The sequence below is a fragment of the Symphalangus syndactylus genome, chromosome 21 (assembly GCF_028878055.3).
Source record: "Symphalangus syndactylus isolate Jambi chromosome 21, NHGRI_mSymSyn1-v2.1_pri, whole genome shotgun sequence".
NCBI lineage: Eukaryota > Metazoa > Chordata > Mammalia > Primates > Hylobatidae > Symphalangus > Symphalangus syndactylus.
Genome location: NC_072443.2, coordinates 7034718 through 7106806, shown reverse-complemented (window position 1 = coordinate 7106806; position 72089 = coordinate 7034718). Strand labels below are relative to the sequence as shown.

At 36.1% G+C, this 72089-nt stretch overlaps 1 long non-coding RNA gene across 2 annotated transcripts; it reads left to right on the top strand.

Moving 5' to 3' along the window:
• Positions 1–11862: 11862 nt before the first annotated feature.
• Positions 11863–68597, top strand: LOC129471381 (uncharacterized). 2 transcript variants are annotated; one of them, XR_010118554.1, is made up of 4 exons: positions 11863–11899; positions 60823–60968; positions 66584–66685; positions 68401–68597. It is a non-coding gene; the product is annotated as an uncharacterized lncRNA (long non-coding RNA). The 2 variants fall into 2 exon arrangements; XR_010118555.1 differs by lacking the exon at positions 11863–11899 and adding an exon at positions 52138–52242.
• The last annotated feature ends 3492 nt before the right edge of the window (positions 68598–72089 follow it).

The following is a 72089-nucleotide window of genomic DNA, read 5'->3' as shown; positions in this document are numbered from 1 at the left end:
TCTATCTTTGTTGCTTTAGAAAATCGTTCTTTTTTTTAAAGCTCTACAGCAGAGAATTAAGGCACTACTAAGAGAATATGTTTCCAATCTTAGGAGGTGCACTAGGCTTCTTCACAGCTTTGAGGTCTCACACCACGAACAAGCACACCAAGATCTGCAGTTGAGCCAAGTTGCACATTCTTTGACTCAACACACGGCTACTAAAGCACACATTTATTAATTCCAATGGGCTGAATACTTGACATATAAGAATTCATACTTACAGTTTTAACACGTCAACAGTTTACAAATTGTGTGGGTGCGTATCATTGCAGGCAATGTCCTAAGAGCACCTCTGGTGTTCTTGTGCCATTTTGAGGATGAGGATGCCAAGATGTTAGATGATTGTCCTAGGAACCCACAACAGGCATAACTGAACTGAGACATGAAATCCAGTGGTTTTCTCTCTATAACTACCCCTCTGAAGTATTCTGTGAGATAATAGCTTTGACAAAAATTGCATCTACAATTAATCAATGTCTAATGAAATTATGAAAAAGTGTTTTCGTGGGAAGAAAATGAGTGATTTTCTTTATGGTTTCTGTATCTCCACCTTCCACGAACTTTATAATTGCCTCAATTTGCTGTACTAATTTTCTGTTTCATTGGTCCTCAGGTTTTATTTTGTTTTCACTTCAGAGTTATGGTTTATAACATTTTTGCCACTATCAAAATTTGATCAGCATTATCATAAAGTCAACAGACATAATGCATACCAGTATTTTAATTATGTTTACGCCTAAAGTATATTTTAAAAGTTGAATACATAAGTTATTAATAAAACAAACAAGTATGATACATGCATACATTATTGATTCATTTTAGTGATAAAATTATAATTTGAAGAATGTGTACCATAAGGATATTTTATGAAGCTGTGTTTATTTGAAGAAATAGAATTTTGTTACCAAGCCACAGTATTTCACTGTGAAAAGTTAAATACCCTCCAGCCTAAGTGACCAGAAAATTAGCCCCAGAAAGAAGATTCCCCTCCCCTATTATAAAGTGTCTGATTTAAGCTTAGAGATGGTTGGCTTTTACTTTTAATGAAAAAGTCCTTAGAAGGCTTGTTTGTAGTGGCAGTAAAAAACAGATTGCACTAAACATATTTTATTCCTGCACAGCTGAGATCAGCACATTCATTACTCTATCTATCCAGAAAATGATATGTCATACTCTATGCTGCAACTTGATAACATTCTTCACTTCCCCCACCCTCCCCTTTCTGTGAAACCCTCAGCACCTGGGAAGGTTTCGTGCTTCTTTTTATCAGACTCTGAAGTACCTGTACTTTGGTCAGACCCCTCGAAGCCTAATGAGCCTGTGGAGGAGCTGAGATACTGGGTTGAGATAAATGGAAATATTTTCAGACTACGAGTTCCAGTCAGAGTAAATGCTGAAAACGAACAAAAGAGTCTTCAAATTGACAATCTTCAGGGTGGGAAAGAATATACTTGAAGGGTGAGATTTCATTTCTACTACTCCTTAGATTTGCTTCATTTTCTCTGACATTTCCCACAGTCTACAGTGACATCTGGTTGCTGCAGTGGTAACAATGGTTCCTGAACTGATCAGTGAAATCGCGCAAGCCAGGCATTGCTTTCATTCACTTTCAAGTAACCCAGCTGGAATCCGGCAGACCTCATGAGATTGCTGCTATTACAATTATTACTATCGTTATTTTATGTTAAAAGTCGTATCTTTCAAATGCTATGCATAGAAAACACAAACTGAGTGTCATCTGGACCAGAATAATGTAGAAGGCTTTATTTATTTATTTATTTATTTATTTATTACATCTAGACAGTGCCTAAGCATTTACATTTCTGGCATAAAGGTTTTTGAGTTATTTGTTCTTACTTTTTTTTTTTTTTTTTTTTTAGTATTCATTTTAGCATTCATTTTGGAGAAATCTGACAAACAGAAAAGCACAGAGGAAGAAAATCATTCCAAGTCCCACCACCCTAGAGAGAGCCACTCTTAACGGTTTTTATTTTGTTTTCAGCCTTCTAACCAAACATTATTTTTCAATGTGGGCTTTTCCTTTATTTAAATAAATATAATTTGAGGCATCTGTCTTATACAGATTATTTAATAAATTTTATAAAAGTAGAAATTTTTAAACCTATTAAATGAGATACTAATTATTATAATATCAAGAGGATTTCTTAATAAGGTATTTTACCTATAAGGCAGTCTCCTAGCAAAGCTAACAATTCTCTATTGCTTAGCAGTTTTGTGAGCTATTTTATGGTAAGATAAAATGTTCATCTCTCTTTTCTTTCTTATGATAATACCACATAAAACTATATTAAATAATCCTTATATCACTACATTAATACCAAGCTGAAACAGCCTTTGAGAAAACTCACTCCCTTGGCACTTACCAGCTATTCTATTTCTTTTTCCTGTTTCCCTCCCTTCAAAACGCAATATTCTCTATGTGTAAAGGAAGATCCTGTGAACAACTTGAGAAGGTAGGGAACAAGATGTTTCATCTATTTTTGGTAACAAGACATGTATGTGCCTATAGGGAAATTAAAAACAAAGAAACAGAAATCTCTGGGCTGGCGATGGAAAGAGTCCGTATGCGAGTCGCTACGTGCTCTTGGCAGGCATTCTCTAATTGCAGACTGAAGCTTTCCCTTCCTGGCACCAGCTATGCATTAACGTAGGCAGATAACAAAGATTGGTGGCTTAGGGACTCCTACAAAGGCTGCAGACTTAAGTATAACCTTCTGGAATGGTCATCATTCTAAACACAGCAGACACTTGCTTTACTGAAGGTTTGGCACTTGTAGCTCTCTCTTCCTGGAACACGCTTTTCTGAGATTCACATAGCTACTCGCTCACCTCCTTCAGGTCTCTACTGAAATGTCATCTTCTCAGCGAGGCCTTCCCAGAACCTCCATCTAAAATTGCAGCACCTCACTGCTATGTCATATCCTGCCAACTATCTGTTACGCTTAATCACTTAAATCCATCTAACCTACATCATGTTTAAGTATTTCTTAAATATTGTTTTCTTCCAGAAAAAAATTGTATAAGGGCATAGATTTTTGCCTATGATTTTAGTGCTACATGCTCAAAGTTTAGAAAAGTACTGGACAAACACAATAGTCACCTAATAAATAGCTTTATAATGACTGAATTAATAAATTGAATTTTATACCTCATTAAGAGGAGCTCTGAATTCAGATCTTCAGATGACTTGACAATATTGCCACAAAAGTGCTTAATGTAAACTTTCTCTTTTATTTCTTTAGTAGAACTTAGATTAGCCAAATAATTAGCAATGCAATTTGTCACATGCTCTTCTTACAAGTCTTGTAAAAAATTCTAGGCTAGGCATCACGGCTCATACCTGTAAATCTCAGCACTTTGGGAATGCAAGGTGAGAGGATCACTTGGAAGCAAGCTGTGAGACCCTGTCTCTTTGAAAAATACAAAAATTAGCTGGATGTGGTGGCATACATCTGTCGTCCCAGCTACTTAGGAGGCTGAGGCATCTTTGGGCCCAGTAGTTCAAGGATGCATTGAGCTATGATTGCACCACTTCACTCCACACTGAGCCACCAAGTGAGACCCTGTATCTAAAAAAAATTTAAAATAATACATTTCTAAAAGATTCTTCATATTTAGTTATTGCCTCTTGAAGACCAAGACACATATTTGGATTCAGTAACCCAGAATAATGAGTACTTTAAAATAATTTTAATGTAAATTTGTCAGTATTCATGCTAGATATTCATTGTGTATTCCTTCTCCAAATATTAAAACTACATTTTTTTCCCTAAAATTGAAATGTTAGCAATCAGTAGGGTCATTTAATTTTATTATCGTCAAATGAATCATAGAAATGAAAATAACTGATTATAAAATAAAAGTTAACCTAAATTGAACGTTGTGGTATGCTATTTACGATGCTAATTCACTCCCTAACCCAAACAACAACACACTCTATTGGGTGATACTATTATCTCCATTTCCCAACTGAGGAAAATGGAGTTGAGAAAAATTAAACAGCTTCCTCTAAATTACCAAAATGCACAAGAGGTAGACTGATAATTTGAACCCAAGTGTACAGTTCTGTAAATTCATACTAACTCATTAGGAGCTATACGAAGTCATTAACATGCATTAGTTTATTTAATATACCCATCATCCCTAGGATGTAGTTATTTAACATATAAAACCAAGAATTTGGAAACATTCATTCATTTGCACAAAATTACATAGATGAGTCTGCTTCACATTTGTGTTCTTTGCACTGCACCACACTAACTCTAAAGGTAAGGGAAGGTTTCTGACACAGTCACAACTTCATGAATTGGTTGGGAACGAAAAGAAAAGAGTCCCTTAATTATCTTTTGCAAAATTATCTAATCCTACACTATTGAGTTTCCCCACCATGTCGTGATGGGACACTGGTGCCATCAAAGTGTCAGCATGAAACATCATTATCCCAGCCTTTTGCAATTGCTATGAAGAGTCCGTAGGGGTGAGGACACTCTCAGGAGCAAGTACCTTGTTTCTATGTCACAAGATGTGTGTCTAGAAGTCACCATTTCATTCTTAACCTGCAGAGAGAAAAGAAATACATTTTTCTGACCCAGACGCACTCTTACTGTTCGTCGTAGATTTGTATTGACTTTTTCAACTTAAAATTGCACACCTTGGGGAATATTATCTGTAGAATTATGTATTATGAATGTTTGACCCCAGGTAGATGTTCAAAGCCTTTGCGAATTAGTAATATTCCATGAAGTTAATGCATCTCTGGGCAACAGTAAATAATTCATGCTTTGATTTAATAGTTCTCATTTTAGCATGAATATTCATATTGTTGATGATAGGGAAAACAATTGCTTAGAATTGCCTAAACCCATAGGAAAAGTAGATATGATGATTGTTAGAAAGCAAAGCATTAATTTCTTGAGTACTTAAAATAATTATGTAAGTTTATATTTTGATGCAGCCATCATTATTGTAAATCATATCTGTCACTATGAGTGGTTGGTTATTCATACCTAAATTGTTATCAACCTTAATGTTTTCACGTAATAGGGAATAATATGTTATTTTAAATGCATTTTATTTCCATAAAATAATTTTCTAAAATAAAGTGTCATAAGAATATCATTTTAGATTGAGCTTTGTAAAATGTAACAAATGAATAAATTTAATTGCATATTTATACATTATTGTATATATACACACACACACACACACACACACACACAGACAGAGTAATAGTGTGAAGCCCTTACATTTATAGAGTTAAGAGTCAATACCACAACTGTAAATTTGTTGGGGAAAAAAAAATCTATTTGTGATTTTATCAGAATTTAACAGTAGGTAAAAGGTTTTTATTCATAATTTGATCAAACAGAAATTCATTGACTATTTACTATCTGCAAGGTTCTTTGTCAAACAATGAGGAGAACACACACATGAATAACAAACACCATCTATCCAAAAACAGCTCGTGTCTATGACTGCTCATTAACTCAGTCAAGAAGGTCACCCAGTAAAACTTGAAAAAGCCATGGCTGTATGTGAATTGTAGATTTATTACAGTCTACAAATTCTGCAGTCCTTTTCTTAAGGATTTAAGAAGCTGGCTTTTTAAAATGTTCTTCTTTGGCTTAAAAAATACTTCAAGTTTTTGCCTATTTACTCCAGCCTCTTTAAAATCACATGGGAAGCAATCTCAGATGCGATTTAAATGACATGGTGTCATATTAGTCTGTTAATTACTTTTATGAAACAAACTCAAATGCTATCATTTATTATTCAAAAACTCTTGCTAACATTATTCTTCTTTGATTGATCCTTATAAAATTTATTTCAAAGCTCATGTTGTCACTAGTCTCTCCTTTGTTAGTTTTAAAAGCAAAATGTTTTTAAAAATAAAAACGCTGATGCTAATTCCTGTTTCTTACTAGTTATTATTATTGTCATTGTATGAATTATAAAAAATATCCACAAGATTTTAAATAAATGTTAACTAAAATTATAATGAATGGTTACTTTTAAACTATGCAGGCCTTAAATAAAATGGAACAAAACATGGCTGTGGTGAGCCTCTTGAAGATGTAATGAGAAGGGTATAATTATCTTTTGTCTAATAGTAGAATTGCCAGGCAGAATTAAGTCGTTTGAGATGGTAAGAGAATTCTGAATTCTCTAAAAGTAACACAAATTACTCTATTAGGGAGTGCTTATGGAATGACCTTTTGTACCGAGCACCTAAATATAGTATTCACGTTAAAAAGCATTCATCCAAAACTAATCCGAAAATCTATTCAATGGAATAGCACAAAACGTCTGTGCTCATTCTTCTTGTTTCACTTTGAAACTCACTTGGGGAAACTTATTTGAACATTAAAATCAGGAGAGACTGAGGAAGAAGCTGGATGGACATAAATAAGATTCTTTTTATTTTAAAAGTGTGACCTCATTCTCCATTATGTATCTGCGCTTTGTAAAAACTTCCTTGTGTACCAATTACACAATGTTTTATTTAACTAAGTGAATATGTATAAAATATTTGCACACTACCATTCCAATATTGTTTTAACTTAAGTACTATTGTGACATCTGCTATTGTGACTTTTTTTTTGAGACGGAGTCTCGCTCTGTCGCCCAGGCTGGAGTGCAGTGGCGCAATCTCGGCTCACTGCAAGCTCCGCCTCCCGGGTTCCCGCCATTCTCCTGCCTCAGCCTCTCCGAGTAGCTGGGACCACAGGCGCCCGACACCACGCCCGGCTAATTTTTTGTATTTTTAGTAGAGACGGGGTTTCACCGTGGTCTCGATCTCCTGACCTCGTGATCCACCCACCTCGGCCTCCCAAAGTGCTGGGATTACAAGCATGAGCCACCGCGCCCGGCTGCTGTTGTGACTTTTGCCTGCACCATCTGGTCCCCTGGGAGGTCAGTGCAGGGTTACTCCATTTTGACATGAGTAAATTCTAGATTAGGTATTTGGCAGTTAACTCATCTGGATATATGGGAACAGAAGTGCCAGACACGTAGATAGTATTTGGAGAACAGGAGCAGACTTGGAACATGCCGAATAGAGGACAAGGAAATGAGTAAAGAACTACGAACAAATCCATTAAGTATTCAAGATTTAAACATTTAGGTAGTAAATACAGCAAACAGGGTGAGAGATATCGGCCACCTGGTGTGTCTAGAGCAGTACTAATTGACAGTTTGTTGTAAAAAACTCTCACTTAACTACAAGGGCATATAAAAGTCTCCACTAACTGGTTTAAAAAGATATATTTCACTAGTGAAAACAACTGAGAAATAAGGGGCACTTTTGGGAATTCTATATACCCTTTTTAAAATGTCCTTTCAATTTCTTAGCATCTAGATATCGTGTGTGTAATGATTCAACTGAAGATATATCTGGGTGTCTGGCTCCCCAAATTCTAGTTCTCCAATTGTATTTTCACCAGCGAGTAATTTAGTTGTTTTTTTCCTCCGAAAATAAATTACTTTTTATACATGGCTCAAAGCTTGGTCAAGAATGATGAGAAAGCTCTTATTCTTCCATCAAGAAAGCTTTGTTTCATTTTTCTTTTCACCTGGGTCACTGGCCTGAGGTCTGTAAAAATGATGTTTTTTTTTTTGGCTTTTGTATTTGATGTACTCGGAAACAAGAAAACTGACAGAAAGCTTCTAGAATCAGGAAACAGAAATGATTTATATCTATATGTGTGTACATAAATATATCTAATAACATTGTATGTACATATTTATATAGTTTTACACATATTTTATTTATGTAGTATGGGGAGATTAGAATTAATGTAATTTAATTATTGAATTTAATTGTTCCTAATTAGAATATTTATGATAGAACCAGTAATTTCAGATTCTTTTTCTAGATGACCTTTAACCCAAATTATGAAAAAAATAAATATAGTTCAATTTCCATTATAATTATCTTTTCTAAGTCAACTTTTCAAAGATGATTTTGAGTTATACAATAATACTATGGCATTATTATTTCTGTTTTTATTGTGTCTAATTTTTAAGAGTTTTACTTCTGTAGGTATTTTCTGTAAAACAATCAATTTCAGGGTGCTTTTTACTGATAATTACTAAGAAATCATCGCTTTCTTAGGAAAAAGTCCCATAGAAGCAGATCCTATTTATTATTACAGAGCTAAGTCTTCTAAATTAAATTTCCTCCATTGATTTATCTTTTAGGCTTAAAGTGAAGCAATGTCAATGACATTCTACTAGGATACAAATTCCATATTGGCAGGGAATTTGTCTCTAAGTTTCTAAATCTCAGCACCTAGAATGGACATTTGCACACAGATAACTTATAATCAATATTTGTTATATGCTTAAACCAACTTTCAGAATAAAAGCCTTATAATAAAGGGGATAAAATGAAGCTAGTACCAGTGTGTTGCCCAAATTTCCAAAGTTTTTCATTTTCTCTTTGGCACATTGATTTTATGTGTATGTGCTTCTGTGTGTGCCTGTGTGTGTTCGCGTAGAGTATTTTCGATTTGTCCTTAGTAGTGAAAGCAAGCTTACATTTGCTATAGTCTAATACCTCCTTTCATGGTCTTCAATACGTTTACCTCTTGCACTAGACTCTTTACCTCCATGGACTTCACCGCCCTTCTGGGCTATCAAAATAGCTTCCTATCTACTTTTTCTGCCTTTAGACTCTTATTTATCCTGTGGTCAAAATATATTTATTTTAGAAAATGACTAATTACATAAATTTCCCCATTAAAAACCCTTTCTCATTCTCCAGTGACTCAGTATTAAGTCCAAAATGCATTGAAACTTTTCTTTCCAGATTGTCCCCCTGTCAATCTCAACCCTTAGTGACAGCTAACTAATTACAGTTTCTAAATGTGGCTTGAATATGCTACTCTTCCTTTATTTGACAGCTTGGAGGCCTACTAGGCACCCTTTAAAACCTCAGCTCTAATACCACCTGATCTGTGAGATCTCTGACCATCACTTCTGACTGTCCCAAATATTTTTAGAAAACCTCTGCTAGTACATGTAGTATCTATCACTCTTTTACACATATCCTCATGCCCCAGACTGTGTGATGAGTCTTTTGAGCAACACTATGGTCTATACCTGGTCTTATAGCTGATAGATGTTACATACTTGTGGTATGGATAAAAATATATTTCAAAACATTTATGGCTAAATTTTGTGTTTGCATATTGTGTGTGGTATATCAAATTCATTCAATATAAAATATATATGTTTTACAAAACCATGATGAATGGCTTATAGTGTTGATACTTTGTTAATTTACTTACATTTAGGCACAAGGAGGAGATCGAGAAAAGTCAACCACTCCTTGCTTGATGATGCAAATTGCATCAAGACGCTTTGTCTTCAAAAATTCACATGCTGAAGACTGTATTAGCTTCCAAACTAATATTTCTGACACTTCCTCTGAGATAGTTTTTAAGACCAAAGGTATTACTGACTTGGTAATAATATAGGAGAAAATGTATGATTTTAATTTTCCACTCCAAGTAATAGTCGGGGAAAATGTTCATGAGTCTATTGTGTGTAAGTTGGGGAACCAAGGTAAACAAGTAGAGGAGCAGAGGTAATTGTCAGGAGATATTTGTTTTGAAAATTTTTAGTTTTCTAAAATGCCTACAAACACACACACATAGTGCACACATGCACACAATGATTAAATAGCTTATCTGAAAGCAAGTTTCAGTCAAATGGACTTGAGGGTAGATTAAATATTCAACTCTATTTTCCTTTCATTAGACACAGTAAATGCACCCTTAGTTACTATTAGCATCTGCCCCTCCCTCAACACAGTCTCAGCAAAATTATCTTATGTTACAGTGGTTCTTGAGTTTCCATCCTCCACAGATTAAAAGGGAGCATCTGCAGGGCAGGGCCTGAAGCAATGTGAAGTAGAATCATTACTTTATCACAATTAGGATTCAGTCTCCCTGCAGGTATGCTGGGAGAGGGGCTAACCATGGACATTCATTCATTATAGTGGCCATTCCTTGAAAAGCTCAAGTTGCTGTAGCCATTTTAATATTTTTCCCTACAGGCAGAAGCGGTCTGTGTGGCTGAGGAAAAGAAGGAAGCCTTAGAGAGAACCAAAAACTGATAAATTAATCTTCGAAAAAATTGACAACTTTTCAAAAATTACCAGTTCGTAGACTATGTTCACTTTAAATGAACGGCTTGACATTTTATCAAATCACAGTTTTCCTAAAGACTTATTATTCAGTATGGATAGAAATTTACTTTTCTGTCTGTCACCACAGTGATATTTATTTATGGAAAGTGGATGAAGTTTCTCAATTTCAATGAGTAAATTCTCAGTGGTAAACCGTGTCCTGTGTGTTTAATGTCCTTGAAAGTTTTCTTTGGAGTTAGTTGTTAACATATTTGGTAAATTATATCAGTTTCTTGTGATTATACTTCAGAAATTATTATAAAAATTCAACTTAATTCTCTGAGATAATTAAGAGAGCTCAGCTCACATAATCATGCATGGATGGCATATTAAATATGCATTCGTGTTGAAATCTACATTTGATGGTATACTTCTCAACTGCTATATATTTATTGCTGTACAAATAATCAGCAAGTCAGGACCTTGAGCACAAAAGCAGGCGGTCTGAGAGAATAGATAGGCAGGGGAGCCAGTTGTTAAAAATCTCTAGCCCACTACCGAATGTGTCCTAAGGATATTTCAAAAATTGAGAATCACCTTATGTTATGATTTGTTAGGTTATATCCCATCATAATTTGTTACACATTATTTTAAATGTACAATTTCAAACCACACACTCCCTCAAAATTCTAAAATGATCAATGATTATTAAAAAGTCCAGAAACGACAGATACTGGCGAGCTGCAGAGAAAAAGGAATGCTTTTATGCTGTTGATGGAAGTGTAAACCAGTTCAACCATTGTGGAATACAATGTGGTGATTCCTCAAATATCTAGAGGCAGAAAGACCATTAGATCCATCAATCTCATTACTGGGTATATACCCAAAGGAATATAAAACATTCTATTATGAAGATACAGGCACATGTATGTTCACTGCAGCATTATTCACAATACCAAAGACATGAAATCAACCCAAATGCCCATCGATGATGGACTGGATAAAGAAAATGTGGTACATATACACCATGGAAGACTATGCAGCCATAAAAAGGCATGAGATCATGTCCTTTGCAGGAACATAGGAGGAGTTGAAAGCCATCATCCTCAGCAAACTAATGCAGGAACAGGAAACCAAACACCACATGTTCTCACTTATAAGTGGGAGCTGAACAATGAGAACACACGGACATATTGCAGGGAACACACACTGTGGCCTGTCAGTGGGGTTGGGGAAAGGGAGACCATCAGGAAGAATAGCTAATGGATGCTGGGCTTAATACCTAGGTGATGGGATGATCTTTGCAGCAAACTGCCATGGCACACGTTTACCTGTGTAACAAACCTGCATATCCTGCACATTTACCCCAGAACTTAAAATAAAAGTTGAAGGAAAGAAAGAGTCCAAGCCAACAGCAATCAACAGGAATTTTCTGTGCAACAAACCCATTCTAGGCTCCAGGGAAATAAAATTTTGTATTCATGCATAAGAATTTGACATATTAGGGAGCAACTCAAATTTATCTCAAGATTCCGGTAATTTCATGAGGTATATATTTAGGGAAAGATGACATTTCTAAACTTAGATAGTTCTGAATAAAAATCAGTGGGCCCAAATCTTAACAATGATGTACAAATCTGGTATCTTCTTTTACAGAAGTATTATAGGCTGACAACTGAGATTTCGGCTGAAACATTGATGGCTGTAAGTCAGTGTTTTTCTATTTTAAAATTAATAATAGTCTTCTTACTTTATAATTATATACATAATATAAAAATAATGTTATACAACACAAAATAATGTACTTCAAAACTGCCTTTCATAGAAAGATTTTCAGGTAAATTTGGAACATCTCAACCGCACATTTAACAAAATTTCATCACTTGATCTTCAGCAGAAAATAACTGGATTTTTATTAGCAGCTACATTCTTCTAACAATTTAAATCATTCAAGACAAAATAAAAATGTTTAATTCTGTTCTATATAATTTCAGAATTTTCTGAAAGTTTGTTTTAAGCATTGTGTTTAATATTTGAAAGTTATGCTATTATTTTAGAGCAAATTAGGAGTAAAAATCAAAATGCAAACAGCAATAATCATAGTATCTATATACTTCTAGTAATTTTAAGTCTAATAATTTATTATATTTTGTGAACAAATTTTAATTGCATCTTTAGTACAGAGGCAAACGTTCTGTCCCTTGACATGGTAACACGCCATCCTTTCACAAACACTAAGGAATTATCAGTTTAAATCTATCTTGCTTTGCAATTGTCAAATACCTTAAAGCATTGATGTTGGACATACCAATTTGTTTATCTATTTATATGCATACCTATCTATTTTTTTAAAATGTATAGATTATTACCTCAGTAAAATTGAGGCAAATTGAATTAGTTACTGGGTAACCCCAAATTTGTTTAGCGGTGTCATCCTTTTGCTTCTTTGAACCCGAAACAAAGAGAAGCACATCTGTAAAGTTTAATAGGTACAATAATGATCTAAAGCATGAGAAAAATGCTAATATTTTCATCATAGACAGAATAGATTCATAAGTTTTTCTTGTTTTTATTTATGGGAGAAAAGACTTATAAAAGGCCATATTTATGAGTTAATGGGTGCAGCACACCAACATGGCACATGTATACATATATAACAAACCTGCACATTGTGCACATGCACCCTAAAACTTAAAGTATAATAATAAAATTAAAAAAAAATTTCCTAAATTTATCCCACCCATTTTTAAAGTCATGTCAAAGTAATATGAAAAATAACTGAATAGGTATTATTTCAATTAACTTCTGCATTTCAGTAAAAGATTTTTCAAATCAAAAAAAAAGATTTTCTTTCTACTTACATGTCTGAAATGGAAAACAGGGGAAGAGCGTTTAATTCATTCGAGCTACCCTTGTGAGGTTAAAAAGAAAATTGATTGTGGTTTATTAGTCCTTTCCAATAAGCACTCAAAGGTTCGGGTAACTGAAAGCAATTGATACTAGTGGAATCAATGGTGCAGTAGAATACCCTAAAGGGTATTGTTGGAACTTTTAATTTTCATTATGCCCTTTATTCTTTCAAGGGTTATTTGATGGAGTTTTTGTTGAGTATCTTTAAAGTTTTCTGCTTAAATAATTGGTTTATTGAACAGCTCTGCCCTATTTCAAGTCAATTTACAGATACATGCATTGTGATTCATGCAAACATAGAAGCATATTAAAAAGGAAAAATTTACATAGCCTACATAGTATTTATATTTCTTCCATTCCTTTCTAATTGATGGAATGCATCCAAGCTCCAATGATGTTCTTTCATTAAAAGTAATTGTAATTAAAAATTTCAGTAGGCTAACTTGTGATTGAATCAGTCAATGAGTTGCTCATGTGTCATGTAAGATTAAATCTGAGCTGTATTTTATCATACCTTTCCTATTTGCATTTTCACTGCCAGTTTTTAAATGTAAATTAAAAAATGTTATCTTACATGATTCACAAATGCACACCTAAACCTGGTCTTTTTGTTTTAAAGAGACTATAATTTTAGCAAAGAGATCTACAGGAGGGGGAAAACCCCTAAACCTTCTGTATCAGAGCAGGCAAGGACTAAATTACAGGAGTAGCCATCTGCTTGCAATACTTATAGGAGGGAAGGGGAAAGGCCAGTCGGAACTCACTGCTTTAAACTAAATCTTCCCCCTCTCCTCCTTTCCTCTTTCCTCTTTTTTTAATATTTTTTCTTCGCTTGTTCGTTTTTCTTTTCTGCCTCCTCTAAACTAGCAAAAGAAATATCTTCTTGCCTTAGTCTACTTCCAAGAACTTCGTGTCCCCTAAGGAACTGCTGGTGCACACGTGTCAGCTTTCTCCTTGGACTAATAATGCTGAATTTCTTTAAATACCCCCTTGCAATTAGCTTAAATTATTTATTTCTCATCCATATGTTTCTAGCAAATATGTGGCTATGTACACACATGCACACACTTACACACACTGACACATATATGCACTCATTGCCTTGTTTAAGATAATCCATTAACCTAAGTAAATATTTCTGAACATATTTTTGTAAAGAAAATATGTATTGAAAATTTTAAGTCCCAACTTTCTTTACTTATAACTATAGTAAAATCAATAAAAGTTGAAAAATCCTTTATGAATACCCAAAGATACACATAATTTATTCTTTCTCTCAATATATTTTATGTAAAAGTAAAGATACATATATACTTATCTATATACAATATATTTTTATGTAAAAGTAAAGATATATATGTACTTATGTATATATTTTTTTCAAATAAATATTAGAAACATTTTGATTTTAGCAGATTGACTCCAGCAATTTAATCTAATGTATTCTTCGTATCCTTCCATCAATTCAAAGACAATCGGAGAATATCAGTATAAAACTGCAGGTATCATTCGAGAAGACTAATAAAGTCTGCAGTTTTGTGAAGATGTATCTCGCTCAGATTTCTTACCACCCAGAATATGAAGTCTGTTGTGCCTGTCCTTACATGATGCCAAATATTGTCTTTCACATGGGAAGTAGAAATAATGTGGCAGGGTACAAAGAAACTCAGACAAGGAATCGGAAGATAGGGGCTTCCATGATGGAGCCACTGGTTATTACCTGCTCAAATTTGGGCTACTCACCTAACCACTGAGAAACTGAAAGTACCTGAATACTGAGAATGATAGATGACATGGCTTGGATCTCTGTCCCTGCCCAAATCTCATGTCAAATTGTAATCCCAATATTGGAGGTGGGGCCTGGTGGGAGGTGATTGGATCGTGGAGGCAGATTTCTCATTAAGGGTTTAACAGCATCCTTTTGGCACCCTCCTTGTGCTTGTGAGTGAGTTCTCGTGACATCTGGTCTTTTAAAAGCATGTAACACCTCCCCACTCCTTGCTCCTGGTCCTGCCATGTGAGATGACTCGCTCACAATGGTTGGAAGCTTCATGAGGCCTCCCTAGAAGCAGAAGCCGCTATGCTTCCTTTGCAGCCTGCAGAACCATGAGCCAACTAAACCTTTTTCTTTATAAATTACCCAGTTTCAGGTATTTCTTTATAGCAGTGTGAGAATGCACTAATACAACAGAGTTCCTGTAAAAATCAAATAAAATCATATATGTGAAAGTGCCCTGAAAACTCTTAATTCATATTAAATAGTATCATCTTGTTGTTATTAATATGACCAATAATTTATAAGGAAAAGTAAAAACCTTGACATTGCTGAAGTGTGAAATTTGGCCCAGCATGAAAGCAAAACACAACTTCAAATGAGGTTGAGATACAGTCCCTCTTTGGCTAAAGTTTTCTTTGCTGAAAATTTAAGTTGTAGTTCTGGTGCCAATATGTTGTAAGTGCAATTTATATTGTGTAAATGGAGAAGAACATAAAATGAGTGTCATATTTCTGAAAAATATTTGAATATGTTCAATAATTAAAATAAAGGTGTCTAATGTGTTAAAGCAAACTCAATGTTTAGCAAGCAAGATATTTGTTAATTATCACAGCTAGCAATTATTGAGCGCTCATCAAATGAAGGCACTCATAAAATTAAACATGTTGAAATAGGTCTTAAAAAATTCCTTACTAAAATTAATTATATAAAACCATCATTGTGGTGATTATTTATATATAGTTCTTTCATTTAATCTTTACCATATACTATTGAGGTATACAGTATCATTATATATTTTGTATTAATCCAATGAACTTGATAGTTATTACCCATTTTAATTATTATAAGACTACTATGTAAAGAGGTTAAATTACTTTCCCAAGGTTGTAAGGTGAAAGTGTAATTAGACTGTAGGAATCTGATCCAAAAGCTTCTAATCATTTCTAGAACTAACGCCATGAGAACTCATCACACTCAAACAAATAAACAACTAGATTTAAATTAGGATAAAACTAAGAAAAAACCTAGGTGGTTTCCAGAAATTTCACCTTATGTTCTGTGACCTCCATGTGAGAGGTGTCAGTTAATTTTACCATCTACGAAAGCATTTTGAGAGGGTGCAGTGAAATAAAAATATGGTATTTTTTAATTTTTCTATTACTCTAGTCTTCAAAAATAGCAAAGAGAGGAATAACATTAGACATGTTGAAATAGATATTTAAAAATTCTTTACTAAAAATAATGATATAAAGTATTTGACATGAAAAAGAAAATCTAGTATTTAGCTGGCCAACTCTTTCTCAAAATACTTGAAAGAGCATATAATTGTTTTACAGTCAGCTTCTCAACAGTATTTATATTCATGGAAGAAAAAATTTGAAATAATATAAAAGTAAAGTTCCAACATTTTTGCCAAATCTCAAATAACATTTTAATTTTCTGCATTTTATCCAGTTTTAAGTCCTCTGAGGTTTCATTCCAGATTCAACTGTAAAACAAGACAGACTTTGCTGCCAAGTCCTTTTTTTTTTTTTTTTTTTTTAAATATAGTCAGCAGCCAGCTTATCTAAGGAGGCTATCTACTCTTGATCCACTGTCTGTATCTTTGGTGATATCTGGCATTCTGAAATGGAATTCTGAAAACTGGTCCAGAGATTCTACTCTGGAATAGCATTTGGTAGGAGCAAAATGATGTGGCTTAGATAGCACATAACTCTAGGGGATTTTTTAGGCCAACTCTGAGAGTCTGGTGAATATGAGAAACTTCCTGAAACCACGCCTACTCTCCAAAGCACTTTATACCTTTTGAGGTGCCCCTGTCTACCTTATCAATGAGGAATAGGAAATTCAAGAAGGGGAATATGTGAAAGGCAGTAATGGGTTGAATCTCTCATCTCTCCCTCTGGCTCCCTCTGCACTGGTTAACAACAACTTCCCGCACTTCTTATTTATCTGGAAATTTCTTTATTTTCTCTTTAATTTTGAAATGTAGATTTGATGAACATGAGATTGATGGACTTTTTTGTTGTTTGTGTCAGCATTTTGATTGTATTAGCCCCCTGCATTCTGATCCGCTTTGTTTTTCATGAGAAATTAGTTATTAGTCTTATTGTGGTTCTGTTGTACACAATGAGTCATTTTACTCTTGTTCTTTCGAAATTTTCTTTCTTTGGCATAAAACAATTGTACTGTGATATTCTGAGAATTAATCTTTGAGTTTACTCTACCTTAATTTCGTTGAGCTTTTTGAGTATATTTACAGTATAACATTTACATAATGCTTCTCAGCAAATTTGGAAAGTTTTCAAGCATTATTTCTCTGGCCTTCTTTCTTCATGTTTCTTTTCTTTTTTTTCTAGTGATCCTTTCATATGAACATTAATGTACGTAATGGTATTCCATATTTGTTTGAGGCACTGTTTATTTATTTTTTATTCATTTGACACTGTTTTTTAGATTGCATGATTTTTGTTGATCTATAATCAAGTTCGCTGATTTTTCAACTTTTCACTTCAAATCTATCATTAATTCCTCTAGTGCAGTTATTGTTTCAGTCATTATATATTGGAACTTCAGAATTTCCATTTGGTTTCTTTTTCTATTACTACATTAGCCTCCTTTCTGCCCCTTGAACACTCCAGGCCTACTCCTGCCCGAGGGCCTTTGTGCGTGCTTTTCTTTCTAATAGACGTTTATCCCAGAAATACATGTTGCTTGCTCTCATACTTATTTTAGGTGTTTTCCAAGTATCATCTTGGCCATTTTATTTCAAGTATATCTTATATTATTCCTGTGCTTCCTATTATTACTCTTCTGTCTTAATTTTTCCATCTATTACTGTGTTATACACTATGCATTCTCCCAATGCCTTTGTCTGTTATCATACTTCCTCCACTAGACTCTAAGCTTCCTTAGGGCAGGAATTTGTCTCTGTTTTATTGGCTTCTATATCTTCACCACCACAAATAGTACTTGGAACTTCTTAGGATTTTATAAATATTTTTTGAAGGAATAATATAACCTTTCTAAATATAAAGAATATTTGAGTAGATCACTATTTTCCTTTTTGAAAGTCTGTTACCATATTTAATAAACTGACTCTCATTACTACAAACAGAAGTGAAACATTATATTCTGAGCTATTTCTTCCTTTTTGGTCTTCTTAACTTTTACCTCTAATATAGATTCAAAAAAAATTGAAAATTGGAAATATAACTAAAACCTTAGAAATACTTATAAAAATTATCAAATTATCCAACATTTAAAAATGACTTCCCAATTTTCCTCTGGTATCCACAGTGTCTTAAATGTTACCTAGATGTTTATATAAATTACGCATATATTTATATACATATATCTATTCAAGTTAATAAATATTCCCTTTACCAGCACTAAACATAAGTAAATACACTTGTTTTCTACTTAAGATTCTGTCACAAATTAACTATCCTCAGAAAAGTCACTTAATGTCTTTGGGTTTCAAATAACTCATGAAGAAAATATAGAAGCAGCAAAGAAAAAACGTATAATATTTTCCATTCCAAGATGCTTTGAGTCTATCCAGATGATTTGTGAGTGACTGTATCTTATAATTCCTTATTATTGAGCCAGAAAGAAAATCTAATTGAAAGCACCATAGTTTGATATATTTTAAATAAGTATATACTAACATGGAGAATAAAGGCTTCTGTTTCTGTTCTCGTTTGGTTTGGTTTGATTTACATTTTTCAGTAGCGACAGAAACCTAAAATAGTTTATTGATTATATTTTGAAAAGGCTTTCCAGTGTAAAATTATCTAATTGATCATTGTGAAACAGGAATTAGTAACAGGATGTTGACCACTGTATTCAATGTGACACTGTTCTTTCAATTTGCTCTTAATGCATTTACCTTTCTAAACAAGAGGACAAGAAGCCAGAACAAATTTGTGAATAAGAAAACAAACAAATGCAGCAATTGAAACCCATGAATACTGACAACCAGTATTTATGGAAAAATAAAATTTTTGTTAAATTAAAAATTTATTTGTTAAAAATAAAATTATTGTTATAATTTATGTTACGCCTGACCCACTGATCCAGATGTCAAAGAACTGCCTGAATCAATAAAGCAGACTGTTTTCTTCTACTTTCTGAGTTCATAATTGTCATTTCTCTCCTTATCTGAATGTTGTTGCTAATTAGTAGCAGCTCTAAAACTGTTCTATAACAAATTTCTCGACCATTTGCATAGATAAGTCGATAAATTACTGAGTTAAGCTTCTGGCTTCTGAATTTTTATCAGTTGTTGAACTCAGCCTGGTCTCTTATAAAGAATAATGGAAGTGGGCAAACAAATTAAGTCAACTTGCAAATTTACATTAAGTCAACTTGCAAATTTAAAATATACATATAAAAAATACTTCCTTATTGAATCCACAGAAAACATCCCAGTTAGCACCAGCAGAAGTGTAAACCATACCTATACCTTGAAGAATAATGAAAAACAGGTTGTTATCTTATCAGTAATATGCTGCAGTTTTATATCTGTGGCCCAATTATGTTGTAAAACCAACTCATTCCCTACAGAGAAATCTATTGTATAAAGAGTGGTCTGGAACCTCAGTAGGCATCAGAATCACTTGGAGGGCTTATTAAAACACAGGTCACTGGGCACTCCCCCAGTGTTCTGAACCAGTAGGTCTAGTATAAGGCCCAAGTACTTGCTTTTCTTAGCAAGTTCCGAGGTAATGCTGATGCTGCTGATCCAGGGATCAAAGTTTGGTTATCGACAATTTGAGTTGTGTAGTTATGGTTTGGAAAAAATGTTAAAGGTATTAAATCCATTTCTCTAAGTCAAATGTTAATCATCTTTAAATTTATTATTAAGTTTGAGCAACTGCCATGTGTCAGACATGGAGGTAGATGCCAGTAATATGCTGGTTAGATAATCTCCCTCAAGAGGTTCATGGTAAGGAAAGACATGTGACAAGATAATTACTGTTTGGTATTTTCATAGGAGGATGCACAGGGGCTTTAGACTGATGGTCTGTTGAATATTGTCAAATAGCACAGCATGTCCAGGAGTGTGTATTTACATGGATTACTCTGTCCTGAGTATGTTAGTAAGTGATTACAGTAACTGAAGCCAGAAACGGTGATGATTCTTAATACCTTTCCGTTTTCCCAGATTGCTTTGAGTTTAAAATCCAAATGTTTTAAAATGGTGAAAAATAACTCTGAATGATGGGCCAACTACTGAGTTGCACAAGATCAGAGCACCAGATCCCTCCTTTCCCCTCATCCCCCAGCTCTTGCTTCCTTACACATTGTTACATTTCTTCCATGCTATATAAACCCCTAGTTTTAGTCAGTCAGGGAGATGAATTTGAGGCTGAACTCCCATCTCCTCAGCTGCAGCACCTGTCTCAGTCATTGGCTTTCTGTGCAGGGAGCAGCAGTACCTAGACCAAACCCTGGTATTTTGGTAAAACAAGCTTCAAGTTAATGATCTTTCATAGCTACATACATTAAATGAGTGAATAAATGAAAGAAGGGAAAAACAAATACTCACATCGAGCCTGCTATGCAGCCTGCCTTGTGGTATCTACTGGTTCCCATTATTGGTTTTCTTCTCTTTGAGAGCATTGATTTAAACTTGTACCATTAAATACTACTTACATTTTAAAAACTTATCTTCATTTTACTGAATTTAATTTCATTGTAACATTGTAACATTGTAACATTTTTCAGAGATGAAAAACTGACTTATGTTTGGTGTCTATATTCACATTTTGCTTTTTTGAGAAAAAGAGAGGCCATTGCATTGTGGATCAGTTCAACATGTTTATTGAGAAGGCTGCAGTTTAAACTTTTAATATATTTGATCTCAAATTTGGAGTTAAGTGTCGTATACATCAGACATTTGCAATGATAGCAGGGCTGTAGGGTCACTTCACAGAAAACGTTATTAAATAGCCCTCCGCTTTTGAGAAACAAAATGGCTATTGTCGGTGTTAGCAAATACGGATGATCTTTCCATTTCTTCCCTTCTTTTATTTGCCAAATAAAATAAGCAAACAAAAATATCTAAATTTAGAAAGCTTTTCGGCATCCGTCTGTTGCAGTGATTTTAGATAAACGTCAGTCCTATTCACACAAGGAGGGTGTTCAAGAAGAAGCTGGGAGAAAATGTGAAGACAAGCATGAAGGCCTTTTTGTACTCTGATCTTTCAGCTAGAGGTCCAGAGATAATATTTAGAAAAATGAGATGGAGTTTTAAAATAATCTTGATAAGTAATCTTTTTAAAAAAATTGATAGGTGGAGACAGTTGAGAAGAAAGTTTTAAAATCCCTTGAAAAACTACTGATTCTAGGTGGATATTTGGACAAATATAACCAGTGACCAGAACACAACAGATGCCAATAACATTAAGACCCTGAAAGCAGAGGACGCAGCCCATGGAGTTCTGGAAGATGAAAGGTTTGCTCTAATCCCCCTTCATGAAAGCAGACTCTCTACAGAGAGGAGATTTTAGTCCTGGGAGTGTGAAACTTATAAAGAAAGGTTGTTATTTTCTTTTATTTTCTTCCACACCATCTTTCCCCACTGTAGCCTGAAGACAGATAAGATCTGTGAGAGTCTAGTGAGAAAATAAGTAATATCCAGCATGATATAGGGAAGGAAAGTGATAAAAAGAATTAATAATTCTGCTTTACATTAAAAAAAGACACTTTTGCAAAAGTGGGTTCCATTGTGCCCACCATTCAATAAGTAATTGATACTTTGACTAAAATAATACATGAGGCTGGCAAGACAGAGAATTGCTAAAACTAGAATATTCCAGTATCTATTTTTAATAATCTTTTGCAAACTTAATTTCCCACTGTTCCTAATATGAACTATGTTCACTAGTATGATTGTACCACTTACTGCCCCACGAACAAAATGTAGCAGAACATCGTCTGCATGATCTTAGAATTCTTCTTATGTATTTAATAGTACTCCTTTCAAATAATTTCTTAATCTTCCAAGAAGTCTTCTGGGATGACAAATATTCTGTATTTTTTTCTCTAAAATCCATGCTACTCACTGCCAGGACTGGGCAAGCAGAAGGCAGGACTCATGTCATTCGATATCTTCCAATGTACACAGCCCACATTCCAGTGAGAAACTCTCAACCCAAACTTCATTAGTTGGTTAGCAACTTAGAGTTTAAGTAAAGAGTAATAAATTATAGTTGTTTTACTTTTAATTTGATTTTAAGAAATGGTTCCTTTGCTGACTTGCTTTCCTTTTCTGCCCTAGAGGAAGGATTCAAAAGTATACTTTCTCAACTTTTATTTATATACCTTTTTACATGCCACCTATAAAAAGGGTGTTTAAGTTCTTATTTTGGTGCCAATCTCCAACAGCCTAAGGAACATATTTGGGGGGGGGGGATACTAGAACATCATCTTAAGAACAACTTATTTAAATCCATCACTTCCATATATTCCTGAATTGATTTTTTTCCCAAAAAACATTTGTCTTAATGCACTACCTCTGCAACAATGTCATATAACATTTGACTCACTTTCTCTTCAATGGAAGTAAATGCTTGCTTCTAGGCACACAATACTTATATTTCTTCATTTAATTTTTAAAGTATTTTAAGTAAAGTATAATATAACATAGCATTGTTCACATTTATGTAACCACTACCCCAGGCCAGTAATGAAATTTACCATATTTCTGGAAGTCCCTTTGTGATTTCTTTCCATCATTATTTTCTACTTCTTCATAGTGGTTATAAAAAATCTGACGTTAAAAGCCATAGGTTGGCTTTCTCTGTGTTTATATCATACATAAACTACACAGGATGTATTATTTAGTTTTATGTCCTCTTTTTCTCAACAATACATTTATGAGATTAATCCACATCATCATGGATAGCAACAGAAAATAAAATAGTATTTTTAAACATGTTTTTAAAAAATATTTCTGGATTTAGCTCCTCAGTATTGTCTTTTGGATTTCTCACTTCATGTTATGAGAAACATTGGTCTATGTTTTTTCTTTCTTGTAATTTCCTCATCAGGTTCTGTTATTGGTTATGTTTGTCACATGAATTACGTTGGAAATTATGCAACATTTTTTATATCCTGGAAAAATCATGTATATTTTTTAAATTTATTTTTATGCGTACATAGCAAGTGTATATATGTATTGGTACATGAGATATTTTGTTACAGGCATGCAATGTGTAATAACATCAGGATAAATGGGATACCCGTCACCTCAAGCATTTATTATTTGTGTTACAATCAATCATTCCAATTATACTCTTCTAGTTATTTTTATATGTACAATAAGTTATTGTTGACTGTAGTCACTCTACTCTATTATTAAATACTAGATATTTCTTTTTTATTTTAACTATATATTTATAGCCATTGGTGTTGTTTCAATCTGTGTCTCCACCCAAATCTCATGTTTAAATGTAATCCCCAATGCTGGAGGTGGAGCCTGGTGGGAGGTAATTGGATTATGGGGGCAGTTTCTAAGGGTTTGCCACCATCCCTCTAGTTCTATTCTCGTGATAGAGTTCTCACAAGATCTGATAGGTTCAAAGTGTGTAGCACCTCCCTGCTCTCCACTCCCCTCCTTCTCCAGCCACGTAAGACATGCATGCTACTCCTTTGCCTAAGACATGCATGCTACTCCTTTGCCTTCCACCGTGATTGAAAATTTCCTGAGGCCTCCCCAGAAGCCATCATGATTTCTGCACAGCCCGAGGAAACATGCAGCATGAAACAATTAAACCTTGCATTTCTTTATAGCAATGCAAGAACGGGCTAATACAGAAAATTGGTACTGAGGGCAGGGTATCGTTATAAAGATACTTGAAAATATGGACTTTGGAACTGGGTAACAGGCAGAGATTGGAAGAGTGTGGAGGGCTAGAAGAAGACAGGAAGATGAGGAGAAGTTTGGAACTTCCTAGACACTTGTTAAATAGTTGTGACCAAAATGCTGATAGTGATATGGACAGAGATGGCCAGGCTGATGAAGTTCTCAGATGGAAATGAGGAACTTACTGGGAACTGACAGCAATGTGAGAACAGATGAATACATCCATTAACCATTCCTACTTCTTTCCACTTCAGCCCACTAGCCTTTCCTGCTTCTGGTAATCATCATTCTACTCTCTACCTCCATAACTTCAATTGTTTTAATTTTTAGCTTCCACGTATGAGTGATAACATGCAAAGATTACCTTTGTGTGCCTGGCTTATTTCACTTAACATAGTGTACTCCACTTCCATCCACGCTGTTGCAGATGACATGATCTCATTGTTTTCTGTGGCCGGATCATATTCTATTATGCATATGTGCCACCCTTTCTCTTTTATTTTCAACTTTTATTTTAGATACAGGGGGTACAAGTTCAGGTTTGTTACATGGGTATATTGTATGATGTTCAGGTTTGGGGTGCAGATCCCAATACCCATGTAGTGAGCATAGTACCCAATAGGTAATGTTTCAACCCACAGACCTCTACCTCCCTCTCTCCCCAGGAGTCGTCAGTGTCTTATTCCCATGTTTATGTCCATGCGTGCTCAATGTTTAGCTCCCACTTATAAGTGAGAACATGTGGTATTTGGTTTTCTGTTCCTGCATTAGTTTGTTTAAAATGATGGCCTCTAGCTGCATCAATGTTTCTGACGAAAGGACATGATTTAATTATTTTTCATGAGTGTGTGGTATTTCACGGTGTATATGTATCACATTTTCTTTATCCAATCTAACATTATTGGGCACCTAGATTGATTCCACATCTTCTATTGTGAACAGCACTGCCATGAAAACACAAGTGCGTGAATTTTTGGGGTATAATGATTTATTTTCCTCTGAGTACGTACCCAGTAATGGGATTGCTGAGTCAAATAGTAGTTCTAAATTATTTGAGACATCTTTGCACTGCTTTTTACAGTGGCTGGACTAATTCACACTCCCAACAACACTGTGTAAGCATTGTCTTTTCTCTGCAGCATCTCCAGCAACTGTTGTTTTTTTGACTTTATTTAAGATTAACCATGCTCACTGGCATGAGATGGTATTTCACTGTGGTTTTGATTTGCATTTCTCTGGTGATTAGTCATGTTGGGTATTTTTTCATGTTTCTTGGCTTCTTGTAGGTCTTCTTTTGAAAAGTGTCTGTTCATGTCCTTTGTCCATTTTTTGTTTTTGTTTTGTTTTGTTTGTTTGTTTTTTGTGATGGAGTTTCGCTCTGTCACCCAGCTGGGGTGCAGTGGCATGATCTCAGCTCACCGCAACCTCTGCCTCCTGAATTCAAGTGATTCTTCTGTCTCAGCCTCCCAAGTAGCTGGGACTACAGGCGCCCACCACCACGCCTGGCTAATTTTTGTATTTTTAGTAGATACAGTGTTTTACCATATTGGACAGGCTGGTCTTGAACTCCCGACCTTGTGATCCACCTGCCTTGGCCTCTGGAAATGCTGGGATTACAGGCGTGAGCCACCACAACTTGCCCCATTTTTTAATAAGATTTTTTTTTTCTGCTTTTGATTTAAGATCCTTACAGATTCTGGATATTAAACCTTGGCCAGATATAAAGTTTGTAAATATCTTCTTCCATTCTGTAGGTTGTTTATTTTGTTAATAATTTTGCTGTGCAGAGGCTCTTTAGTTTAATTAAGTCCCACTTGTAAATTTTTGGTGTTGTTGCAATTGCATTTGGGGATTTAGCCAAAAATTATTTCCCAAGGCCAATGTCAGGAAGGATACTTCCTAGGTTTTCTTCTAGGATTTTTATAGTTTGTTGTCTTACATCTAAATTTGTCATTCATCTTTAGTTAATTTCTGTATATGGTGAAAGGTAGGAGTCCAGTTTCAATCTTCTGCATATGGCTAGCCAGTTATCTCAGTGCCATTTATAGAATAGGGTGATCTTTTCCTATTGTTTGTTTTTGTTTAGGCCTTGTGAAGATCACATGGGTGTGGGTGTATAGCTTTATTTGTGAGGTTTTTTTTTTTTTTCTGTTTCATTGGCCTATGTGTCTATTTTTGTACAACTATCATGCTGTTTTGGTTACTGTAGCTTTACAGTATAGTTTGAAGTTTGGTACTGTGACACCTCCAGCTTGGTTCCTTTTGCTTAGGATTGCTTTTTTGTATTTGGGCTCTGTTTGGAGTCATATAAATTTTAGAATAGTTTCTTTCTAATTCTGTGAAGAATGACATTGGTAGTTTGAAAGAAATAGCATTGAATCTATATATTGCTCTGAGTAGTATGGCCATTTTAATGGTATTGATTCATTTAATTCATGAACATGAAATGTTTTTTTATTTGTTCGCTTCATCTCTGATTTCTTTCAACAGTGGCTTATAGTTCTCTTATAGTTCTCCTTGCAGAGATCTTTCACCTACTTTGTTAGTTCTATTCCCATGTATTTCATTTTCTTTGTGGCTATCGTAAATAGGATTGTGTCCTTGATTTGACTCTTAGCCTGGATGTTATGTACATTGATTTTGTATCCTGAAATTTTACTAAAGTTATTTATAAGTTCTAGGAGCCTTTTGGTGAAGTCTCTTGGGTCTTCTAGGTATAAAATTATATCATTCATGAAGAGAGATGAGAGATAGTTTGACTTCTTCTTTCCTAATTGGATGCTTTTATATCTTTCTTTTGACTTATTTCTCTGGGTAGTACTACCAGTACTATGTTGAATCAGAATGGTGAGAGTGGGCATTCTTGTCTTGTTGCAGTTCTCAAGGGGAATGTTTCCAGATTTTGCTCATTAAGTGTAATGGTGACTATGGGTATGCTATAGATGACTCATTATTTCAAGATATGTTTCTTCAATGCCTAGTTTGTTTAGGGTTTTTTAATAATCATAAACAGATGGTGGACTTTATCAAAGGTTTTTCAATGTCTATTGAGATGATCATATGATTTTTGCTTTTAATTCTGTTCATATGGTGAGTCACATTTATTGATTTGTGTATGTTGAACTTGCCTTGCATCCCAGGAATAAAGCCTATTTGATTGTACTTTATTAAGTTTTTGATGTGCTGCTGGATTTGGTTTGGCAGTATTTTGTGGAGGATTTTTGTGTCTATGTTCATTGGGGATATTGGCCTGAAGTTTTCTTTTCTTATTGTGTCTCTGCCAGATTTTGCTATCAGGATGATGCTGGCTTCAAAGAATGAGTTGAGTAGGAGCCTCTCTTTCTCAATTTCTTGAAGTAGTTTCAGTAGAATTGGTACCAGGCCTTCTTTGTATGTCAGGTAGAATTCATCTGTGAATCCAAATGTTCCAGGTCTTTTTTTGGTTAGTAGGTTTTTAAATCACTGATTCAATTTCAGAACTCAATATTGGTGCATTCAGTGTTTCAATGTCTTCCTGATCCAATCTTGGGATATTGTGTGTTTCCAGGAATTCATCCATTCCCTCTAGATTTTTGAATTTCTGTGCATATTGTTGTTCAGAGTAGTCTATGAGGAACTTTTGCATTCCTGTAGTATCAGTTGTAATGTCATCTTTGCCATTTCTGATTGTACTTAATGGATCTTCTCTCTTTTTTTTCTTTGTTAATCCAGCTATCAGTCTATTAATCCAGTTTATTCTTTTGAAGAAAGTATGTTTCTTGGTTTCATTGATCTTGTGTATGGATTTTTGCATCTCAAATTCATTCAGATCATCTCTAATTTTAGTTATATCTTTTCTTCCGTTAGCTTTGGGTTTTTTTTTTCTAGTTCCTTTAGGTGCAAAATTAGATTGCTAATTTGAGATCTTTCTAACTTTTTGATGAAGGTGTTTAGTGCTATAAACTTTCCTCTTAACACTGCTTCAGCTTCATCCCCAAAATTTGGTTAAGTTGCATTCCTATTTTTATTCATTTCAAAGAATTTTCTGATTTCTGCTCAATTTCAATGTTCACCCAAAAGTTATTCAGGAGCAAGTTATTTAATTTCCATGTTTTTGAGTAGTTTGATAAATGTTCTTGATATTGATTTCTGTTTTCATTGAACTGTCGTCCAAGAGTGTGCTTGGTATAATTTCAATGTATTTGAATTTATTGAGACTTGCTTTATGACTGAGAATGTGGTTGATATTAAAATATGTTCTGTGTGCAGATGAAAAGAATGTATATTCTGTGATTGTTGGATGAAGTGATCTGTAGATGTCTATCAGGTCCAGTTGGGTAAGTGTCAAGTTTAAGAGTTTTGTTGTTAGTTATCTGCCTCCCTGATCTGTCTAACACTGTAGGTGGAGTGCTGAAGTCTCCCACTATATTGTGTGACTGTCTAAGTCTTTTCTGGTCAAGAAGAATTTGTTTTATAAATCTGGGTGCTCCATTATTGGGTGCACATATATTTAGGATAGTTAAGTCTTGATGTTAGATTGTATCCTTTATCATTATGTAATGCCCTTCTTTGTTCATCTTAATTGTTACTAGTTTAAAGTTTGTTTTATCTGATATAAGAAAAGTGACTGCTGCCACTTTTTCCTTTCTGTTGGCATGGTAAATCTTTCTCCATCACTTTACTTTGAGCCTGTGGATGTTGTTACATGTGAGATGGGTCTCTTGAAAACACCAAATGGTTGTTGGGTCTTCTCTTTTTATTTGGCTTGTCAATCTGTCTTGTTAGTGGAGCATTTAGGCCATTTACATTCAGAGTTAGTATTGATATGTGAGATTTTGATCCTGCCATTGTGTTTTTAGCTCATTGTTATGGAGACTTGTGTAGTTGCTTTATAGTGTCTGTGGGGTTTGTGTGTCAGTGTGTTTTTGTGGTTTCAGATGTTATTCTTTTGATTCCATATTTAGCATTCCCTTATGGACTTCTTAAAGGAGAGATCCTAGGTAGAGGTCTTAGGTAAAACTGGTCTAGTTAAAATGAATTTCTTCTGTGTTTGCTTGTCTAAGAAGGATTTTATTTATCCTTCAGATATGAAGCTTGGTTTTGCAGAAAATGAAATTCTTGGTTCGAATTTCTTTTCCTTAAGAACACTGAAAATAAGCCTCTAATGTCTTACTAGACATTAGAGGTAAAGTTTCTGCTGAGAGGTCTGCTTCTATCCTGATAGACATCACTCTATATATGACCTGACTCTTCTCTTCTCTTTAGCTGCCTTTAAGATTATTTATTTTGCAATGACCCTGGCTAATCTGATGTCTTGGGGATGGTTGTCTTGTGTAATATCTAGTTCGGGTCCTCTGTATTTCTTGAATTTGCATGTCACCCTCTCTAGTGAAATTAAGGACATTTTCCTGGACAATATTCTCAAATATGTTTTTCAAGCTGCTTATTCTCTCTCCTCTCTGAGGGATGTCAATAAGTCCTACACCTGGTTCCTGTACATGATTCCATATTTTTCAGAAGTTCTGTTTCATTTTAAAATTATTTTTTCTTTATTATTGTCTAATATTATCTGAAGATTTCATCTTTAAGCTCTGAAATTCTTTCTTCAGTTTGGTGTATTCTGCTGTTAATACTTCCAATTGTATAATGAAATGCTTATAGTAGATATTTTAGCTCTAGAAGTTCAGTTTTGTTCTTGTTTATTTGTTTAAGACAGGGTCTCTGTCTGTTGCCCAGGCTGGTGTGCTGTGGCATGACAATAGCTCACTACAGCCTCAACTTCCTGGGCTCAAGTGATTCACCCACCTTAGTCTCCTGAGTAGCTGGGACCACAGACACATGTCACTACACCCATCTAACTTTTACAAAATTTTCTGTAGAGAGGTAGTCTCACAATATTTCCCAGGATGGTCTCATACTCTTGGGCTCAGGTGATCCTTTTGCCTCAGCCTCTTAAAGTGCAGGGATTACAAGCATGAGCCATTGCACTCTTAGTTTGGTTCTTCTTAAAGTGGCAGTTTCATCATTCAGCTCTTGGATTATTTTATTGGATTTCTTGGATTGTGTTTTAACCTTCTCCTGAATATTGATATACTTCTTTTCCATTCAGATTCCAGACAGAATTCGATGCCTGTCGTTTTCATTATTTCAGACTGGTTAAGAATCATTGCTGGGGAACTAGTGAACTTGTTTGAAAGTAAGAGGACACTCTGGGTTTTTTAATTTCCAGAGTTCTTGAGGTGATTCTGTCTCACCTGGGAAGGGTGTTAGTTCTTTAACTGGGCTGTAAGTTGGGTAAAGTTAGTTAAAATCCTTCTGGATGTTTTCAACTGGCCAAGGCTCTGTACAAGGTTTTTATTTGTGATTGAATTATTGCCCCTGTTTTTGCAGGGGGCTATATAAGCAAAATATTTTTAGTGTTGGACCTTAGGCTGCATTCCAGTAGATGGCGCTTAGGAGTAATGGGTGGTTGATATGCTCTTACCTGCCTACATGGCTTCTTTGTATTTCCTCATGTTTGCAGTTGTGCTCTGAGGTTCAGAGGAGAGAGAGGTAACCCCCTCACAGGTCTACTCCTGGGCCTTGGGTGAGTTCCCTCCAATCACTAGCAATGTTCCTGCAATTCTTTTGGTAGGTGTTCAAGGCCACAGGATTCCCTCAGGCAGAGGCTGCAGCAGGGAGATAGGACATATCCTTTCCAGACCATCCCTGCGGAGGGAGGCATGCCCCATTCCTATGCCAGCCAACAAACCTATGCATCTCACTCCTCTCAGAGCTCTGAGAATGTGGGCTGATCCTCTGCTTGGGTGGTGGCTGCAGATCTTGGCTTAGCACTCCTGACCTGTTCACTGTAGCCCTGGAGCACCAAGACTGGCTTGCAGTTCCACCATCTAGACTCTTAGGGTTAGGTTCCAGATAAACTGTGGGATCTAAAATTTTCCCAGGCCACCAAAAATGTATTCAGGTGGAAGAGTTCACCCAAGCTGGGCAGCAGAGGCTGCCCTGTCTACATACTCCTGAGGGGAGACATACAGGGACCCTGGGAGGGACTGCTGAGCAGGAAGGTCTGCAGAACAAATGTGCGTCAGTCTCATGGAGAAATTAGGCCCACTTCCTCCTTGGCCTAGTGATTAGTTGGAGCTAGAGCTTCTTAGAGGGAAATGAGGAAATGAGTGCCTCTGGATACAAAGGCCCCTGGCTCCACACCAGTTGAAGCCTTGTCTCTGTCTGCTCTCCTAGAAGATCCTCCTGCCAGATCAAATGTCCACTGGGGTTGTGCACTCACCTCTAGCTAGATTCCCAGAGATCCTTGGCAAGAGTGGGAAGCTCCACGATTCATTCATTCACCCCTTCCTTATAAACCATTTGGATCTTGGAACTAGCCCTAGTGTTTGGGTACCCCATGGAGGGTTCCCAGCTTCCTCCTTCTTCAGCCTCAGTGTCTGTGCTGTGTCTCCATCCCCTCTTGCCAATTTCTCTCTGAAGATCTATTCAAATTATGTTGGTTTATTCAAATTTTTGCTCTCTTTTGTTGGAGCAGTACTTCCTGTCTGTGTCTAGTCATAGCCATCTTGTCCCTCCTTCTATGTTTTATGTTATAATTAGTCAAATTTATCAGTGAAGCCAGTTGATCATTTTACTTGTGAAGACGCTTTTAATTAGACATTTCAATTTTTTCATAGATGCAAGACTATTCAGATTCTTTAATTATCTTCTGTATCATTTTGAGTAAGTTGAGTTTTTCTAAGAATGCTTTTTCACTAATGCGTAGCATCAAGTTGCTCATTATGTCTCTTTATTATATTATTAACATTTAGACTATATGTAGTAATGTTCCTGTTTTTAATTCCTAATGATTTTGTATTTTTTAAATTCTTGATCAGTCTTAACAAAATTTCGTAAATCCATTGTGTATCAGAGAAGCAACTTTTACTGATTTTGATTCTTTCTGCTATGCTCTGATAGTTGTTATTTTTTGATCAGTCACTATTGTAAACTTTATTTTCATTTCTATCTTTCCACTTGGTTTACTTTTCTCTTTTTAAATTACTGTCTTTCTATATTTTAATTCTATATTTTTCTGTATTTTTATTCTGTGTGTGTATTATTTTATCTTGCAATAATTATTGATTTACACACAACTTTGGGAAATAATAAAGGGAGGTTTCCTGTACTCGTTACTCAGTTTATCCCAGTGCTATCATCTAACATAACAATAGTAAAATATTACTATTAGAAAATTGACACTGGTATAGTACACCAACTTTATTAGTATTTTCTCACATTTACTTGCATGCATATGCACATTTGGTTCTACACAAATTTGTTACATGTATAATCTATGTAACCGCCTGAGTTAAGATAGAGAACTGTACAATCTTCACAAGGATTCTTTTTGATAGCCACATCAATCTTTGCCTCTATCCCTTGGTCCTTAGTTCCTGGCAATCACTAATTTTCTCAGCATCTCTATAATTTTGTCAGTTCAAGAATGTTATATAAATGGAACTACACAGTACGTAACTTTTTAAAATGGACTTTTGTCACTTGCTGCAATGCCTTTGAGATTTATCAGGTCATTTTATATATTAATAGTCCTTTCCTTTCTATTACTAGTATTCTGTAGTATGGATGTAGCAGAGTTGACTAATCATTCACCCACTGAAGGACATTTGAATTGTTTCCAGTATGGTGTTTTTATAATAAAATTACAGCGAACATTTGTACGTGGGTTTTAAAGTAAACATCAGTTTTCATTTTCCTGGAAAAAATACTTGTTATGAACTGAATGTTTGTGTCCTCTCAAAGACCATATTAGGAGGTGGAACATTTGAGAGGTAATCATGTTTAGATCACATCATGAGAGTTGATAGCTCATGGTAGAATCAGTTCCCTTATACAAACAGACAACAAAGCACTTGCTTTCTCTGATACAGCAAGAAGCTGGTCATCAGTAAGCCAGGAAGAGAGCCTCACCAGGGATCTGAAGTGGCTGGCATCTTGATCGTGGACTTCACAGTCCTCAGAACAGTAAGAAGTAAATCCTTTTGTTTAAGCCACCAGGTCTCTGATATTTTGTTATGGCAGCCTAAGCTGACTGAAATAATGCCAAAAGTTGCAAAAATGCAACTGCTATGTCATATGGTAAGTTGTAAAAGAACCCTAACCTCAACCTCACACTCTCTACAAAAATTAACTGAAAATTCATCATAGACTTAAATTTAAAAAAGTTAAAGTACATATCTTTTTTAGGAAAACTATAGAGAAAATCTTTGGGAACTAAGACTTAGCGAAGAAATCTTGAACTTAACACCAAAAGAATGATTCTTAAAAGAAAATTAGTCTGGACACGGTGGCTCATGCTTGTAATCCCAGCACTTTGGGAGGCCGAGGCAGGCGGATCATGAGGTCAGGAGATTGAGACCATCCTGACTAACACAGTGAAACTCCATCTCTACTAAAAATACAAAAACATTAGCCGGGCGTGGTGGTGGGCGCCTGTAGTCCCAGCTACTCGGGAGGCTGAGGCAGGAGAATGGTGTGATCCTAGGAGGCAGAGCTTGCAGTGAGCCGAGGTTGTGCCACTGCACTCCAGCCTGGGTGACAGAGCAAGACTGTCTCAAAAAAAAAAAGAAAAAGAAAAGAAAAATTTGGACGTTGTCTAAATTAAAAACTTTTCTTCTGCAAAAGCCTTGCCAAGATGACAGAATAATAAGGTACAGACTAGGCAAAAATATGTAAAAAACACATAATTGGCAAAGGACTTGTGTTTGTAATTTATTAAAGCATTATCAAAATTCAACAATAATCAAGCCAATTAGAAAACAAATTACAGAAACAGACATTTTAGTGGAGAAGTTATAAAAGTGGCAACAAAAACACACGTGAAAAGATATTTAATAGCATTTACCATTAGGTAAATAAAATGTAAACCACAATGAGATACTACTGGATACCTATCAGAATGACAAGAGTAGAAAACAGGGATGACATCAAATGTTGACAAGGATGTAGAGAAACAGTATCGCTTACACACTAATGGAGGAAACAAAGTGGTACTCTTTAAAGTGCCACTCTTGAAAATAGTTTGGAGGTTTCTTATTCTATAGATTTTAAACAACATGAGATATTAATATTATCCTTCAGGGCTTAATATTCAGTTAATATCAACTTGTATTTACTCTTCTATTTACCTTTTCAGTTGCTTTTCATTTGTTTCTACAAATTTCGTTTTTTGTATGGAATAATTTTCCTTCTGCCTAGAGACTTCATTTGGTATTCCTTAGTGCCTATCAGCTGGTGAAAAATTCCCTCATATTTTGAATTTCTTTTCTTTAAATATATTTACTATCTTAACTTATGAAAGCTATTTTAAGCCGGGCGCAGTGACTCATGCTGACGATCCCAGCACTTTGGGAGGCTGAGGCAGGGGAATTGCTTGAACCTGGGCAGCAGAGGTTGCAGTGAGCCGAGATAGAGCCACTGCACTCCAGCCTGGGCGATGGAGTGAGACTCTGTCTCAGAAAAAAAAAAAAAAAAAAGAAAGAAAGAAAGAAAAAACAAAGCTATGTTAAAGGATGTACAGTCCTATATTGGCAGTTGCTTTCTTTTATATTACTTTAATTATCAAGCCAGCTTTTAAAAACTATTCATTAGACAATTTCAGAAAATTCTCCATCTCTCTAGCTCCCAGATAACATTTTTAGAAACACTCTGGGCCAGAAGGAAACCCACTGCCTTGAAGGAATGGACCCAGTCCTGCTAGCATTTATCACCTGCTAACCTGAATAGCCCTTGGGCCCTGAATAACCATCAGCGATACCCAGGTACTACATGAAGGGCTTTGGTGAGCTTCTGAGACTTTCTGGCTTCATATAAGAGTCAGAACATTACCAGCCATGGTGGCTATAGGGCTAAATTCCTTCTGCTTGAGAAGAGCAGAGGGAAAAGTAAAAGGGACTTTGTGTTGCACTTTGGGTACCAACACTGCCACAGGAGGCTCTTGGGGTTCTTAGTTTCAAGACTTGATACTTGGATGGCATTTCTGGACCTGCTATGGACCAGAGGGAAGCCCAGTACCCTGAATGATGAGTCCCAGGCCAGTCAACATTCACTACAAGCTGACATAAGAGAGGCCTTGGGCCTTAAGGGAACATGGATGCAGTCTGGCAGTACCCCTCATGGCCAGGGATGGCAGTGGATATGGGGTAAGGTTTCTTTGCCTTTGGAAAAGGGAGAGAAGAGTAGGAAGAACTGCATCTTCTGGTTTGAGTGTCAGCTCAGCTGCAGTACAATAGAATACCAGGTAGGTTTTTGACTATAGTCCCTGACTCCTGAACAACACTTGTGGACCAACCTGAGGCTTGGGGAACCTCGCTGCCTTGAAGGGAAGAACATTGACTCTGTTGGCTTTGCCACCTGGGGCTAATTGTAGAGCCCCAGGGCCTTGAGCAAATGTGGGCAGTAGCCAGGGAGAGGTTACAGCAGGCCTTGGGTGAGACCCAGGGCTGTACTGGCTTCAGATCTGACCTAGTGCAGTAATAGGGATGGTGACCACAGGGGTTCTTGTATCCCTCCATCCCCAGCTTTAGGTGGCTTAGAACAGAGGCAGAGACTGTATGTTTGGGAGCAAGTAAGGAAAGAGAACAAGAGTATCTTCCAGGTAATCCAGAGAATTCTCCTTGGTCTTATACTTGACCTTCAAGGAGGTACCTCTGTGAGTCTGCAAGAACTACAGCATTACTGGGCTTTGGGTGCCCTCTAAAGCAGAAAAAGCTTAGATCACAACACCCAAGTCATTTCAAATATCTGGAAAGCCTTCGAAAGAAGGATGGCTACAAATAAGGCCATACAGAGATTACTACAATAAACCCCTAACTCTTCAATGGTCAGACACTGAAGAACATGTACTAATATCAACACCATTGATGAAAAAATAACCTCAAAAAATGGACTAAATAAGACATCAGAGACCAATCTGGAGAAACAGAGATATGTGACGTTTTTGGTAGATAATTCAAAATAGCTGCGTTGAAGAAACTCAAGGAAATTCAAGATAACAAAAAGGAGGAATTCAGAATTCTATAAGATAAACTTAACAAATAGATGGAAATAAATTTTAAAAAATAAACAGAAATTCTGGAGCTGAAAATGCAATTGGCATACTGTAGAATGCATCAGAGTCCTTTAATTGCAGAATGGATCAAGCAAAAGAAAGAATGAGTGAGCTTGATCTTGAAGACAGGCTATTTGAAAACACACAGTTGGAGGAGACAAAAGAAAAAGAATAAAAAGCAATTAAGTATGCCTACGGGATTCAGAAAATAGCCCCAAATGGGCAAATCTAAGAGCTATTGGCCTTAAAGAGTAGGTAGAGAAAGAGATAGATTTAGAAAGTTTATTCAAAAAGATAAAAAAGAACTTCCCAAACCTAGAGAAGGGTATCAATATCCAAGTACAAGAAGGTTGTAGAACAACAAGCAGATATCACCCAAAGAAGACTACCTCAAAGCATTTAATAATCAAAATCCCAAAGATCAAGGATAAAGAAAGGACCCTAGAAGCAGCAAGAGAAAAGAAACAAATAGCATATAATGGAACTGCAATATGTCTGGCAGCAGACTTTTCAGTGGAAACCTTACAGGCCAGGAGAGAGTGGCATGACACATTTAAAGTGCTGAAGAAATAAACTTTTACCCTGGAATAGTATATCCAGTTAACATATCTTTCAAACATGAAGGAGAAAGAAAGACTTTCCCAGACAAACAAAAGCTGAGGGATTTCATCAATACCAGACCAGTCCTAAAAGAAATGCTAAAGGGAGTACTTCGATCAGAAAGAAAAAGAAGGAAGAGAAGACCACAAAACAACCAGAAAACACATAATAAAACAGCAAGAGTAGGTTCTTTTACTTATCATTAATAACTGATTGTAAGTGGACTAGAGTCTCCACCAAAGAATCATAGACTGGCTGAATGGATAAAATAACAAGACTTATTGATCTTTTGCCCATAAGAAATACACTTCAACTATAAAGACACGTATAGACTGAAAATGCAGGGATTGAAAAAGATATTCCATGCCAATGAAAACCAAAAAACAGCAAGAGTCACTATACTTGGACAAAATAGAGTACAAGACAAAAACAATAAGAAGAGATGAAGAAGGTCACTATATAGTGGTAAAGGGTCAATTCAGCAAAAAGATATAACAATTTTAAATATATATACACCCAAGGCAGGAGCACCCAGATATACAAAGGAAATATTACTAGAGCGAAAGAGAGAGATAGGTCCCAATACAATAATAGCTGGAGACTTCAACACCCCACTCTCACCATTGGACAGAACTTCCAGAAAGAATCAACAAAGAAATGTTGGACTTCATCTGCAGCATAGACCAAACAGATCTAATAGATATTTACAGAACATTTATCCAAGAGCTGCAAAATACACATTATTTTTCTCAGCATGTGGATTATTCTCAAGGAGACACTATATGTTAGGTCACAAAATAAGTCTTAAGACTTACAAATAAATTGAAATAATATCAAGCACCTTCTCTGACCAAAATGGAACAAAACTAGAAATTATTAAAGGAGGAATTTAGGATAATATACAAATACATGAAAATTAAACAGTATGCTCCTGAATGTCCAGTGGGTCAATGAAAATATTAAGAAGTAAATTGAAAAATTTCTTGAAGCAAATAATAATGGAAACATAACATACCAAAATGTATGGGATACAGCAAAAGCAGTAATAAGAGGAAAATTTATATGTATAAGTGCTTACCTCAAAAAAGAGGAAAATTTTCAAATAAACAATGTAATGATGCATCTAAAAGGTATAGAAACGCAAGGACAAACCAAGCTCAAAATTAGTAGAAGAAAAGAAATAATAAAGATCAGAGGTCAAAGAAATGTAATTGACATGAAAAGAAAATACAAAAGATTAATGAAACAAAGAGTTGGTTTTTGAAAAGTTAAACAAAAGTGGCAAACTTTTAGCCAGACTAAGAAAAAAGGTGAGAAGATCCAAATAAACAAAACCGGGAAAAAGGAGACATTACAAATGTTACTGCAGAAATTCAAGGATTATTAGGGGCTACTGTGAGCAACTATATGCCAAAAAATTGGAAAATCTAGAAGAAATAGACAAATTCCTAGATATATACAACCTACCAAGATTGAATCAGGAAAAAAAAAAATCCAACACATGAACTGACCAGTAACAAGTAATGTGATCAAAGCTATGATAAAAAGTCTTCCAGTAAAGAAAAGCCCAAGACCTGATGGCTTCATTGCTATATTCTACCAAACATTTAAAAAAAAAAAATCTAATACTAATACAATTCAAACTATTCCAAAAAATAAAGGAGGAGGGAATACTTCCAAACTCATTTTATGAGGCCCATATTACCCTGACCCTAAAACCAGACAAAGACACATGAATAAAAGAAATCTACAGGGCAGTAACACTGATGAATACTGATACAGAAATCCTCAACAAAGTACTAGCAAACAAAATTTAACAATGTGTTAGAAAGATGATCCATCATGAGCAAGTGGGATTTATCCCTGGGATGCAAGGGTGATTAAACATGCACAAATCAATCAACATGATACATCATATCAACAGAATGAAGGATAAAGACCATATGATGCATCTAAAATATCTAGAAAAGCAAAAGCAAAGCTCAAAATCAACTGTACACCATATCAACAGAATAAAGGATAAAAACCATATGATCATTTTAATTGATGATGAAAAAGTATTTGATAAAATTCAACATAACTTCATGAAAAAACTCTCAAGAAACTGGGGATAGAAGGAACATACCTCAACATAATGAAAGCCATATACAACAGACCTACCAGTAGTACCACAATGAATGATTAAAAACTTAAGAAGCCTTTTCTCTAAGATCTGGAACATGACAAGGATGCCCACTGTCATCAATATTACTCAACATACTACTGGAAGTTCTGGCTAGAACAATCAGAAAAGAGAATGAAATAAAGGGCATCCAAATTGGAAAGAAAAAAGTCAAATTATCCTTGCTTGCAGATGATATGATCTTATATTTAGAAAAACCTAAAAACTCCAAAAGAAAAACTATAAGAATTGATATACAAATTCAGTAAAGTTTATGGATGCAAAATCAACACACAAAAATCAGTACCATTTCTATATGTTAACAATAAATGACATGAGAAAGAAATAAAAAAGTAATCCCATTTACAATGGCCATACGTAAAACTAAATAGCTAGGAATTGACCAAAGAAGTGAAAGATCTCTATAATGGAAAGTATAAAACACTAATAAGGGAAACTGAAAAGGGAACCAAAAGTGGAAAAATATTTTATATTCATGGATTGGAAGAATTAACATTGCTAAAATGTTCATAATACCCAAAGCAATCTTTGGGATTCGATGCAATGTCTATCAAAATATCAATGGCATTCTTCAGAAAAATAGAAAAATAATCCTGAAATATATATGGAATCTCAAAAGACCCAGGATAATCAAAGATATCCTAAGCAAGAAGAACAAAACTTAAAGAACTGTAATGGTAAAGGTTCTTGCGTTAGCCACGCCAAAGAATTGGTGTGGCGGCTGCCCACTGCAAGTGATGGAGACACGGACTAAGAGAAAAAAAGCTGTAAGCTTCATTGAGCAGAGTGACAGTACAAAGCATCTACAGCGTGGAAGGGGTCCTGAGCGGGTAGCCATTGTTGGTTTTGGGTGATTGCCTTTTAAACTCTTTAAGGCGGAAATACGTGCAGCGGGAAGATGTTACTAAAGGGAGAAACAAAGGCAGTAAATTATTTTGTGACGTCTTAGATTTTGAGGAAAACTGGAATTGCAACTTAGGTTTTATTTACTTTATGACTTTGCAGTGGCATGGCAAAGGAGACAGGATCTTACAGAACTTTACAAAGTATTCTTTTTAGTTTCAGGGGAGAGGGAAGGGAGAGAGGGAGAGAGGACACAGGGATGCTTAGAGCAAAATATTCGCTGTTTATAGCTTTCTTGGGGAAGCAAACACATGCACAAATCCTGGTGTTAGGAATATTTTAAGCATATTCTTTAATATTATTTATCCAGGAACGAAGGAAATCCTGATGCAGGATTTAACTGCTGTTGGGAACTGGGCGGCGGTCGTTCTGGCTACTTCCTGCTGATTAGGGGCGAAGAAGGGGCCTTGCAGTTGTGGTGTCTTTCAGAGGGAAATTTTGTAGGCTAGTGAAGGACCATCGGGTCAATCCAGGGGTCCTCAGTAGAAGCCATGAGTTGAGCTCATTTGAGGTTCCATTTATAAGACTATTTGTAGCTTGATGGCCTCAATCTTGGAGGAAACAAATTTGACAAGGAGGTTAAAAATGCAAGACCTAAAGGTGAGTAATAGTAGGATGGCTGTTACAGGGCCTAGAAAGGGGAGAAGCCAAGGTATCTATTGGTTAAACATATTCTAGGGTCTTGAGTGTTTAAGCTCTTTTTTTTTTTTTACTTTCTGTTTTCTTATTTCTTTGACCTTTTTAGTAACGATTTCTGACTCCTTAATGAAATGGCAACATGAACCGGGAGTTAGAGTGCAGGGGAATGCAGAAGAAGGTGTCTTTGAGGTCTAGAACAGTGAACTATTTTGCTTTTTTTGGTATCTGAGAGAGTAGCGTATAGAGGTTGGGTACAGCAGGATATAAAGGAATTACTGCCTTATTGATGATTCTGAGGCCTTGCACTAGTTTCTACTGACTATTTGGTTTTTGGATTCTTAGAATTGGGGTGTTGCAAGGACTGCTACATTTTTTTACTAAGCCTTGAGCTTTTAAATGTCTAACAATATCTTGTAATCCTTCATGAGCTTCAGGCCTTAAGGGTTATTGCCTTTGATAAGGAAAAGTGCTGGGGTCTTTTAGCCTGATTTGAACTGGATGGGCATTCTTTGCCTTTCTAAATTGTCCTTTTAAGGCCTAGACTTCAGAGTTTATTCTTTTTTTAAGTAGGGGACAACAAATGGGTAATTTGTTCTTTATATTTATGTAGCTAATAGCCTCAGCTTTGGCTAATATGTTCTTTCTTAATAAGGATGTGGGACTTTCGGGAATAACAAGAAAGGCACATGAAAAGAGCAAAGTCTCTTAATTGCAGCTGAGGAGGCAAGAGAAACACCTAGTTACAGGCTGTCTTAAGAGTCCTTGGATAGTAAAGGACTTTGGGGACAGTCGTTTGGGGAAGGAGATTAAAACTGAAAAGGCCGTGCTAGTGTTCAGGAGGAAGTCCACTTCCTGGTCTTTAATGGTCACACTTACCTGGGTCTCTGAGAGGGTGATGGCATGAGCTGGGTCTTGCCTTGGGCACCTTTAATCCTGTTGCTGAATCATCTGATTGGGTGCTTCTGGCCTAGAGGGCCTTTGTCTTTTGGGGCAGTGCGCCTTCTAGTGATTGCCTTGGCATATTGGACATGGGTGAGAGGGCGGTTTGTTTCTGGTTGGATAATCTTTCTTAGTCTCCTTGCAAACCACACTGATAACAAGACTTACTAGGCAATTGGCCTGCTCCTCTCTTGGTTCCCTCTGAGCCACCAAGGTCTGCCTGTCTGAGGGCCATGACTAAGGCTGCAGCCTTTCTCTTATCTCGCTTTTCCTTTTTGGCCTGTTCTTCTTGGTCCTTGTTATAGAACACCGAGGTTGCCAGGTTTAATAATGTCTCCAAATTTTGCTCTGGGCTTAAAGCAGACTTTTCTCCTAATGTCAGCTGCTGATTGGGTGATAAATTTATTCTTTAAAATAAGTTGGCCTTTTACAGAATCTGGAGTTAGGGAGATTTACTTTCTCAGGGCCTCCTTTAGCCTTTCTAGAAAAGTGGAGGGGGTTTCTTTTTTCCTTGCATAATTGTGGATAGCTTTGAGTAGTTCATAGGGTTTTTCTTAGTCTTTCTCAACCTTTCTAAAATGCAAGTTAGCAAATGGCTGAGGCTCTGATTTCTATGATCTGAGTCAGTATCCTAATGAGGGTCTACAGTGGGGACTGCCTGTTGCCCTGTGGGGAGTTTTTCCTTTTCCTCCAGAGCCATTCGATTGTTTACCTGACTAAGGTGCTACAGATCTTTAAATTGCTGGGCTGCTGCTAAAGTTGCTTTTCATTTTAGTAGGACTTAAGATCTGATCACGAAGTAACATGGTATCTCTCTATGTTAGATTAAAGGACTGCCTTAATCCTTGCAGGACATCTGTATAGTTACCAGGATCATCTGAGAATTTCTTTAAATCTGCTTTTATTTGTTTTAAAGCTGAGAGTGAGAAGGGGTCATGCATGTGAATGGGCTTAAATTCTCCTCTTACTTTTCATAAGGAACATACTTTGGGTGCCTGGCTCGTGGAGTTTATGTTCTCTTTCCGGTGTGCCTTTAACACTTTGGTGGGGCCGGATGGAGGAGAGTCAGTGCGGGGAGGAGAGTGGGGCTGAGGGAAGAGGCCCTGAGTACGGAGGCAATTGTGGGCCTCTGTCTTTTGGGCAAAGCTTGCAGGCTTGGCACAGGGCAGTATTGTCACAAAGGGCAAAGAAAACCTGTACATAAGGGACATTACTCTATTTACCTTTCTGTTTACAGGAAAGATCTAGTTGTAGAAGGATGTTATAATTAATACTTCCTTTAGAGGGCAAGTTTCTCTATTTTGTAAGGAATACTGTGGCCAGACAGTGGTATGGAAGAAAATCAGCAGCTTTTTTTGAAGGTTTCAGGGTCAAATTTGTCCCAGTTATTCAGGATACATCTTAAAGGGGGTCCAGTTTTGAAGGTGTGGTCCCTATCTGGAATTTTAAACACAGGATGCCCGCACCCCTGGTTCATCCTGGGACTCGTTTTCCTCTAGGGCGTCCTCCAAGGGTCAGGTCTAATTGTGCTCAAAGCTCATGGCTGCTTTTCCTGAGCTCTCCATCTGCTGGATTTAACCATGCTTACCGGCGGGATGGAAACTTCCCTTGCCCCTGCCATGTGCCTGTTGACCACTAAATGGGGCACAAGGACTGTTGGATTTATTGTGGGCCTATTACTAATGCGTCCTACCTGTTCTAGGGAGGCAAGGCCTGGGTTGTGGGCACCACTGATGCTTGCATACTAAGGCCTAATTTATGTGGGCCTGGCCATAAAACTGTCCTTCAAGGAGAAATCTCTGAATTAGCGATAGGAGGCGTAGTAAACTTAAAGGGGGTGGTGGGTGTCCTCTAGGCCAGGGCTGAGAGAACAGCTGCTGTACTCTAGCCTTTTGTCCTCACTTGCCATTAAAGGAGTAAGCCCCTCTCTTTAGGCAGTACTAGTATCCTGTGTCCTAACTGACTATATTTTCTTCCTTCCAATACTAGTTACTGAATGATTGAAACAAAAATTTAACGGCTCTAAGAGCTGTACTTATGCACCACAGATTGTACTTGAGAGGCCCCAAGGAAGGGGAAAGTTTATCTGGGGAGCAATGGAGGAAATGCCTTAAGGCTTCTACTATCCACAAGAAAATTACAGACCTGTCTTTAAATTGTCCTGATGTAGGGAACCATACACTATGGTGGGGAACTGGCCCTTCCAAATAGCCATCAAATGGTGACACTTGTCTCAACCTTGGAGGGCACTATGAACAGGGATCTTCTGGGTGTCACCTCAAGAATTTAAGACTTCTAAATAGGGAATGTTGATCCCTCCTAAAGGGAAGAATCTTGCTTATCAGATGATAAAAGAAGTCTAACTGGCGGACATTAGGACCTAGATGGCAGGGGTCAGAAGATGTGGCTGTCTTATGCTCAGCAACCCCTGCAGGGGGGGCCTCTGGTGGGGCCATGGTCTCAACCAGGATCTCTGGGAGACTAGGACATCTGGTGAGCACTGCAGGGTGTACTTTGGGACCACCATGGAAAGCGAAAGAGTTAGAACTGGGTCCAGGCTAACCAATGCTCCTAACCCCGAAAGGTAGGGGGTTGTTAGAGAGCCCTTTTCCAGACAGCCTGTGTCTTTAGTCGGGCAGCCTTGCTAATTGCCTTTAAGTGGCCTTAATACAGGTGCCTGGTATTTAGCCTCCTAATTCTAAGGAAGGACAGGACAGAATAGCAAGCAAAAGAGGTCCGATTGTACTCACCATGTGACAATCTAGATGCCTTTCCTGGATCTCCTGGCTGGCTTGCCAAAATGTAATGGTAAAGGTTCTTGCATTAGCCATGCCAAAGAATTGGTGCGGTGGCTGCTTGGGGCGAGTGACGGAGACACAGACTAAGAGAAAAAAAAGCTGTAAGCTTCATTGGGCAGAGTGACAGTACAAAGCTTCTACAGCGTGGAAGGGGTCTTTAATGGGCAGCTACTGTTGGTTTTGGGTGATTATCTTTTAAACTCTTTAAGGCAGAAAATACACGTGGCAGGAAGATGTTACTAGAGCGAGAAACAAAGGCAGTAAATTATTTTGTGACGTGTCTTAGATTTTGAAGAAAACTGAAATTGCAACTTAGGTTTTATCTACTTTATGACCTTGCAGCAGCATGGCAAAGGAGACAGGATCTCACAGGACTTTACAAAGTATGTTTAAAAGGAATTGGAATTGGGAGCATAGATAAGGCCCCCTGGAAAAATGGGCATTTAACATTATTTTTAGTTTCAGGGGAGGGGGAAGGAAGAGAGGGAGAGAGGATACAGGGAAACTTGCAACAAAATTTTTGCTGTTTATAGCTTTCTTGAGAAAGAAAACACATGCACAAATCCTAGTGTTAGGAATATTTTAAGCATATATCTTTAATATTATTTATCCAGGACCAAAAGAAGTCCTGATGCAAGAAATAAGTAAGTTTCGCAGATTTCTAAGCCCCTACTCGACCCAGGAAGCCCGGCTATCACCTCCTCTCAGAAACACATTCTGGAACAGTACAGAGAACCTAGAAACAAATGCACACACTTACTTACAGTGAACTCATTTTTGCCAAAGGTGCCAAGAACATAAGCTAGGGAAAGGACAGGCTCTTCAATAAATGGTGCTGAAAAAACTGATAGCCATATACAAAAGAATGAGCCTAGACCCCAGTCTCTCACTATCTACAAAAAATCAAATCAAAATGGTTTAAAGACTTAAATCTAAGACCTCAAACTATGAAACTTCTACAAGAAAGCATTGAAGAAACTCTCTAGCACATTGGTCTGGACAAGGACCTCTTGAGAAATTGCCCACAAGCACAGGCAACCAAAACAAGAATGGACAAATGGGATCACATCAAGTTAAAAAATGGCTGTATAGCAAAGGATACAGTCAACAAAGTAAAGAGACAATGCACAGAATGGGAGAAGATATTTGCAAACTACCCATCTGACAAGGGATTAATAACCGAATATATAAGGAGCTTAAACAACTCTATAGGAAAAAATCTAATTATCCAATTAAAAAATGGGCAAAAGATTTGAATCGACAATTCTCAAAATAAGACATAAAAATGGCAAAGAGGCATATGAAAAGGTGCTCAACATTACTGGATCGTCTGAGAAATGCAAATCAAACACAATGAGATTTCACCTCACCCTTGTTAAAATGGCTTATATCCAAAAGACAGGCAATAACAAATGCAGACGAGGATGTGAAGAAAACGGAACCCTGTACATTGTTGATGGAAATAAAACTAGTACAACCACTAGGGAGAACAGTTTGGAGGTTCCTCAAAACACTAAAAATTAAGCTCCCATATGATTCAGCAATCCCACTACTTGGTATATACCCCAAAGAAAGGAAATCAGTGTATCAAAGAGATAACTACACTGCTGTTTGCTGCAGCACTGTTTACAATGGCCAGGATTTGAAAGCAGCATACGTGTCCATCAACAGTTGAATGAATCAAGAAAATGTAGTACATGTACACACAATGGAGTACTGTTTAGTCGTAAAAAAGAATGAGATCCAGCCATTTGCAACAACAGGGATGGAACTGCAGATGTTAAGTGAAGTAAACCAGGCACAGAAAGACAAACCCATGCACTCACTCACTTGTGGGATATAAAAATCAAAACAATTGAACTCATGTACGTATTAATTGAGTGTAAAAGAACAGTTACCAGAGGCTGGGGAAAGTAGTAGGGAGTTGGAGGGGAAGTGGGGATGGTTAAAGGGTACCAAAAAAAAAAGTTAGAAAGAATGAATGAGACCTGCTATTCGATAGCACAATAGGGTGAATATAATCAATAATAGCTTAATTGTACATCCTAAAATAAAGAGTGTAATTGGGTTGTTTGTAACTCAAAGGGCATATGCTTGGGGGGATGGATACCGCACTCTCCATATATGTTTATTTCACATTGCTTGTCTGTATCAAAACATCTCATGTACACCATAAATATACACATCTATGTACCCACATACATCTTAAAAAACAATTTAATTAAAAAATAATAATTCTCAGTCTTTAAATATTGCCTGCTTCTCTCCTAGTCCTCCCTTCTAGGACTCCATTTGCATGTGTTAAATATTTTCACCCATATGCTGCATATACTCTTTTTTTTTTTTTTTTTGAGATGGAGTCTCGCTCTGTCACCCAGACTGGAGTGCAGTGGCATGATCTCAGCTCACTGGAAGCTCCGCCTCCTGGGTTCACACCATTCTCCTGCCTCAGCCTCCCGAGTAGCTGGGACTACAGGTGCCCGCCACCACACCTGGATCATTTTTGTATTTTTTAGTAGAGATGGGGTTTCACCGTGTTAGCCAGGATGGTCTTGATCTCCGGTCCTCTCCTATTATATAAGTTTTCTCTTAACTTTTATTGAAAGTTTATCTAGTTTTTAACTTATCTTTCTGTGTACTTCAATGAACAGAAGACATTGCAGATTGAAAGTTTTAGAGGTCATTTAAGGCTCTGTAGAATTTAATCTTCTCTTCCTATTAAGAAGATATGAAATTTTGATTTTCCTTTTCTTTCCTTTCTTTCTTTCTTTCTTTCTTTCTTTCTTTCTTTCTTTCTTTCTTTCTTTCTTTCTTTCTTTCTTTCTTTCTCTTTTTTCTCTTTCTTCTCTTTCTTTCTTTCTTTCTTTCTTTCTTTCTTTCTTTCTTTCTTTCTTTCTTTCTCTTTCTTTCTCTCTATCTTTCTCTCTCTCTCTTTCTTTCTTTCTTTCAAATTGGCCAGACTGGTCTCAGACTCCTGACCTCTGATGATCCACACACCTTGGCCTCCAAAAGTACTGGGATTAGAGGCCTGAGCCACTGCACCTGGCCAATTTTTCTTTTGACATATGTCAAACTTCTGCTCAGGTTCTAATCCTGTAAACTGATCTTCAAACAATAACTTTTCTTGAATCTTCTCCATATTTTCTAGTTGTTCTCAGTAAGAAGTTTGGTTCAAAACGATATACTACACAATAGCTAGAAGAAGATGCCAAGAACAGCTTGTTCTGAGTATTCTTGCTATGTTTGATCAGTGACAGCCTTTGTGGATCTCATCTCACCTCTGCAGTGTATTTTACAACTAACCTATAAGCATGTGATGAAGACTTTGTCAGTCAGACTTGTCCACGTGAGATCTTGATTTGGAAATCCACCTTATGACATAAAACACCGTAATGTACTCATTTTGCTAGAGAAAGGCAACATAGCAAGCTGTTTTCTCCAGTGCTCACAGAGTAACACCAATAGTAATGATTGCTTCGGACACCATTTTTTAAGATATTGCTCCTGGAAGCTTTGGCTTGAGTCTACTTCCAGGTTTCCAAATGATCCTGTGAGCTACACAAAAGCTGTTTAATTAACTCTTGACTAATTAATCAGCGATAATTTTGTTTTGCGATTTCAAATAAAAACCTATGTTGACAGAATTGCAGATAGTCTTAGAGTTTCATTAAGCTTTTTCTTCTTGAAATGTCTGTTTTCTATCCTTGCTTCTCTAAACTGAACACTCTGCATCTTAGACAAGGCTCACCAGGATTTCAGACCTGGGCCTGTGTGATGCTCATTTAATGATCTCCCAATCTATTGGTTTATTTCTCCAATATGTACCAGGATCAGTTTTATGGCATTTAATAGTACTTTGATCAAGTTATTCCACCTCTTAAAAACTGTTAGTGGCTACTTGGTGAAAACAATAATGACCATATTTACTACTTACGAGATGATTTTTTTCTCCTGATGCTAAAATTTTCACGGTTTCAAGTACTTTCATGTTGTCTGTTTGCCTGTTTTGTTTTTTTGTTTTTTACTCCCCATATATGCTTCTTGATTTAATTAAGATGTTTGCTACAACTTTCTTCAGGCACACTCTATTTTCTTCTCCCCTTGGTGTCATGTTTGCCCTGAATTCTATGAGCTCACTGACTTCCTCTCTTTTCTCCATAAGCTCACTGATTTCTTCCCTTCTCTCCAATCACTATTCCAATATTCAGGCTTTTAAAAATGGGAACCTAATTATCAACATATCTAAAATTTATATTATTGTTTTATGTAGTCTAAGACAAGGAATATTAACATCACATCAAATGTTTAGAAATGCTAGAAAATGACAATGAACTTTGCTTAATCCTTTCTTATTTTTACTATAAAATATTCTTAAATACAAGTTTATTATTTATCTATTATTTACTTATGTGTTAAAAGACGTAAAATTAATACTCTGGAGGTAGGACTTATGGGAGAAAGCATTTATTTATAAGAAAATATAGATAATTATGAAAAACAAATAAATTATACGTTTTATTTCTATTTATTTTCAAATGATTTAAAGACTTTGTCCATTTAGAGTGCTAGCTGCTTTAATAAAATGCTGTAAGTTGGATAGCTATATACAACAAATTTATTTCTCATAGTTCTAAAGGCCAGGAAGTCCAAGATCAAGGTACCTGCAAATTTGGTTTCTAGTGAGAGTCCACTTTCTGGTTCAAAAAGGGCACTTTCTTGCTGTGTAGAAACATGGTAAAAGACATAAGGAAGCCCTTTGGGGCCTCTTTTATAAAGGAATTCATCCTATCCGTGAGAATTTCACCTTCATGGTCTGGGCATTTTTCAAGAGTCTCCCTGCTTCCTAATACAGTCACCTTAGGGGTTAGAATTTCAACATAGAAATTTAAGGAGGATACAAACATTAAAATGATAGCAAGTAAGTTCTACCCTTTCCATGAGTTCCTTAATACCACTCTTTCCTTCTTGTTCTCTACCTTCTCTAAATTTTTAATATAACACGTGTGTTAATACTCCAAAATTTAGCACTTGATTATTTATTATCTTCTTTGTTGTTGCTTCACATGTGATATCATTAGATTAATCATTTCAGGGCATAGACAACAAGCTGTATTTCCTCAGTAACCCTGAAAGAACTTGAGTTTGCTAATTTCAGGACATAGGTGTGGGCAAGGACTTCATGTCTAAAACACCAAAAGCAATGGCAACAAAAGCCAAAATTGACAAATGGGATCTAATTAAACTAAAGAGCTTCTGCACAGCAAAAGAAACTACCATCAGAGTGAACAGGCAACCTACAGAATGGGAGAAAATGTTTGCAATCTACTCATCTGACAAATGGCTAGTATCCAGAATCTACAATGAACTCAAACAAATTTACAAGAAAAAAACAAACAACCCCATCAAAAAGTGGGCAAAGGACATGAACAGACACTTCTCAAAAGAAGACATTTATCCAGCCAAAAAACATGAAAAAATGCTCATCATCACTGGCCATCAGAGAAATGCAAATCAAAACCACAGTGAGATACCATCTCATACCAGTTAGAATGGCCATCATTAAAAAGTCAGGAAACAACAGGTGCTGGAGAGGATGTGGAGAAATAGGAACACTTTTACACTGTTGGTGGGACTGTAAACTAGTTCAACCATTGTGGAAGTCAGTGTGGCGATTCCTCAGGGATCTAGAACTAGAAATACCATTTGACCCAGCCATCCCATTACTGGGTATATACCCAAAGGACTATAAATCATGCTGCTATAAAGACACATGCACACGTATGTTTATTGTGGCACTATTCACAATAGCAAAGACTTGGAACCAACCCAAATGTCCAACAACGATAGACTGGATTAAGAAAATGTGGCACATATACACCATGGAATACTATGCAGCCATAAAAAATGATGAGTTCATATCCTTTGTAGGGACATGGATGAAACTGGAAAACATCATTCTCAGTAAACTATCTCAAGGACAAAAATACCAAACACCACATGTTTTCACTCATAGGTGGGAATTGAACAATGAGAACTCATGGACACAGGAAGGGGAACATCACACTCCGGGGACTGTTGTGGGGTGGGGGAAGGGGGAGGGACAGCATTAGGAGATATACCTAATGCTAAATGACGAGTTAATGGGTGCAGCAAACCAACATGGCACATGGATACATATGTAACAAACCTGCACATTGTGCACATGTACCCTAAAACCTAAAGTATAATAATAAAATTAAAAAAAATACTCTATTTTACAAATGAGGAAAAAAATGGTGATAAAGCTAGTTAAGGAAATTCCTTTAAGCAAATATCAATATTCTTAAAGTGAAGTATCAAAAATTTTTTTTAATTACTCAGTTATCACCTTTGGAACTGCAGGAAAGTGGATATGACAAACGAGTAAACAGTGTTTGACTAGAGAGAAAAATGATATATTAAGGAAAATAATTAAGGATCACCACTTGTTCTCTCCTGTGAGAGTGTTTGGATTAGTGGCAAACATTTAAACAGACAGAGACAGGCTTAAGGTGGTAAGAACAATGCAAGGAAATTTAGAATACATCCGAAGGTACATGAACTAAATGACACAGAAAGGAAAATTCCGATGAGATGAACAGGGTTGTAGAAGGCATACGAAAAACCGAATTGAGAGGAAATTTTACAAAGAGACACTGAAACAAAATAAAGGTCAAGCACCAAATGTGTTACCAATAGACACAGTATGAATGGAGATGAAAAAACATCAACAACAATGCAAAATCAATGTGACCTCAAGGCAAAGAGCTAAACAGAAATAAAGCAACGGAAATCACCCAGAATACTCTTATTTTATATGTTACTGAAAAATGATAGTCAAGGAACAACGAGAAAATATGCCAATGTTCCACTATTAACAAAAGACTACGACTTTGCACTTCACATAATCACAAATGAAAATGTACAGTGAGAATAAGTGTTTCTGATAAAATAAATTAGCTTCTTAATTTAGCAATAAAACAAAAGTTTAAAGATTCCAAGATTGAGGTTTTAGAGTAAAAATACAGAGTATATACTTTTATTTACTTAAAATAGAGATCTCAACTATTAATGGCTTTCAAAAGTATTAAAAACTTTTTTCCAGTAATAATATATTACAACATAAGCAATTATGTTTATAGGAATTTTTTTTAAATTAAGATATTTTTTCCATTTATAGATTTTCTAGGTCGTCTGTAATTTCCCTTTGAAAATAATTTTGCTGCTTACATAAAGGTTTTTTGAGTATATTATTATTTTACTTGCACAAAAGCAAAGTGTTAACGTGTTATAGCTACTCTATCTATAGTAGCTTCAACTTAAAAAATGTGTACCCTCTGAATCTAAAATAAAAGTTGAAATTATTTTTTTTAAAAAAGGAACCTTTAAAAATGTCATTTTGCAGCAGTCCACTAGATGTCACTCAAGATAAGGTTCCCCCTCTAACAGCCCCAACTCCCCTTTATCTTTTTAAAAAATAACAAAGTAAACTCTTAATTAACTAATAGCTCATTATTCTTATTTGACAGATATATGGGTTTGTATTAATTCAAATTTTCTTATTTCCCACTGAAGCTTCAGGTGCATGTCTGTTGCATATAAAGAAAACTATAAAACTTTAGGATTAATAATAACTTTGGTTTATATGAAGTACAGGAAACACTAGAGAAAAAATAAGATGGATGTCTTTATTAGAGTGAAGGTTCTGTGAACAAAGCAATTATCTGGAGCATAGCCTTTAATTTCCAGTTAGGTCTGTGCAATTAATAGAAATCAGTTTAAAAAAATCAGTCTTACAATTGTTTTGTATTGATGGGCAAGTTTTATTGATGAATCATAATGTCATATTTGAGTTTGAGTTTGTTTATTTTTTAAATAGAGATCATCCTAGCAAGATATTTTCTATTGTGAAGAAATTACGAATTGGTATAGATTGACAACCTTTTCATCAAAAACTTATAAAATCATCTGCTTAACATTGTACAAGGTCTCCACTTTCTGGTTTCATAGCAGAACCCGTTACTTGTTCCTCAAGAAGTTTGGGGAGCCATGCTTACAATCTGACATATTGGTATACAACAGAGAGGACTTAGGTAATAATCAACTGTGCTTACTTTGTCTCTTTAAAATAAATTGCATATCACTTTTTAAAATTGTAGCTTGCAAAAACTTTTTATTTCTATTATACTTTAAGTTCTAGGGTACATGTGCACAACGTGCAGGTTTGTTACATAGGTATACATATGCCATGTTGGTTTGCTGCACCCATCAACTTGTCATTTACATAAGGTATTTCTCCTATCCCTCCCCCAGCCCCCATCCCCTGACAGGCCCCGATGTGTGATGTTTCCTGCCCTGTCTATGTGTTCTCATTGTTCAACTCCCACCTATGAGTGAGAACATAAGGTGTCTGGTTTTCTGTCCTTGTGTTAGTTTGCTGAGAATGATGGTTTCGAGCTTCATCCATGTCCCTGCAAAAGACATGAACTAATCCTTTTTTGTGGCTGCATAGTATTCCATGGTGTATATGTGCCACATTTTCTTAATCCAGTCTATCACTGATGGACATTTGGGTTGGTTCCAAGTCTTTGCTATTGTGAATAGTGCTGCAATAAACATGTGTGTGCATGTGCCTTTATAGTATCATGATTTATAATCCTTTGGATATATACCCAGTAATGCGATCGCTGGGTCAAATGGTATTTCTAGTTCTAGATCCTTGAGGAATCACCACACTGTCTTCCACTATGCTTGAACTAATTTACACTCCCACCAACAGTGTAAAAGTGTTCCTATTTTTCCAAATCCTCTCCAGCATCTGTTGTTTCCTGACTTTTTAATGATCATCATTCTAACTGGCGTGAGATGCTATCTCATTGTGGTTTTGATTTGCATTTCTCTAATGACCAGTGATGATGAGCATTTTTTCATATGTCTGTTGGCTACATGTCTTCTTTTGAGAAGTGTCTTTTCATATCCTTTGCCCACTTTTTGATGGGGTGGTTTTTTTCTTGTAAATTTCTTTAAGTTCTTTGTAGATTCTGGATATTAGTCCTTTGTCGGATGGGTAGATTGCAAAAATTTTCTCCCATTCTTTAGGTTGCCTGTTCACTCTGATGATAGTTTCTTTTGCTGTGCGGAAGCTCTTTAGTTTAATTGGATCCCACTTGACTATTTTGGCTTTTGTTGCCATTGCTTTTGGTGTTTTAGTCAGGAAGTTCTTGCCCATGCCTATGTCGTAAATGGTAATGCCTAGGTTTTCTTCTAGGGTTTTTATGGTTTGAGGTCTTACATTTAAGTCTTTAATCCATCTTGAGTTAATTTTTGTATAAGGTGTAAGGAAGGGATCCAGTTTCAGCTTTCTACATATGGCTAGCCAGTTTTCCCAGCATCATTTATTAAATAAAGAATCCTTTACCCATTTCTTGTATTTGTCACATTTATCAAAGATCAGATGGTTGTATATCTGTAGTGTTATTTCTGAGGCCTGTGTTCTGTTTCATTGGTCTATATATCTGTTTTGGTGCCAGTACCATGCTGTTTTGGCTGTTGTAGCCTTGTAGTATAGTTTGAAATCAGGTAGCGTGATGCCTCCAGCTTTGTTCTTTTTGCTTAGGATTGTGTTGGCTATGCGGGCTCTTTTTGGGTTCCATATGAACTTTAAAGTAGTTTTTTCCAATTCTGTGAAGAAAGTCATTGGTAGCTTGATGGGGATGGCATTGAATCTATAAATTACGTTGGGCAGTATGACTGTTTTCACCATATTGATTCTTACTATCCATGAGCATGGAATGTCCTTCCATTTGTTTGTGTTCTCTTTTATTTCATTGAGCAGTGGTTTGTAGTTCTCCTTGAAGAGGTCCTTCACATCTGTTGTAAGTTTGATTCCTAGGTATGTTATTCTCTTTTTAGCAATTGAATGTGAGTTTACTCATGATTTGGCTCTCTGTTTGTCTGTTATTGGTGTATAAAAATGCTTGTGATTTTTGCATATTGATTTTGTATCCTGAGACTTTGCTGAAGTTGCTTATCAACTTACTGAGATTTTGGGCTGAGATGATGGGGTTTTCTAAATATGCAATCATGTCATCTGCAAACAGGGACAATTTGACTTCCTCTTTTCCTAATGAATACGTTTTATTTCTTTCTCTTGCCTGATTACCCTAGCCAGAACTTACAACACTATGTTGAATAGGAGTGGTGAGAGAGGGCAGGCTTGTCTTGTCCCAGTTTTCAAAGGGGATGCTTCCAGTTTTTGCCCATTCAGTATGATATTGGCTGGGGTTGGTCCTAAATAGCTCTTATCATTTTGAGATACATTCCATCAATACCTAGTTTATTGAGAATTTTTAGCATGAAGGGTTTTTGAATTTTGTTGAAGGTGTTTTCTGCATCTATCGATATAATCGTGTGATTTTTATCTTTTGTTCTGTTTATGTGATGGATTATGTTTATTGATTTGCATATGTTGAACCAGCCTTGCATCCCAGGGATGAAGCCGTCTTGATTGTGGTGGATAAGCTTTTTGATATGCTGCTGGATTCAGTTTGCCAGTATTTTATTGAGGATTTTCACATCAATGTTCATTAAGGATATTGGTCTAAAATTCTCTTTTTTTGTTGTATCTCTGCCAGGCTTTGGTATCAGGATGATACTGGCCTCAGAAAATGAGTTAGGGAGGATTTCCTCTTTTTCTATTGATTGGAATAATTTCAGAAGGAATGGTACCAGCTCCTCTTTGTACCTCTGGAAGAATTCAGCTGTGAATCCGTGTGGTCCTGGACTTTTTTTAGTTGGTAAGCTATTAAATACTGCCTCAATGTCAGAACCTGTTATTGGTCTATTCAGAAATTCAACTTCCTCCTGGTTAAGTCTCGGGGGGTGTATGTGTCCATGAATTTATCCACTTCTTCTACATTCTCTAGTTTATTTGTATAAAGGTGTTTATAGTATCCTCTGATGGTAGTTTGTATTTCTGTGGGATCAGTGGAGATGTTCCCTTTATCATTTTTTTGTGTCTATTTGATTCTTCTCTCTTTTCTTCTTTATTAGTCTTGCTAGCGGCCTATTTTGTTTATCTTTTCAAAAAACCAGCTCCTGGATTCATTGATTTTTTTGAAGGGTTTTTTTTCTGTCTTGATCTCCTTCAGTTCTACTCTGATCTTAGTTATTTCCTGACTTCTGCTAGCTTTTGAATTTGTTCGCTCTTGCTTCTCTAGTTCTTTTAATTGTGATGTTAGGATGTCAGTTTTAGATCTTTCCTGCTTTCTCTTGTGGGCATTTAGTGCTATAAATTTCCCTCTACACACTGCCATAAATGTGTCCCAGAGATTCTGGTATGTTGTGTCTTTGTTCTCATTGGTTTCAAATAACATCTTTATTTCTACCTTCATTTTGTTATTTACCCAGTAGTCATTCAGGAGCAGGTTGTTCAGTTTCCATGTAGTTGTGTGGTTTTGAGTGAGTTTCTTAATCCTGAGTTCTAATTTGATTGCACTGTGATCTGAGAGACTGTTGTGATTTCTGTTCTTTTATACTTGCTGAGGAGTGTTTTACTTCCAATTGTGTGGAAAATTTTAGAATAAGTGCAGCGTGGTGCTGAGAAGAATGTATATTCTGCTGATTTGGGATGGGGAGTTCTGTAGGTTTCTATTAGGTTTGCTTGTTGCAGAGCTTAGTTCAAGTCCTATATATCCTTGTTAATCTTCTGTTTGTTGATCTAATATTGACAGTGGGGTGTTGAAATCTCCCATTATTATTGTGTGGGAGTCTAAGTCTCTTTGTAGGTCTCTAAGGACTTCCTTTATGAATCTGGGTGCTCCTGTATTGGGTGCATATATATTTAGGATAGTTAGCTCTTCTCGTTGAATTGATCCCTTTACCATTATGTAATGGCCTTGTTTGTCCCTTTTGATCTTTGTTGGTTTAAAGTCTGTTTATCGGAGACAAGGATTGCAACCCCTGCTTTTTTTTTGCTTTCCATTTCCTTGGTAGATTATCCTCCATCCCCTTTCTTTTGAGCCTATGTCTGTGTCTGCACATGAGATGAGTCTGCTGAATACAGCACACTGATAGGTCTTGACTCCTTACCCAATTTGCCTGTCTATGTCTTTTAATTGGGGTATTTAGCCCATTTACACTAAAGGTTAATATTGTTATGTGTGAATTTGATCCTGTCATTTTGATGTTAGCTGGTTATTTTGACTATTAATTGATGCAGTTTCTTCATAGCATCGATGGTCTTTACAATTTGGCATATTTTTGCAGTGGCTGGTACCGGGTGTTCCTTTCCATTTTTACAAGCCTCCTTCAGGAGCTCTTGTAAGGCAGGACTGGTGGTGACAAAATCTCTCAGCATTTGCTTGTCTGTAAAGATTTTATTTCTCTTTCACTTATGAGTCTTAGTTTCACTGTATATGAGATTCTGTGTTGAAAATTCTTTTCTTTAAGAATGTTGAATATTGGCCCCTACTCTCTTCTGGCTTGAAGGGTTTCTGCTGAGAGATCTGATGTTTGTTTGATGGGCTTCCCTTTGTGGGTAACCCGAACTTTCTCTCTGGCTGCCCTTAACATTTTTTCCTTCATTTCAACCTTGGTGAATCTGACAATTATGTGCCTTGGGGTTGCTTTTCTCAAGGAGTATCTTAGTGGTATTCTCTGTATTTCCTGAATTTGAATGTTGGCCTGCCTTGCTAGGTTTGGGAGGTTCTCCTGGATAATATCCTGAAGAGTGTTTTCTAACTTGTTTCCATTTTCCTCATCAATTTCAGGTACACCAGTCAAATGTAGATTTGGTCTTTTCACGTAGTCCCATATTTCTTGGAGGCTTTGTTTGTTTCTTTTTACTCTTTTTTCTCTAAACCTGTCTTCTTGATTTATTTCATTAATTTGATCTTCATTCACTGATATCCTTTCTTCCACTTGATTGAATTGGCTATTGAAGCTTGTGCATGCATCATGAAGTTCTCATGCTATGGTTTTCAGCTCCATCAGATCATTTAAGGTCTTCTCTACACTGTTTATTCTAGTTAGCCATTCATCTAACCTTTTTTTCAAGGTTTTTAGCTTCCTTGTGATGGATTAGAACATGCTCCTTTAGCTCGGAGAAGTTTGTTATTACCAACCTCCTGAAGCCTACTTCTGTCAACTCATCAAACTCATTCTCCATCCAGTTTTAGTCTGTTGCTGGTGAGGAGATGCAATCCTTTGGAAGAGAAGAAGCACTCTTGTTTTTGGAATTTTCAGCTTTTCTGCTCTAGTTTCTCCCCATCGTTGTGGTTTTATCTACCTTTAGTCTTTGATGTTGGTGACCTACAGATGGGGTTTTGGTGTGGATGTCCTTTTTGTTGATGTTGATGCTATTCCTTTCTATTTGTTAGTTTTCCTTCTAACAGTCAGGTCCCTCAGCTGCAGGTCCATTGGAGTTTGCTGGAGTTCCACTCCAGACCCTGTTTGCCTGGGTATCACCAGCGGAGGCTGCAGAACAGCAAATACTGCAGAACAGCAAATACTGCAGAACAGCACAATATTGCTGCCTGATCCTTCCTCTGGAAGGTTCGTCCCAGAGGGGCACCCACCGGTATGAGGAGTCTGTCATCCCCTACGGAGAGGTGTTTCCCAGTCAAGCAATGTGGGGGTCAGGAACCCACTTCAGGAGGCAGCCTGTCCATTCTTAGAGCTCGAACGCCGTACTGGGATAACCACTACTCTCTTCAGAGCTGTCAGACAGGGACGTTTTAAGTCTGGGGAATTTGTCTGCTACCTTTTGTTCAGTTATGCCCTGCCCACAGAGGTGGAGTCTAGAGAGGCATAGGCCTTGCTGAGCTGTGGTGGGCTCCACCCAGTTTGAGCTTCCCAACCACTTTGTTTACCTACTCAAGACTCAGCAAAGGCTGATGCCCCTCCCCCCGCCACGCTGCAGCTTCCCAGGTTGATACCAGACTACTGCACTAGCAGTGAGCAAGGTTCCATGGGTGTGGGACCTGCTGAGCCCGGCATAGGAGGGAATCTCCTGGTCTGCCAGTTGCTAAAACTGTGGGAAAAGCACAGTATTTGGGCAGAAATGTACCATTCCTCCAGGTACATTCTGTCACAGCTTCCCTTGGCTAGGAAAGGGAAATCCCCCAACTCATTGCTCTTCTCTGGTGAGGCGATGCCCCACCCTGCTTTGGCTTGCCCTTCATGGGCTGCACCCACTGTCCAACCAGTCCCAATGAGATGAACCAGGTACATCAGTTGGAAATGCAGAAATCACCCATCTTCCACATCGATCTCACTGGGAGCGGCAGACCAGAGCTGTTCCTATTCAGCCATCTTGGAAGAGACTACAGCTTTTCTTAACAGTAAATGTGAAACTAGCCCTAGAGCATACTATAACTGATAAATTGTCACTATTATTCAACAAACATCTCTTGGAAAAAAATAAACTTTTTGCTTAGGGATATATTTTATTTCTATTTTTCATAAACTTCTTATTTTATATGCTAATACCAAGTTGTTTTTTTCAAATGGAACTACATTCTCCCAAAACGTGACCTAATGCATGGGATTATATTTGGCACTTAAGAAATGTATTAATTCTTCAATTCACTAGGGAATTAAGTAAAGTGAGTGTTTCACTGTGTGATATGGTACTCTGGGGCCTGAGTTAGTACTTCACATTGCTTAGCTCAAGGAAAAGCCTAGTGCATAATTAGTTTTAGCTGTACAGGGTCAAATTTTTACTAGGGAAATGGAAGTTGAATGAGTAATCTGATTTACCTGTAAATTTTGGATACAAAACTACAGAGATAAAGGAACTTAGAAAGAAAAGCAGGCTATAGCCAACAGCAACCTGGGGAAAACATTTTTATATACATGAGACAATAGCTTTATTACATTAATAAAGTTTTCTAAGGCCAGTAAAAATATAATATAGATTTATGAACAAAAGATAAGAAATAAATAAATTTAGGATCAACGGTCTAAATTTTATGATATATTAAGCTGACCAAATTTTAAAACTTTTCCCATACCCAACCCTTTTGAATACTAAAATAAACATGCATATGTGTCCTCAAGGAACATTTTTAAAGAGGTGTCACAACCAATAAAAATTATTAACAAATTAACCTGTTGGTCTGAAATAGAGTTTTGCATATTGTAACATAGAGTTCGAAGGTGGTTGAGTCTTCCTTGCGTGAAGATAAGATGATTATGTGTGGCTGAAGTTCCTACATGGCAGTAGTTTGTGATCATCCTTCTACTCATCCCACACTATATGAGGGTTTCTTTTTTCTTTTTTTTATATCAGTAAGTTATTCCTTCTGTACTTTCTAGAAACTACTACGTAGTAATGGAAGGGAGGCATCAATCTTAGAAAAGAAAAAAAGGAGCATGTCTTCTTTCTTCAGTATTCCTTTCTTTTCAGGGGCCACTATTCCATGATCTGTGGTTTGGTTTGGTTTAATTAGGTTTAGTTTGGTTTTTGCACTTTGGCCTATCTCGTCAGAGACACTTCATTGGCTGCCTGATTCTGTTAGTTACTTAAGGAGATTAATTTGATGAATTCATATACAGAGAATGGCTGCAGAAAGAATGCTATTTTTCTTTGTTACCATTTGTTTAACAAGAGTGGAATTTGAATGGAAGTTGAATGAGTAATCTGATTTACCTGTAAATTTTGGATACAAAACTACAGAGATAAAGGAACTTAGAAAGAAAAGCAGGCTATAGCCAACAGCAACCTGGGGAAAACATTTTTATATACATGAGACAATAGAGAAAATATTTTGTGTAGACAGCTATTCAAAAGCTCTCTTGTAGCTTAACATAGGCTATCCTACTTCTTTTTCCTGCAAATTTATTCAATTATTTGTAACAAGCAAGTTTTCAAAAATGATTTAAGATGGTTTTCACAGAATGGCTTAAAGATAAGACAATTAAAATTTAGATAAAAATATAAGAATCATATAAGAAATAAAGAAAATTATCTTAAAAAAATCAAGAGCAAAGAATAATGGAGAACAAAATTTAGCTTTGGCCATCTCACAGCTATGGTAAAATGAAGTCAAAGCAATAAAGCTTCTACTCTGTGATGTGAGACAGAGCTTTTCTATCTCTGGACTTGTAGAGGCATTTTTCCTCAGGGACAAGACATACCTGTAAGGCCAGCAATAATGAAGGAAAAGGAATAAATATCTCTGGCTTAGGTGCTGGATAGTTCATGTGAAATGGATAAACACAGCAGAGAAAGTTAAAATCCTTAACCCATGAATGACATCACTGTAGTCTACATATGCAAAGAACTAATTAGAATTACTTTTATTGTTCTACTTTTAGTGAAAAAGTAAAAAGGGGAGTATATTAAATCATTTGTTTGACTTAAGTGCTTAAAAACCTTGTTGTTGAAGCATACTATCATATTTTTAAATGAAATTCAAAACAGCACTTTGAGGTTTTCTACTCTTTGTTTTCTATTTAAAAATTTACTTTCTACCACTTTAGATTAGATCAGCAGTTTTAGGCTTTTCCTATAATCTAACACATGAAGGAATATAGTATTTTTGAGGTTTGAACTAAGATGCTTTAATTAATTTGAGATGTCTTCGAAATGATTTGTCAAGGTCCAACGTTTCCTAAAAGTACGTGTAGCTATCGTCCAAAATTGTTTTTTCTTTCCTCCGATTTTACAGAATGATACATTGGTGAAGTCCAGTAATTCAAGTGTTTGGCTAACAATCATCAAGGCCACAAAAACCCAGCCTCTGCTCTTGGCAGTATCAGGAACTTCATGGAATACATCACTTTCAAATTGCAGCTGCAAATGGTCTTGTTAAAGGTAATTCAGCAACATGAGTCAAGATGTTGCCTTGACACATAATGGAGGAGATTAGAAATAGTGCATTTCTTCAGTAAACCACTCCACCTGTTTTTATTAATGATGCAGTCCTCTCTCAGGCAATTTTCCAATGTTACATAGACAACTAAACTCACATGGACCGAAAGAGAAAAAAAAATTCTGATTGGAATCAAATCAGTTGAACTTATTATACTGAGACTGAAAGATAGAAGAGAGAATAGGGAGAAAAGTTTTAGAAATATGTATTTCAAAGAATGGTCTAGTTACCAGCATACTTAGAATCCAAAAGAAAAAAGAAAAAACACAAAATTAATGAAACTAAAAGTGTGTTAAGATTCTAAGAATGTGTTAAAATTCTATTGTTACTCATGAATTGCAGATATACTTCTAATGGATATAGAATACTACAAAGGGCTTGAAGCGTGTGAAAAGGGAGCCTCAGTCATTATAATCTCATATAGTAAGTGCAGAGTTAAGGGTTTTGAAGAAATGTATTTAGTCCCCATGCATGTCTCCAGAAAAATGCACAAGCATACTAGATATGCATAAAACAGCTTAGAGCATACATTTTGAATTGGCTTCCAGATTTGTTTATAAAAAATAAGCACAAACTTATCGAGGGTGTCTTTGTATTCATCCCACAGAGCCTCAAAGGGGTTCATCCTACAAATGTGTAGGCCCATCAGCTGTGACTCTTTTGTCTGTCCTCTATATCTTGCTAGTAATATACAATGAGTATAATTTGTAGATATTTACAGTCATATTTTAATACAGTTTAGAGAAAAAATTTATAGATGCATGATGCAATCTACTTCTTAGTATGGAAAATAATATCTATTTTAAGTATTTTAAATAACTTCATATTAATTAGGCCAATATACCTGACGTTAATTTTAAATACAAGCCAAAGTCATATTTTAGCTAATAGTAGATAATCTCTTCATCCTTGATGAGGAGGATTTTTAAAACTTTTTGTAATTATTTATTAGGAAGATACCTTGACATGCTAATGAAAATATGAAAATAAGTTATAATTACCACCCTTATGAATATGTAGTGAATTTTAAAGTTCATATTTTAATAATGGGATACATCCATGGTGGATTGAAATGTATTGCTAAAGAAGACTAACAACAACACTATTTTATAATTGTGGTTCAATTTATCTCAATACAGTTTATGGACATTTACTAATAACTAGGTACTGGGGATACAAAATTGAATAAAGCTGGGATTTCGCTTCAAGTTGCTTATTTCAATCGTGGGTAATGTCATGTAACGAACGAATGACAGGGAGAAATGTACAGAATATAGCGTGAGATCACAAAAGAGTAAAAATTAGTTCTGTTGTTGGTGTCAGAGAAAGGGTATTCATGTCAGGCTTCAAAAAATGGCTCAGAATGAGCTAGGAAGATAAGACAGTTAAAGGTATTCCAGGCAGAGAACTCTGATCAAGGCATCTTGTCATTCTACAAAGATAAATCTATTTAATAAAAGGCTGGGGAGAAATCATGGTGAGGCAGAAGAAATAGGTTAGAAACAAGTTACATAAGATCTTCTGTGCTCTGTTAGGGAATTTTGAATTAATTCCATAAGAAGTGGGAAATTACTAAAGATTTTAGTGCTGGTAAATGGCCTACAGTAGCTGGAGACAAATTGTGGTGCTGTGCTGGGGAAAAAATTGATGAATGGAAATATGTTTATTGTGGAATATTTCAGTCTGGAGAGAGGCCATCTGAAAGAAAATGAAGGAATTTCTAGTGGGGGGTCTTGAGTTCGCAAGTTGGTGTAATAGTTGACTAATAATGTAAACTTGGGCAAGGTTACTGGTGCTTCCAAGCCTAACATACTCACGTAGAAAATAATGGTGAGTGAGACCTACCTAAAAGGTTGTTGTGAGGCTTAGATGAAGAAAAATAATGTTCACATGTAGGAGGGCTGTTAATTATTAGTTCTCTTTCTTAAAAATGATCTGGACCGTTTAACTCCTAATCTGTAACTAAAATGATAATCTTTGTTTTAAAAGATTGCTAAACTAGGACATCCATAACCATAGATATCCAGTATTTGGTTTCTATATTTTTACTCTTTAATTTTTTAAAAAATTTCTTATAGCTATGATAAAATTCCTTAACAAGTATATTAATTTTATTTCTTCACCTTTAGTTATAAGAGAGAATGGAAAAAACAAATGACGATACTACTCAGTGAAGTATTATTTGTGAACGTGAAGGTAGTGATAAAAAGTCCTTTTTAGCTTTCTTGTCAGAGTAAGCAATCCCTCTTTCAGTGTTTACATAGGGGTGGTCTAAGTGAGCTAAATATCAAAATCACAGGGGAAATTTAAGTGTGTGTTTCTGGACCTAACCCCAGACTTCCTGAATCAAAATATCTGGGTCTAGGATGCCAAAATTATGTGTTTATCATCTCAACAATTTTAATACTCACCAATATTTAGGAGCTATTGCAGTATTTTCTCTCTCCTTCCCCCTTTCTTCTTTTTCTATCCTCGAGCTTAGTATCCACTTTAAATTAGTTTTAATGATTCTCCTGGATCTCCTTTTGTTATAATTCCTCCTTTATTTTAATTCGCATCATATAGAAATGTTACATCTGTACCACTATAATCAGGTAAGAGAATAAAATGATGGCAGTGAGTACGGAATTTCACACTATTTACATTTTGTAGTCTGGCATATGCATTAAAACAAAATCCCAGTTTTTGTTTCTTTTTTTTTTTTTTTTCAGACGCAGTCTCGCTCGGTCACCTCACCCATGCTGGAGTGCAGTGGCGCAATCTCGGCTCACTGCCAGCTCCGCCTCCCGGGTTCAAGCGATTCTCCTGCCTCAGCCACCAGAGTAGCTGGGACTACAGGCGCCCGCCACCATGCCCGGCTAATTTTTTGTATCTTTAGTAGAGGCGGGGTTTCACCGTGTTAGCCAGGATGGTTTCGATCTTCTGACCTCGTGATCCACCCGCCTCGGCTTCCCAAATCGCTGGGATTACAGGCGTAAGCCATGTTTCTTTCTTACTGATAACTACAATAGAAAAGATTTATTGAGTGAACACTGACAATGACCCTATGTGTTAGGGATGTTAGGTGAGGAGACTGAGAAAGGATAACTTAAATAATTTACATCAGGTCAAAGAGTTAGTAAACTAATATATTTAGGATTCAACCTCCCCCAAAAATCTTCTCTTTTACTCTTTACATTACATCATGTTACCTCCCTATTCTGTCTGGAGAGGGCCATTATATTATTTCCAATCCTCTGACACTGTGACTAGATCAAGATCTGCAAGCGTACTGTCATCTGTGACCAGCATGATGCTAGTATAGGTGTAGGAAGAAGAAAGAGATTGGCTGGCAAGATTTAACTAGCCATCTTATTAAATATCTCTACTCAGTGAGAGCTGAGACAGATAAATATCAAAGAGTGAGTGGCACTTTTAACCAATTAGAAATATCAAGGGCTTATCTCAGAAGAGGATTATGCCTCTGTTAGAAAACTCTAGGATGGCGGCTACATGCTTAGGACAGAGGGATGAGAGAAAATTGTTGGATCACAAAAAAAAGAGATAAATTATATATGGTTTCATGATTAAGGCAGTATATAGACACAAAATGTAAAAATATTGCCTGTTGTATCCTAGCCACCCTGTGCTTGAAATGCCAACTAAATGTGTTGGCACATGGGAGATTGGTGCTTAGGACAATGACTACCTTATCCTCTCTCCCCTTGTAATGAGAGGAATTTCTGGTTGTTTTCTCCATGGAGAAACCACTTATTAAATATTATGATGCTTGGCAAGTTGCCTCACTGGAAGATATTTGGCTAGTCCCTTTCATTCTCTATAAAATCAGAATAACAATAATAACTATGTGTTTGGGGGTACTGTTTTCAATTTTAGCTTTTACTGCTTTTATTGTTATTTTTATATTTATTTAAAGTTGTCAGCCAATGAGCACAACCATCTGGTTCACAAATGTGAAATAGAACAGAGGCTCCTTGACTTAATGGGGTCTATAAATCAACCGTGAGTTCAAAATATCAAAAAATCCTGTGTCAAAAATGCTCTTAATACAACTAACCTACCAAACATCACAGCTTAGTTTAGCCTACCTTAAATGTGCTCAGAAAACTTACATTAGCCTACAGTTGGGCAAAGCACCTAACAAAAAATTCTATTTTATTATAAAGTGTTGAATATCTCATGTAATTTATTGAACACTGAAAGTGAAAAACAGAATGGTTGTATGAGTACTTGAAGTAAGGTTTCTACTAAATGTATTGATTTTTTATATGGTTTGGCTGTGTCCCCACCCAAATCCCATCTCGAATTGTAGATCTCATAATTCCCACGTGTTGTGGGAGAAACTCGGTGGGAGATAATTGAGTCATGGTGATGGCTTCCCCCATACTGTTCTCGTGGTGTGAATAAGTCTCATGAGATCGATGGTTTTATAAGGGGAAACCCCTTTCTCTTGGCTCTCATTGTCTCTTGTCAGCCACCATGTAAGAAGTGTCTTTTGCTTTCCACCATGATCTTGAGACCTCCCCAGCCATACGGAACTGTGAGTCCATTAAACCTCTTTCTCTTTATAAATTACTCGTTCTCGAGTATGTCTTTATCAGTTGCATGAGGAAGGTGAACACACTTTTGCACTATCATAGAAATGAAAAATTGTAACTTCAGGCCGGGTGCTGTGGCTCATGCCTGTAATCCCATCACTTTTGGGAGGCCGAGGTGGGTGGATCATGAGGTCAGGAGTTCAAGACCAGCCTGGCCAAGATGGTGAAACCCCATCTCTACTAAAAATACAAAAATTAGCTGGGCTTGGTGGCGGGTGCCTGTAATCCCACCTACTCAGGAGGCTGAGGCAGAGATTGCTTGAACCTGGAAGGCTGAGGTTGCAGTGAGCTGGAATAGTGCCACTGCACTCCAGCCTGGGTGACAGAGTGAGACTCCATTTCAAAAAAAAAAAAAAAGAAAAGATTGTAACTTCAACCATCACAAGTCAGGGACCATCTATATTTACTTACTCTTCCACTATATAGAATATTCACACTAAAGAGGATGATCCAATAGGCAACTGCCATTTATTTGAAAACGAAAATATAAAGGGTAGGACCTTGACTACTTTCACTGAAATGATGCTAATTTTGTGTCAAATTGATGTTTTATTCTTTATCAGCGTTTTAATCCACCATAGTGTTCATAACATCAATCTTATAACCATGAGCCTGAAATCACATGAAGCCTTCTTTAAAAGGCCCTGCGTCCTCTTTAAATACTACAGAATCTGCATCTCTTGGAGTAAAACCACATATTAAAAAATACATTTATTTCAGATAATTCCTACTAACATAAAGTTTGATGACTATTGATTCAATCTCTGTGAATCTTTTACTGTGTGTGTGTGTGTATATATATAAAATGTGCATACGTATTGATATGTGTGTGTGTATGTATATGATGTACACATAAAATAATTTTTACTCAAATAATATCTTGTTTTATTTTCTCAGAATACTTTCTTTTTCAGGTCTGATCTGTATTAAACAGTGTAACATTCTTCCTTTACAAATAGGTATCATCAGACAAACTTAAAGATGATCTGACAATGTCATTTTCCAAGGGACTGATAGAAAGATTGAGTATCATGGAATCAGAGCAGACAACAGAGAATCAGGTATCTATCTTTAGAACCAATGATAGACTTGGAGGCTATTTATTCATTGTCAAAAATCTGAATAAAAGGTAAGACTTCAAAGGTATTGATAAATCTCTGTATCAGTGGGAAAAACTTTAAACAGTCAGGCTGCATCAGGACCGTTTTGTTTGGCTATCTATATATTAAAAAAACATGATTTTTTAAACTTAATTAGTTGTTGGTACTTAAAAATCAGAAGTCTGCAATTACAATGGCAGATTTCCAATCTCCTGTAAAAAATCATAAACCTGGAAAAACTGTGCCCACATAACCATGCTGAAGCTGAAGACAACCTGTCCCTTTTGGGTGGATGCTCACACTCCAGGGAGCCTCATTCCACACAGGCCAGCTTTGCTCATTTACATCACTCCTTTGGGCACTCAGGTTTGTAACTCTTACTCTAGACATTTTGTATAAGGTCAACTATACCATCTGAAAAAGCAGCAGTTAATACATGTTTGTTAGAATGAATACATGATATATGAATAAGTAAATCTGGAGAACTAAATTTTAAAATTTTAAATCCCAAATCTGAGATTACATTGTCACATTTTTGGTTAAGGACCTTGATATAGTTTGGCTGTGTCCCCACCCAAATCTCATCTTGAATTGTAGCTCCCATAATCCCCTTGTGTCATGGGAGGGATCCAGTGGGAGGTAATTGAATCACAGGGGCAGGTTGTTTTCGTTCTGTTCTCGTGATAGTGAATAAGTCTCACAACATCTGATGGTTTTATAAAGGGCAGTTCCCCTGCACATACTCTCTTGACTGCCGCCATGTAAGACATGCTTTTCCTCCTACTTCACCTTCTGCCATATGGAACTGTGAGTCCATTCAACTTCATTTTCTTTGTAAAGTACCCAGTCTCAGATATTTCTTCATAGCAGTATGAAAATGGACTAATACAGACCTCTAATTGCTTAGCCACCTAATAATTAGATAACCTAGAACATATAGTTTTTATTTATTATGAAGTTTAATATAAAAAAGCACCCACGGTTATGTCTTTTGCACTTTTATGGAAGTAAATTGTGTTATAAATTTGCTAACCCAAGATAATAATTCTCCTGTAATCCCTAAACTATTATATTATCTATTTCTATTGTCTTGTATTTTCCTAATTAGAAAAAGTAAACTTGTAGACTTGTATGTTCTAGAGTCAACTTGTTTTCAGTTTGAGGAACAAGAAGTTTTATTCTGTGGTAATGACGTGTTATGTTTCTTTACACTGCCATAGTTTGCCATTTCGTTTAGTATAATTTAAAATTTGTTAAACTAGTTTCAGTTACAAAATGTATATTTACCATCCAAATTCAATACTTTTTCCAAAAGGATTTGTTTGAACCGCTATGCTTGTCAATGTATAAGAGCAGTTCGATAACGTATTGAAACAATGCCTTCAATGAGGCTTCTCCTTTTCTTTCTACTCCGTGAGATATTCCAGTGAAAGCTCATAAAACATTTGGTCTCATCAAAATTATATTCCAGCAAAAAAAGTGAGATTTTTTTTTGACTTTAAGAGTGATAGCTTTTTACAGAATATTTTTTCCAGGTTGTAGTGATCCTTCTAACATAAAATGCTACCGAATGTATAATTGGCTTAGGTCTTTTTCAGAAATTGCAGAAGAAGATTTTTAAAAAAATTGTGGAAGTAGATCATATTGACTTAATCCTGTCTTTGTTCTTTTAAAAGATTTGGACTGAATCAGAATAAACAGGCAATGCAGACACTCGTTCTCTGAATCACAATCAAGACTCAGTGCTGGAACAGATTTGAGGAATTTATACAATTCTTATCTAAACTAATGTCTGGTATTTAACCAGGTTAAAGTTTTTTCTTTTATTTTAATGTGAGAAAAAATTAATAAATAATATATTTTCCATTCACTACTCAATGTCTCAGTTAGAATTTCATCTGAATTGCATCTATTGAATTCATTTTATTTCTTGACTTGGTGGATTTAATATTCCTGGCATGCTTTGAAAACATGGCTGAATGCATTTATGAATGAAAGTTGACAAATCCTAGTTTGTTTCTTAAATACATTATTTGTCACAAGCTTTAGAAGAAAATCAATCACAAATTATTTAATGTTGTTGTATTTTCAAATCCCTGAAATGTGTTGAATGCTATATACCAAACATACATTGGCATATTAAATGTTGCCAAGGAGTCAAGCATGACTTTTATAAGAAGTTGCAAGAAAAGATTGAAAATATTTGTAAAAATGAATGTTTTGTCACTCTTTAAGAACCAGAATGCTTTGATCTACATTTGTAGATTTCTTGTTTGGATAAGTTATTTGGAGAAATAAACAAAATTGTTTTATTGAAAAAATTTTATGTTAATTTCACAGTTGACTGTTTCCATGGAAAATAAAAATATTTTTGACTCTTACCATGAACTCTTAGATCTAATGTCACCTTGGGTTGTTTATCTGTACATATCTTCCCATTCAATCTCCAGACATATCTCCAAATATATCACAGCATAAAAAGTAGAAAACACTGTAGAATAATTTTCTCCACTTATTTTACAGGATTTTATGAATGTCTCTTAATCTTTGTCAAACACTTTTATTTTATGTAAAAAGGCAAATACACAGCAAACAAAATTGTATATGGGCTCTGTGTGATCAAAAGTAAAACCATTCGGAATCATTGCAGGTTAGTGTTAAAGATGATGTGAAAAAATAAAACGTGTATGCATTCATTACCTATTCATATTATGAAATATTGTTGATGATTTGCAAACCTTCACATATTATTAGTTACTTTCTGTTGTGGACTGAATTGTGTCTTCCCAAAATTCATATGTTGAAATTCTGAACCCCAATGTGACTGTATTTGGAGATAAGGCCTTTAGGGAGGTAACTAAGTTTAAATAAGGTCATGAGTTTTGGGCCCTAGTCCAGTATTCTTATAAGAACAGAAAGAGACACAAGAGATTTCTCACTTTCTTTTCCCCAACACACACAAAGAAAGGGCCATGTGAGAGGCTATCTACATGTCAGGCAGAGAGGCCTTATAAGGAACCAACCTTCATAGCACCTTCTTCTTGGGCTGGTAGTTTCTGGAACTGTAGAAAACAAATTCCTGTTTTTTAGGCTATCTGGTCTCAGATATGTTGTTATGTCAGCTCTAGAAGACCTTATTCATATATGCATGACCTTCTTATAGCCACTCAAAATAAAATAAATTATCACGTAATTTTGCATTCTTAGACAAATCTCCCATGTTGGCATTAAAGACTTTTCTAATTTTCTCCAGGAATCTGGAGAGCTTTGTTGAGAGTAGATTTTTTGAGGAAAGAATTGAAGGAGTGGCCATATTCATACTAGAATAAAGCACAGGAGATGTCAACATTATCTGAAGGTAGGGGAGAAGAGAGTGCTGATAACTTAGCCAATTCCACTAAATATTTTCTTTAGTGGGACATTTGCCAAATCAAACAATGTATGTACATTATCGACTACCTCTATTTAATACTCTATAGCAGTCTTCATAATTATAACCACCATTTTGAATGCATCCTATGTATCTATTACTGAATATTCAGTATTTCATTAAACATTATGGCAAATTCTGGTTTTTTTTGGTTTTCTTTTTTTTTTTTTTTTTTTTTTTTTTTTTTTTTTTTTTTTTTTGAGACAGAGTCTTGCTCTGTCACCCAGGCTGGAGTGCAGTGGCGTGATCTTGGCTCACTGCAAGCTCCACCTCCCGGGTTCATGACATCCTCCTGCCTCAGCCTCCTGAGTAGCTGGGACTACAGGTGCCCACCACCATGACCAGCTAATTTTTTTGTATTTTTAGTAGAGATGGGGTTTCACCGTGTTAGCCAGGATGGTCTCAATCTCCTGACCTCGTGATGTGCCCGCCATGGACTCCCAAAGTGCTGGGATTACCGGCGTGAGCCACCATCCCGTCCGTATTATGGCAAATTCTTAATATAAGTATTGTTAACTCATTTGGCAGATGAGAAGGTTGAAGGCAAATCTAAATATTTTTTAAAGAGCATGCACTTGAATAAAATTTATTTTGAACTAAAGTTTGGTTTCAAATTTATTACTGTAAATGATTTTGATGTTAAAAAGTCAACTTTACAGAAAAATTGATATGATCGATCTATCCAATAGATGGATCATATCTAGATAATCATTATCATAGATAATATCTATGACTGCTCTATTAGATAATGTGATTGATCTATCTAATGAATCTATTAGATAATCTGATTGATCTATCTAATGAATATGTGAAAATATTTTTTCTCTCCTCCTTTTCTCCTAATTTTGGCTTATTTTCTAAAAAACCTAGATTTATCCTCTGGGTGTTTATATACAAGTTTGGATCTGTTTGTCCATAGGACTTTTATTCATAATAATGCCACCATAAGTCTGGAAAATCTAGTATCCCACAATTAACACATTTAAGAGTAATCTATAGAAAGCCACAAGACAAACAGAAAGCAGAAAACAATATATGAACCAGTGCACCTGCAAATTACTTGTCAGAGCTAAGAGTTTCTAGTGACATTAAATATCCCTCACATGGATATACTTCTATTGATTCAGGGTTCATGGAAGGCAAGGGACAAAGGATCATGTTCACTACAACTCAGCTTCTTTTTCTTAATCCATCTTGTGTGTGATTGTCACTCTCGATCAATGTTGAGAAAGAGGAGCCTCTATATCCAGAATTCATCTTCTGAATTCCCCTTACTGATATTGCATCATTACTTATCCCAATCACTGTCAGTTTTTCTTGGCAAATTCTTGGATTTATTTAATGACATAAGCCAGTAATTTGCAACACGTGGTCCCAGACAGCAGCATCAGCATAGCCAGTTGGTATGGGCTGAATTATGTCACCCTGAAATTCATATGTTGAAGATCTAACTTGGAAGACTGACTATATTTGGAGATAGAGCATTTAAAGTGGTGATTAAGTTAAACTGGAGCTATTAGAGTGGTTCCTAATCCAATATGTCTGTTATCCTTATAAGAAAGGGAGAGAAGAGACACCAGATACTACAGAAGAAATACCATATGCAAACATACCCAGAAGGCCACCATCTGCAAGAAAAGGAGAGAGACCTCGGAATACACCAATACTGCTGAAACCTGCATCTTGAACTTCCAGCCTCCAGACTTTGAGAAAATAAATTTCTATTGTTTAAGGTACGCAGTCTATGGTATTTGGTAATGGCATCCCTAGCAAACTAATGGACCTGGAAACTTACTAGAACTGAAAAATACTGGTCCCACCTAAAATTTACTGGTTAGAAACTCTGGAGGTGAAGTTCAATAATTTTTGTTTTATCAGGACTTCTGGATGATGTACTCTAACTACTGATTTCAATAATTGATTTACTCTATATTA